The sequence below is a fragment of the Mercenaria mercenaria genome, chromosome 7 (assembly GCF_021730395.1).
Source record: "Mercenaria mercenaria strain notata chromosome 7, MADL_Memer_1, whole genome shotgun sequence".
NCBI classification, from domain to species: domain Eukaryota; kingdom Metazoa; phylum Mollusca; class Bivalvia; order Venerida; family Veneridae; genus Mercenaria; species Mercenaria mercenaria.
In genome coordinates, this window is record NC_069367.1 from 63162624 (window position 1) to 63234712 (window position 72089).

At 34.9% G+C, this 72089-nt stretch overlaps 3 protein-coding genes and 1 long non-coding RNA gene across 4 annotated transcripts; 1 reads left to right on the plus strand and 3 right to left on the minus strand.

Annotated features, from left to right (window-relative positions):
• Nucleotides 1–410: 410 nt before the first annotated feature.
• LOC128558636 (uncharacterized) lies at nucleotides 411–5645 on the minus strand. Its single transcript, XR_008371770.1, has 2 exons — nucleotides 5342–5645; nucleotides 411–1767 (listed from the first exon to the last, which is right to left on the minus strand). It is a non-coding gene; the product is annotated as an uncharacterized LOC128558636 (long non-coding RNA).
• A 20980-nt stretch (nucleotides 5646–26625) lies between these two features.
• LOC128558316 (complement C1q-like protein 4) lies at nucleotides 26626–29846 on the minus strand. Its single transcript, XM_053547243.1, has 2 exons — nucleotides 29570–29846; nucleotides 26626–26948 (listed from the first exon to the last, which is right to left on the minus strand). Exons 1-2 carry the CDS (start codon nucleotides 29844–29846, stop codon nucleotides 26626–26628), a joined length of 600 nt encoding a protein of 199 aa, XP_053403218.1.
• A 15088-nt stretch (nucleotides 29847–44934) lies between these two features.
• Nucleotides 44935–47196, minus strand: LOC128558819 (uncharacterized). The gene is made up of 2 exons (XM_053549034.1): nucleotides 46854–47196; nucleotides 44935–45838 (listed from the first exon to the last, which is right to left on the minus strand). Exons 1-2 carry the CDS (start codon nucleotides 47170–47172, stop codon nucleotides 45423–45425), a joined length of 735 nt encoding a protein of 244 aa, XP_053405009.1. The 5' UTR covers nucleotides 47173–47196; the 3' UTR covers nucleotides 44935–45422.
• Nucleotides 47197–71101: 23905 nt separating this feature from the next.
• On the plus strand, nucleotides 71102–72001 carry LOC128558317 (trichohyalin-like). The gene has a single exon (XM_053547244.1). The coding sequence runs from the start codon at nucleotides 71102–71104 to the stop codon at nucleotides 71999–72001; it is 900 nt and encodes a 299-aa protein (XP_053403219.1).
• The last annotated feature ends 88 nt before the right edge of the window (nucleotides 72002–72089 follow it).

A 72089-nucleotide genomic window follows, 5' to 3' on the forward strand; every position in this document is an offset into this window, starting at 1 on the left:
TTCTTTAATAACAGTCACACTCATGTTCAAAGACAAACACACATGAAATGGTAAGGGGCAAAATGGGGCCGGGGGGTATGTAAATGTTTTTTTCTTTTACTCACATGTTAGCTTTTCCTGATGAAATATTACAGTTCTTCTTTCTTTATACATTATGGACAATGTGAGTTCGACCAATGTCCCTTATACTTAAAACGACGTCAACGTCAGTTAGTGTAAATTATGCCTCAATCATGTGATAAAACAACTCATCCTCGTGAATTTCCATAATATATAATCTGTCAGTAACTAAAGTAAATCTTCTTTTTTGTCGTACGACCTGAAAGTCAGTGTCATTAAAACACAATTTGCAAACAATATATGCCTCACTGTAAGCACTACTATATTATGTATACATTCAGCAAACACCATAAGTATTTAATTTTATTTCCACTATGGTGCTGGATATTATGTACAAGAAGCCTGAAAGTAGCAGTTTTAGTTTCAGTCAAATCTAACTTTCGTTATTTACAAAATGAAGATGCTCTAGACATGTCATGGTTGCCATCTACAAAATACATGTACACAGATAGTTTTGTTATTATTTCTGGTCCTCTAGAATCAAAGTTTATTAACCTGATATGTGTAATTAATCATAGAATGTCGGTTAAGTCGGTACTAGAGGTGTGACGATAACTGCACATTTCATTACCTCTTTTGAACACATTCAGTCAAACCAATTCTGCTATTCTTGTTCTATGCCTCTAAAGCAAATCATCAAAAGACAAAAGATTCATAACATGCGATATCCCCTGTCTAGTCGGATAGCTTGGTTAGTACTCTCTTTCTTTAATTAGTTATTATAAAATCAATTGTGGTATTGAGATGAGAAAGAGCTTTATAAAAGACGTTTAGGGCTCATCTGTTGTATTAACTGGGGACCATGCGCCGCTTTTCATGGAATAGCACTCTATTGTATCATATTAAAGGTCAAATGAACACCGTTGTATGAACACATCTGCGGAGTTCACTAAATTGTATTTTGGTATTTGTAACATGTGCATATGTTGATTTATGCTCATCCCGAAGCTATTAGTCATGGCAGTTAGCATTCATTGCCAATAACGTCCATGAACCAAACCGAAACAACAACATTTTCATTTCTGTTTTTTGTTGTTGTTGTTGTTGTTGTTTATTGTGTGTGTGGGGGGGGGGGGTTCTCCTTTTTTCTATTTTATGCTACATTTATATAACAATACGTAAACAAGATGAGTGACATTGTGGTGATAATTGCTTGTACCTGTTAATATACATGAAACAATATACAGTGCATCAATGTTCACTGCCTGAGAGATACTCTTCTCAGGATGCTAATTAATGTGAAGCAGTGTTCCAGTAAATGTGTTCCATCTGTACTCATTGTGCTTAATAACACTCGATGTGGTACCTGTCGCTTTAATCCCAACCCTCTGACCAACAGTCAGTACTTCCACAGTAACAGCTGAGTGGCAGTCTTCGTAAGATACACCACGAAATACTATAGGTGACGTTTTCGTGTCGTCCACCATGATATCAATATACAAGGTTTGGTCTTTGAACACACAAAAGATAACATTAAACATGTATGTTCCATTAACAGGTGCAACGAATATACCACTGCCAGTGCCATATGCGTCTCCCAAGTTTAATAGTACTGTAGGGAAAATAATGTAAACTCCGTTAGTAACACTCGTGTGAGAATTAAGGCGTGCCTTAAATGCTACCGTCGGTATTGAAAAAGAAATGATTCTGAAAAAGAAGAAAATTTAAGTAAAATTCAAACTACGATGAAATCCTTATTTGGCAAAATAAAAGCTACTTGTTAATAGTTAAGATGAACCTTTTAATTTCTTTTTTCTGACAGTTTGGGGTAAAATGTATATCTGACACTGAGAATTTATGAGAAGAAAATGAAATCGGTATTAATAAACAAAAATAATGTTGAGACAAATTGAATTATATTATAGTGGGAAAGCATCTAAGACCGTGATTAAACATTTTTCAAATATTGAAATTTAAACGGTTACTGTACTACATTTAATATCATTTTATACCAGTTAGTTCATATCGAAATCCAAACTTAAAGTATATTTTTGCTCTCTCTGCGAAGATGTCTCTTATATAAAGAAAAGAGCATATTGTATGGGTTTCCAAAGTAGTGATAAATTCACTTTTAACGTATAACCAATGCTCATAGACTTAACAAAGATTATACTTTAACTGCTGGAATTATCAGGAAGTTAGTCATACGTATTTGTTTTCAATGATACTCTTCCTTTTTCTTGCATCTAACAAATTTCATATAACATGTATGTGTTTCTTTATTTTTATTTGACACCTTCTTAAATAGTACAGCTCGACAATCGTTGAAGTGACTTGCTTTCATCATTTCGATAATTAACACATTTTCCCCGCCATCATTCTACAGATTCAAATTAAATGTTTCATGTTTCAGATTGTCTACCAAGACATGCTTTCTCTGTCTGAATTTAATGTTAGTCAATGTATATAACTGGGTAATATTGTAATGGCAGACATGTGGGGTTTTGAGTTACTTCATTTGTAATATTAATTGTGCATTTGACCAAGTTTATAGTTGAATTAAAATTCATGTTTAGATTTTGCCCGCCCGCTTATCACAATAAGTAGGGCGCTGGTCTATAGCTCGTTGGGTCTTGAGATCCATCCCCGGACGTAGGTTCTCTGTGATGATATGATTAAAGTCATTGTGTCTGAAATTATTCTTCCATGTGTAAAAGTTGGCAGTTGCTGGTAGCGGGTACTGAATCCAAGAATACTGATTAGGTTTACTGTTCGCCGTTACATTAATGAAACTACGGTTGAAAAACGGCGCTGACGATCCCGCCCCAACCCCAACAAAACAAATCAAACATAAACCGTTTTGCCAGTATAATTAACAATTTGCAGTGTAACAATAAACGAGACAGTTGGAATGCAGATAAAGATGACAGCGGTAACGAAAGTACATTTTGTACTGGTCACACCATTTCTCGAAGGGTATGAGAGAAATGCACTGTAAAGGTGACTGAAATTCACCAGTACGAAGAAATCGAAGATGGCAACGTACCAGTGTTTTTAACAGTTGCTGTTAAGACAGACCGGTGCACAATGAAACTGAAGGAAAGGATTGAGAGTGCAAATGTTTACAGTTACACTGTAGGCTTAAATCAGAAGAACAAAAAATATCATTCCTTTCTTTCTTAAAAAGGAAACTGAATTTGCAACGAGGACGGAACGGATATAAAATTAACGATAAGTTCATCATATAACAAGAACTGTCGGAGGGCAGCAACGCTCGACTATTCAACAGCATTGTCAATTAAATGAATATAAATGCCGAAAAAGTGACATCATTTTGTAAAATTGCAAAACAGGGTTATGGCACCTGTACAATGCATATCAGCTCATGACAATGGACACGTGTGTGACGTTTCAATCCTTTCCCATTAGTAGGTACTTAGATATCAGCTTACATACAAAAACTTAACAGAACAGCTAAGTCAAACTAGAGCTATCACTGAAAGTGAATGTACCCCCCCCCCCACACACACACATACACACCCCACCCCCCTCGTCACCCCCAGCACGCACTGACACAATACATTTCAATTTGACGCAGACGCACACAAAATTGTGTAATTATGTGAACTGTATGTACATAGACTCTACAATAGACGCTACAATAGCAAAAGCCAGTCACCTAACTCTGCAGCATATTTTATCTTATCTTATATGCACCATGCACAACTATTGATGGTACCCTTGTGTGAAGTTTCATTAAATTGTGTGCAATGTTTCGGGAGATTTGGCGCGCACAAGATTGCATGCAGACTGTATGTTATATAGTATAATAACAAACAAATAACAAAGTCCCATAACTGTGCAGATTTTTTTTTCTGAAAGACCCTTACATGCACAATGCACAACTAAGGTTACTACTGATCACTAATGTTAAGTTTCATTCAATTGTGTGAGATTAGGCGCGCACAAGATATCATATGCAGACTCTATGTATATAGTATTGTAACAAAACACAAAGTCCCGTAACACTGCAATTGTTTTTCTGAAAGAACCTAACATGCACCTTGCACAACTACTGTTGTTACTGATCACTTGCGTGAAGTTTCATTAAATTGTGTCAAGGCGATGAGGAGAGTTGGTGCGCACAAGATTGTGTCTACGGACGGACTGACGGACAGACAACCTGAAACCAGTATACCCGCTTACAACTTTGTTGTCTGGGGTACGAAAAGGGACATCATTCTGTAAAAATGCAAAGTAGAGTTATGGAACCTATACAGTGCATGTTAGATCATCACAATGAACAAGTGTGTGAAGTTTCAATCCTTTACCATTAGTGGGTACTGAGATACCAGCTTACATATAAAAACTTAACCAAAAACTGCGAAGTCGAAAAAGGGGTATAATTTTGTAAAAATGCAAAGTAGAGTTATGGAACCTGTGCACTGCATGTCAGATCATCACAGTGAGAATGTGAGTTTCAATCCATTCCCACTAGTGGCTACTGAGATACCAGCTTAACCAAATATTTTTAGGTCGAAAAGGGGGCATAATTTTGTAAAAAATCAAAATAGATTTATGGCACCTGCGTAATGTAAGTCAGTTTATGACAGTAATTAAGTGTGTGAACTTTCAATCCATTCCCACAAGTGGTTACTGAGATACCAGCTTACATACAAAAGCTTAACCAAATCGGGACGCCGACGCCGACGCGGACACAGACGCGGGCACCGACGCATGGATGAGTCCAATAGCTCTACCTATTCTTTGAATAGTCGAACTAAAATGTCTTAAGTATTGATTTTCGACACCAGACCGAAAGAAGGAAATACCTGCGCCTAAGTCAAACTTGACTTTATGAGAGTCAGCACATAAGCTGGAGAAATCTTTTGCACTGTCTATTTATAGTTAAGTGGTATCCTCATGTAAACAGTGGAGACTGAGTCATGAATTCCAAAACTAGCTGAACCTGTCATTATTCCCGAACTGGCAAAATGCCTCTAATGAAACTGAGATAATTTGTGTACAAAACCGTTCTCGTTTATTTCCAGATCGGTCAGATTTGTATTAATGGCAACAGTATTGCATGTGACCGAAGGCTGGGTCAAGCCCTGTTCACACGATAGCAAAAATGTTGACTGAGCAATAAATATTGTATCTACGTAAGCGCTCAAAGTTATTAAACATGAGAACGTTAATGAAATCCAGATCTTAGTTTTCCTGTACTAACGGAATTTTGAATGCATTTTTTCATTCCGTATGAAACAATTTAAAATAATACCTGCAATTTGTTCCACTCTTTTCAGCATTTTTCCAACAGTGTCTATTATTTTCTGCTCAAACGCGGTGGACTAGGGTGTCTAGAGCAGTGGCCACCTCAGTTTTAGTTTTTGCCATGCTTTCAGCTCTTTCAAGTCCTTCAATTTTCATTCTTTCCATCTGGTATTCCATTCGAACTAATTTCTCCAAGATCTTTTCTTCAAAATCATATTTTGAACAGTGCGGTTCCTCTGCTATTACAGTCAGAAACATTGCACACAACACAACGTAATAATTCATGACTAAACTTTCACATTGATGTTTCCAAGAACAGCTGCCACAAAGAAATTATTTGAGTTTGTAAACATTTGGTTAAAAGCTCTAAATGAAATGAAAGGGTCCGTTCAAAAAGTTTTTTGTTTCATCTATTACAATAGTAGGCATACTCTCCCTGTCAAAAAACTAGTTCATTGTCTATTTTTTCACTAGTGAGTTTGCAGTATTTCATGCTGGAGAAGAATAGCATTATGTTAGACAGTGAAAGGGACGCCGATAAATCACCAACATTCTATAAAAGTAACAAAGGTAATAATGTTATAGTCGTTGTTGTATAAGTGATATGTATGCCTTTCCAACGACGACATAGAGACAGGAGATAGTGATTTAGAAATAGCGACGCCACCTTGGCATGTAATACATTTTCCTTAGGTACTTTCATCAGACAAATTTACGTACATTATTATGTCTCCCCCCTCTGGGGGACATATTGTTTTTGCCCTGTCCGTCCGTCCGTCCGTCCGTCCGCACGTCCGTACGTCACACTTCATTTCCGAGCAATAACTGGAGAATCTTTTGACCTAGATCCTTCAAACTTCAAAGGGTTGTAGGGCTGCTGGAGTAGACGACTTCTATTGTTTTTGGGGTCACTCCGTCAAAGGTCAAGGTCACAGGGGCCTGAACCTTGAAAACCATTTCTGATCAATAACTAGAGAACCACTTGACCCAGAATGTTGAAACTTCATAGGATGATTGGTCATGAAGAGTAGATGACTTCTGTTGTTTTTGGGGTCACTCCGTCAAAAGTCAATGTCACAGGGGCCTGAACATTGAAAACCATTTCCGATCAATAACTAGAGAACCACTTAATCCAGAATGTTGAAACTTCATAGGATGATTGTTGATGAAGAGTAGATGACCCCTGTTGTTTTTGGGGTCACTCCGTCAAAGGTCAAGGTCACAGGGGCCTAACCATTGAAAACCATTTCCGATCAATAACTAGAGAACCACTTGACCCAGAATGTTGAAACTTCATAAGATGATTGATCATGTGGAGTAGATGACCTCTATTGTTTTTGGGGTCACTCCGTCAAAGGTCAAGGTCACAGAGGCCTGAACATTGAAAACCATTTCCGATCAATAACTTGAGTACCACTTGACCCAGAATGTCGAAACTTCATAGGATGATTGCACATGCAAAGTAGATAACCCCTATTGATTTTGGAGTCACTCCGTTAAAGGTCAAGGTCACAGGGGCCTGAACATTGAAAACCATCTCCGGTCAGTAACTTCAGAACCACTCGACCCAGAATGTTGAAACTTCATAGGATGATTGTTCATGCAGAATAAATGACCTCTATTGTTTTTGGGACACTCCGTTAAAGGTCAAGGTCACAGGGGCCTGAACATTGATAACCATTTCCGATCAATAACTTCAGAACCTCTTGATCCAGAATGTTGAAACTTCATAGGATGATTGAACATGCAGAGTAGATGACCGCTATCGATTTTGGGGTCACTCTGTTGATGGTCAAGGTCACAGGAGCCTGAACATGGAAAACAATTTCCGATCAATAACTTGAGAACCACTTGACCCAGAATGTTGAAACTTCATACGATGATTGAACATGCAGAGTAGATGACCCCTATTGATTTTGGGGTCAGTCTATTAAAGGTCAAGGTCACAGGGGCCTGGTCATGTAAAATCATTTCTGGAGAATAACTTGAGAACCACTTGACCTAGAATGTTGAAACTTAATAGGGTGATTGGACATGCAGAGTAGATGACCCCTATTTATTTTGAGGTCACTTGATCAAAGGTCAAGGTCACAGGAACCTGAACATGGAAAACAATTTCCGATCAATAACTTGAGAACCACTTGACCCAGAATGTTGAAACTTCTTAGGATGACTGAACATGCAGAGTAGATGATCCCTATTGATTTTGGGGTCAGTCTATTAAAGGTCAAGGTCACAGGGGCCTGGTCATGTAAAATCATTTCTGGAGAATAACTTGAGAACCACTTGACCTAGAATGTTGAAACTTAATAGGATGATTGGACATGCAGAGTAAATGACCCCTATTTATTTTGAGGTCACTTGATCAAAGGTCAAGGTCACAGGAGCCTGAACAGTGGCTTGAGAACCACTAGGCCAATAGTGTTGAAACTTAGCGGGATGACTGGACATGCCAAGTAGATGATCCCTATTGCAGCCAACCATCAGTGTCTCTCTGACTTTCACTCCTGACCCCTATTGACTTCTTGCCTATAGGACTTTGCATTTGGGGAGACATGTGCTTTTTTACAAAAGCAATTTCTAGTTTATTTTGCAATCGTATCATCATTGTAAACTGGATTACAGCATTACAATGGTAATTACAGTAGACACTCATTCTTGTGCAGTGCTGTATTTTGCAAAAGTTATTACTTTTACGATTACATCTCAAGAAAGCTTTAAATATGTAGTTCTTTTCACTGGTCTAAACACAGTCGTCACGTGATAAAATGTTAAACTGACTCGTGGGCGGAGCCAAAAGCACGTATTTACCCCCAACTGGGACGTTGTAACATTTTGACCTCAAAACAGTGTGACGTTGTACGCAATTGACTGGGAAATAATGTCCAATGACTGCAGATGTTTGCATTTGATTTCAATGTACCCAATTACCTTCAAGATGTTGGATTTAATAAATGAATTACTGTTTCCTTTTAGATCCGGTCAATATAAGTCATTATCGACCTGAAAAACAAAGTGATATTGGCCTCCTTTAAAGGCAATTATTGTATAATTTTGATTGATTAATGAAGGCTCCAAACATTTTTGAATAATCCTCATGAAATGCATTGGTCGTAGAATATTAAAAACTACAGTTACAAGTAAATACTTCAAGATTTTCCCACGTGAAAATTTGAAACTGAAAGGATTGTGTTTCTGTTATATATAAATGAATTATGTTTCGTTAAAAACAGGTTTTCTCAATTTATTTTATGTTATTTTCGCAGTAAACAGTGATTGCTCACTTGCTGAAGAAAACAAATATTGTGGTACAGAGTTTCAGTAAAAACAAATGCGTATATCATGATTAAAATATTGTGGAATAATTTATTTTTCTAGCAATGTAATTTTAATTTTATAAATTATTTTGTCATTTGTATGTATTAAACATGCACAGATAGTTGAAAATACATACTTCAAGATAATGGGTAATTATAATCTTTCAGGCAAGTCATTTACATACGGACCTTTATTTCGATCGCCGGGAAAATTTGCGTGTGTATTTTTATGTACAACAAAAAGTTTCAATTTTGGATAGGACAATCCAAACGACAACTCTTTGGTCGGTTTAACGGTAAATGTTGCAAACAGTTCTTCTCAGGCTTTAGTCGTTTAAGACACATGTCTCAAAATGTTCCTCGCACGCTTTATAGGTTTACATAAAGTTCATTCTTTAGTCATTTACATCCGACAGTCACTGTCGAAACATGTGTGCAGTTGAATATTTTTATCTTTTAAAACATCTTTGTTGCATAATTATGTTATATGAACACAATTTTTTATAAGGTCCTATCTATCTAACATGTTTCCATTAGCATCAAGAAATTTGAAAAGTAAAAATACGCCCAAGATACTTGACATGTACATATCTATATTGAATTTTGATACTAATTTTCAAAATAATACAATGCCACTATATGTACAGTGACAGAGAATTATACCATACAAAACATTATATAGGTCTTTAGATAATACAGCTCAAATTTTCGAAAACTCTCAAGCAAAGAATAGTGTATAAAATGCAGTAAAACAGTTGGATTATTTATAGGTTATTACATTTGTATAGAGAAATATGCATGAGTTTTGCAGCGGAAATATTGCGCACTTAAAATTATTATATAAATGATATAAATCTGTTACCAAGCCTGTGTGAAATTGAAAATATCGTCGTTAAAGACTTTTAAACGCTACGACATACAAATCACGTCACACATCCGATTTAATATAGAAAAATATTGACGTTTCAAGTCCCATTGAAACTTAACGGAGTTTTTAAATGAGTATGTAATAAAGCGAGTTACAAGGGCTCACTGGGGGCTGACGCGTGTAACGAAACGTGTTTCTCAAAGACAGCACGTGTATGTTCCTCAATGAAAGCGTGTCAACATTCTGGCCTCCAACTGACCGGTGAGTATAATTAACATGGAATACACTGCCTAGAGACTTAGAATAAAGGGTATGCCAATGCATAGTTGTTTTACGTGTTTCAACGTTTAAAAATGCCAGCAAATTATGGTCGTTTCTTGAAATAATTCAATGTTTTGATAATCAAGACCTAAATCTATAAATGTACACATCAAATGTAATTGTTATGATATTATTTTTCTCTAATAAGATCGTAGTGATAGAAGTATTCGTTTTTTAGAACCAAAACATAAATTATCATCGGTTAACGGATGGTTTAAAGGAGCTGTAATGCCTATATTAAGGAAAAACACTGTGTAAGTTTCTATACGAAATCGATAAAAGTGTGTGTGTTTCTAACAGAGAGTGTGTGCGTTTTTCACTGAAAACATTTTAATAATATCGTTTCAAATTGTCGCGCGTCAACCGGTGTCTAGTCAACAGGTGTCAATGAAGATCATGGCGTCGTCTGCAAGTAAGAACTATGGAACGCCGCAACTGTCTTATGTCGGGACAGTTCATCTTTTCATGTCAGAGTGTGGTCTTAACTTTTCAAAACAATGTTTTATTATGTTAAAAAAATACGTTATCATGTCAAAGTATGGTGTTAACTTGTCAAAACAGTGTCTCATTATGTTAACTTGTCATGTTATCTTCTCAGAGTGTGTTGTTAACCTGTCAAAACAGAGTCTCATTGTGTTGAAAACTATGATAACATGTCAAAATGAGATAATAGTGTCTTATTATGTCAAAAAGCTATGTCAATATGTCAAAGTACATTGTGCTTATCTATAAAGACATTTCACGTTTTTCATCTTTTTTATTCAAATGGTTACTTTACTACATTTTATATATCAAGGCAAAACTTAAAACATATCTCGAACCTGCCAAAAATGTCACTTATATAAATGTAGTTAATTAATTTACTTTTCGGATTCACTATAATTTACCATCATTCTTATAATATTACATTATTTAGCAATGCTTTGAAATGTATTATACAATACAGTATGTAACTAACACATTTTCATTAAAAAGGGCCAAATGTTTACACTGATATTTCTGCATACTCTTATACGTCAGAGAGTGGTATTTTGATTATTTGCACATGTTCATGGAATTAGACTCGTGAAAATTAAAAGAAAGCAGGCAATTATGTGAGCGCCTCTAAAATTTGCCATAATTATAACATCTTAAATGAAAATCAGTATTAAAATATTTTTTCTGTACTACTAAATTACATGAATTCGATAAACGGTAAAGAAAGGAAACATTTCAAACTTGGAATTATACAGTTCTAGGGACCTTCATAAGGAATTTCTAAGCACAACATACGAATGTTATTTGCAAACTCAATTTTTTTAACTGTAATATTTTTTATTTTATAGAGAATTCTATGCTTTCAATATGATACCATTTTCAGCTATTTGAATATTTTGTGCATGTCATCAAGAAGAGGTATTCAAATTCTACATTTAGTTTGTAAGATGAATAGCTGTTTACAATCAACTGTCAATATCTGACATGACCTTTGACCTCCAACTGTAACCTTGACTTTTGAGATAGCAACCTGGTGTTTAGGGATGACACCCCGTCTCGCTGATGTTAACATTCATGCCAAATATAAACAAGATTGCATGTCAAAGTTATGGTCTGGACAAACAAATCCGGACAGACGGACGGACGCACGCACATACACCGAACAGCCATTTGGACGACTATGTCTTCGCTTCCACAAGCGGGGTTAAAGGCCTGCCTTCCGTACCCGGGGGAAATGGTTATCGCCTTAGCATGATCTATAATATTTTCTAATTGTCACCTAATTATCAAGTTATTAATTGTAGCTTATGGTAAACAGAACTCTAGCATACATTATCAAGAGCAAAAACATATGACCTTTGCCTACAAACCACCACTATCAGATATCTCAGCACAACAGGAGGTTCATTATGACCAAATGATTATATATTTTTGTACATAATATAGATGAGTTATGTGGATAATGGGATATAAAACATTGTCAACGAAATAGTAAAAGTTAGAATATTTATTTCAAAATAAAGTGATACATATGAGTTCTAATACAGAATGAAGTTTAAAAATAAGTACATTATGTAGGCATACAAAGTGTTCAGGAGAATTGTACTGTTTGCATAGGCTCGTTCTTCAAAACACAAATATGCATGGCCACATAAATGAAAACTAATTTGATAACTTCGTCATCTGATTTGTTCGATGACTTTTTTCCAAGAAAGGAGTTTCCAGCTTTTAACAGTGTCATTGTGAAACTTGAAATTATGTATGGATACTATTGACATTTATATCACTAACAGATAATAAATACGTTCCTATACTTTATCAGTAAATAAAATATAGACAGGAGTTCGGATGCGTAGTAATAAATCCCCGAGTACGCAGCACGAGTGATTTAATAAATCGCACCGGGAAGCACCGTGGTGTAGGGGTAGAGCATAAGTCGCAGGTTCGAATCCCGTCTGCGGAATTTGACCGCGACAATCCATTCTTTCGGCACAAGTACTGGTCAGAAATCCAGGAAGCAGTCATCGAGAGTAGTTTATATAATGATTTGTAAGAACTTAACTCTACAACTGATATAAGATAAATAAGTTTAAGATCAAAAATAATAAACTGCATCCAAACGATTTGCCATATTTTATTTACCGATAAAATATAGGAACATATTTATTATTTCGATTCTAAAATGACATTTTTAATATCAGTATCTCTTTAAAATTTCAGGAAATATTGTTGAAACCTAATTCTGCCAAAAGCACAATTTAACACAGTTTTGAAAATTTTGTCGCATGGGTTCTGTTCTCAGTTGGTGATAGAACTTCGAATATAACTTTGAACCACATTACATACACATGTGTATTCAATACTAAACAATTTGCTAAAATAAAACAACATAACAGTGAGTGAGTGAGTGAGTGAGTGAGTGAGTTAGATTTTACGGCGAACCGACACAAAAAGGCCATATATCGCCGAAAACAAGCGCTTTGAAAACGTAAATTGTAAAGCATCTCTAAAAAACAATTATGTAAAAATGTATAAACATATAAAATGTAAAGTAAATTGTAAAGCACGTCTAAAACATTTAGGCAAAAACGTATATAAAGGGTATATGGTAATTTCATATTAGATTGTGATAATAAAAGGGATTTCTTTGCTGCAGTATCAGCATCCTCGTTTCCATCAATACCAACATGACTAGGAATCCAACAGAATATGATAGACTTTTTGAAAGATAGTGCATGAACCCTGAGAATAATATTTTGAATAAAAGGATCGTCCATGTTTCGGTTGTGAATTGACTGTAAAACAGAAAGCGAGTTGGAAAAAATAATAAAACTTTCTTCATTATATTTTGATATAAAATGCAGGGCCAAATCAATAGCCTTTGCCTCGGCTGAAAATATTGTTGCGTTATTTCGTAAACGTAATTTTGACTGATGAAGGTGGCTGATGGCCGCACAGCCAACCCCCGAATCATCTTTCGAACCATCAGTGTAAATTGGAAAATATTGCTTGAAAAGTGACTTGATCTCATTATATTTGGATTGAAATATTTCAGGGTTTGTTTCTGACTTTTTAAAGGCTGTTTTCAGATCATACAGAACTGTAGGGGAAGCAAGGGTCCATGGTGGCGTATCCGGAATTGAATTTTCTTTGATATCTTTGAATTCAAAGTCAGTTTCATTCATAGAAGATTTTATGCGAAATCCAAACGGTTTGATTTGTTTTGGTTTATTCTCATATGAATCAAAGTATTTGGGCTTAAAAATGATTTTATGAGCAGGGTTGAATTTGTTGGCAGCCACCCTTAAAGCATATTGTAATGAAAGTTTTCCTCGGTGTGTGTAAAGAGAGGGTTCGTTTGCCTCAACATACAAACTTTCAACAGGCGATGTTCTAAATGCACCGAGAGCAATACGAAGACCTTGATTATGGATGGTACTAGTATCTAACATTTGTAAATAAGATTTTCTTGCTGAACCATAAACAACACAACCGTAATCTAACTTGGATCTAATCAAAGCTCTATACAGGCTTAATAAAACCTGGCGATCGGCTCTCCAATCAGTATTTGAAATTACCTTTAAAAGATTCAATGATTTCAAACATTTGGCTTTCAAATATTTTATATGTGTTATAAAAGAAAGATTTTTGTCAAAGACAACACCAATAAATTTTGCTTCGTCAACAACGGGTATTTTGGTACCATTTAGGAAAAGCTCAGGGTCACAGTGTTGTTTCCGTATTTGACAAAAGTGGACACACTGAGTTTTAGAGTTGGAAAATTTAAAACCATTTTTCATCACCCAAATTTGAACTTTATTCAAACACTGCTGTAACTGGCGTTCAATTGTACGCAAATTTTTCGAACGATAACAAATCAAAAAATCATCGACATATAATGAGCAATCTGTCCCTGGTAAAAACATTTCACAATATTATTGATTTAAATGCTAAAAAGTGTAACAGATAAAATAGAACCTTGCGGAACGCCCTGTTCCTGCTCAAAAGAGTCAGAAAGAGTAGAACCAACACGAACTTTAAAAGTGCGATCTGATAAGAACTCGGAGATAAATAGTGGAAGACGACCTTTTAAACCCAAGTCGTCAAGGTCCTTCATAATACCATATTTCCATGTGGTATCATAAGCTTTTTCTAAATCGAAAAAGACAGATACAAGATGTTCTTTCTTGACAAATGCATCACGAATAAAATTTTCCAGTCGAACAAGGTGATCAGTTGTGCTACGCTGTCTGCGAAAACCACTTTGAAAGTTTGTTATAAGGCCTTGAGATTCTAAATACTAAACTAATCTAGAATTAATCATACGTTCTAATGTTTTACATAAGCAACTAGTAAGAGAGATCGGTCTATAATTACTGGGGTCGGTGTTATCTTTACCAGGTTTTGGTATGGGGATAACTATAGCTTCTCTCCAAGAATCTGGAAAAATTCCAGTTTTCCACGTGATGTTGTAAATTTCGAGGAGGAGCTCCAATGATTCTGGAGATAAATGTTTTAAAAGTTAATAGTGGATTTGGTCAGGACCAGCTGCAGTATCGTGGCATTTCTCAAAGGAGTCAAGTAATTCTGTAAGTGAAAAAGGTTTATTATAATCTTTATTTGAACTAAAATGTAAAAGGTTATTTTCTTCAGTTGATTTAACGTTTTGGAAAAGTTGATCATAATTGTTTGATGAAGAGTTTTTTGAAAAATTATCACCAAGAGTGTTTGCAATATCTTCTTTTGTGGATGCTATCGACTGATCCGATTTTGTTAAATGACCAAAGTTTGAGGATTGTCTTTTGTCACTAATTTTTCGAATCATATCCCAAACTGTTTTAACTGATGATCTGAAATTTAGTTTAGAAACGTATGATTGCCAGGACTTTCTCTTTGCTTGTTTAATTGTTCTACGCGCTTTTGCTCTCAAAATTTTAACTGATTGTAGATTTTCCTTAGTTGGCCTTATATTAATTTTTTTAATCGCAGCTCTACTTTTTCTAACAGCGGTCTTACAATCGTCATCATACCACGGTTTATTTTTATGTTTACCATTTTTGAAGTTTTCGGAATAGACTTGTCAGCAATATCGGATAAAATAACAGAAACCCGATCAACAGGATCATAAAAAGTTGTGAAATTCTCTAGAGTCAAATCATTGTTCCTTCTCTTGAGAAGGAACATTATAGTTTGGTAAGTCACACTTGACTGAGCTACTGGTATCGAAAGCTGTTGTCATTACAAGCTGGCCAGTCAAACTCCGTGACCTTAGAAATAACCCCTGACGTTAAAACTTTTCTTTCCTAATTGAGGCGACTCTCTGACTGAACGCGTCCATGGATTACATATTACTAAACCCGAGGATGGTTGACTGATTCTTTTATTTCTCCATTCTTGAAGAACATAACATATGTACAAACAGATAAACATATATCAGCACATTTACATGTAAACAACTAAATATTATCGTTATCTTCAAATGCATGGTTAATATGTGAAAACAAACCCCATTGCGACCCTCTAATTATGTGCAACAAATCCACGCGTCGACTCATAACGGATTGACCGGGTCAATGTCTTATTGCCGTATTTACTCATCTGAAAGTGGTAACAGATTTAATTTGTTGTTGGATTTAACAATTTATGTTAAATAATAACTAGCGTAAATACCTACTTGACATTTTTTGGCAGTATAAAACAGACATTGCAACCAAAAGTTTACAAGATGATCATTATATATTTATATAGATGTGCCCTAGAAGGAACTTTTGCTATGCTTTAAATTGTTTTTACACAGAGTTTGAAATTGCTTCCAATCGGCTTTATTAAATTTAGAATATGAAGGGTTGTCTGAAGGCGGGTTAGAAGTATTTGAAATAATAATTGGAACATGGTCACTGCCATCTAGTACTTTCCATTCAAAATCGAGAAAAATGTTTGATTGACAAATTGCCAGATCAAGTGAAGAAAGGTTACCTGTTGCAGGATGAAGATATGATTTTGATTTATCGTTGAATAAAAAGAGAAAGAGGGCATTTCTTTCAATAAATGTTTAAATAATTTGACCTCTAGTGTTGCTGTCAGAACAGCCCCAAAATTCATGATGACCATTTTCCCCCATAAGGAAAAAGGGCTGTGGTAATTGTTTTATAAGATGGTCCAGATCTTCAAGATAAAGTTTGAACTTAGGAGGTATATATATCGAGCAAAATGTAATCTGTCGATGCAATGTAACATTTAATGCAACTGATTGAATATTAGTATTTAGAACAATTTTTCTATGTGGACAGGCATTATTTATAATGATAGATGTCCCACCACAAGCTCTTTCTGCATTAGAATTAATAAAGTTATACACTGAGTGATTTTTTAAAGATATATTGTCGGTTTCCTTTAAAAATGTTTCACTAAGGCACATAAATGAAGGATTATATTTTGACAAGATGAGCAGAATTTCACTAAATATAGCTTTAAGTCCACGACAATTCTATTGAATAATTTTACTTGACATTTAGTAATTGTTTAAAATGGTAAACAAAAACTGAACGACTGGAGATTTGAACAATAGATTAGTGCTGCAATGACTCGGGAGGTTGGACCCTTTTGATTTTTCCCTCCTTTGTGCTAGTTAAACTGGGCGGAAGGGACAACGGCGGATCGTCGTCATCCTCCTCCGTCTACCGGTTCAAATCAAGAGGGAACCGGTTATGGGTTTTTATGGGATCATTTGATCCCTTTCCAAATCCATCAGTTTTTAAATCAATATCTTGTTTGGGTGTTTGACTCACCCCACGTGGATTAGCATTTGACGTAACTTTTTGCTGTGACGACGGCGTGTTTGAATACATCGGTACATTTTGAATAGCTGGTGGCAGTGCTGGTTTAGCAACTGCATTTTTAACTACAGGTGTTTGCGTTGGTTTTGCAGCAACATTCGGCTTATCTTTTAGAATTTCTGGAACATGCACAGAATCAGTTTGCGTAGACGCATCAAAACACTTTATTGTTTTGTTTGTGTTAGATTTCGTAACTGAAGAATAGGTTGATGTGAGTGATGGAGATATGAATTTAGAATTGGCAATTTGTCTGGCTTCCGGAAATCCAATGCCCTGTGTGAATTTGACATGGAGTACAAAAAATATATCTTTGTAAAATCATCAGCATTCGCCTAATGTCCAGAATTTATTAAAGTGGTTACCCTAGCTCTCACATTTGATCTAGCATTCAGACAAAATGTTCTCTCATTCTTACAAATCCTTTTTTTATGTACACTTGGGAAAGTTTGTATTTGGAAGAACTGAAGTAGACACACAGGACAGTTCTCCAGAACATTGTGTATGTGTGCCTACATAATGTATTTACTTTTAAATTTCATTCTGTAAGAACTCATATGTGTCACATCTGTTACAAGGACATACCTTTGATTTTGAAATTATTTACTTTAACCCTTACTATTTCATTGACAATATTTTATGATTTTATGATTATTCACCTTACTCACCCATGTTTTGTACAAAAAATAAAATCATTTGGCCATGATGGACCTCCTGTTGTAATTAGATATCTGATAGTGGTGGTTTGTAGGCAAAGGCCATATCATTTTGCTTTAGATAATGTATACTAGAGTTCTGCTTATCATAAGCTACAATTAATAACTTGATAATTAGGTGATAATTAAAGAATATTATGGATCATGCTAAGGTGATAACCATTTCCCCCGGGTACGGAAGGTAGGCCTTTATGTATAAGATATGAGCTCATAGTAATGGCATGTTTGACTGAATTTGCTCAGTGGGAACTGTTAGTTGTTGGTCAGTCATTATTTAGTTTATGTACATTAGTTCTGGCAGACTGTTGCATTTGTAAATATACCTTCGACGCTTTAAAGGCACTGACCTCCAGATTTGGCTAAAAAAATAATATTTCTTTCAAATTGAACTTTGGCTATATTATGAACTTTAGAATATGAGTTTTTGTTTCTAAAATATTTTAAAAATTCCAAATCAAGAAAAAAAGATGACCGCGTCGGAAATCGAACCCCGGACCGCCGCGGCAATAAAGACATTTTCCCGTCGTCGTAACCGTAGCGCTATAGCGGAATTAGTGAATTATGACATTTATAATCGAGACAGTTTATCTGGAGTAAATATCATACAAGCATTTATCAAGTCATTAAATTTAAGGTGATACTGACGATAGAAACCTATAACAAACACAGTCTAGCAGAAAAATGCTTTGCCTCCAGCTAAACACGCGGAAGAGATCATGATCGTATGCATGGGTCATTTTAAGTAACTACTGAAGGTGTCTAAACGTTATGGTTATCAATAAGACATCGTTGTTTTAGCTTTCCAGCATTTTGAATGCATCTCTATGTTGTGATGTTTGCCCTATTAGGGAAATATTAAAAAATATTACCCTAGAAATATTTTATGACCGTATGTAAGAACCTAAAATAATACCTGCAATATTTTCTATTCTATTCAGCATTTTTCCAACAGTGTCTGTCATTTTCTGCTCAAACGCGACGGACCTTTCTACAAGTTTACTTTTAATCGCAGCCACACTTCGGTGCAGGGTGTCTAGAGCAAAGGCCACCTCAGTTTAAGTTTTTGCCATGCTTTCAACTCTTTCAAGTCCTTCAATTTTCATTCTTTCCATTTGATAGTCCATTCGAACTAATTTCTCCAAGATCTTTTCTTCAAAATCGTATTTTAAGCACTGCGGTTTCTCCGCTATTAAAGTCAGACACATTGCACACAACACAACGTAAGAAATCATGACTGAGCTGCCTACATAATGTATTTACTTTTAAATTTCATTCTGTAAGAACTCATATGTGTCACATCTGTTACAAGGACATACCTTTGATTTTGAAATTATTTACTTTAACCCTTACTATTTCATTGACAATATTTTATGATTTTATGATTATTCACCTTACTCACCCATGTTTTGTACAAAAAATAAAATCATTTGGCCATGATGGACCTCCTGTTGTAATTAGATATCTGATAGTGGTGGTTTGTAGGCAAAGGTCATATCATTTTGCTTTAGATAATGTATACTAGAGTTCTGCTTATCATAAGCTACAATTAATAACTTGATAATTAGGTGATAATTAAAGAATATTATGGATCATGCTAAGGTGATAACCATTTCCCCCGGGTACGGAAGGTAGGCCTTTATGTATAAGATATGAGCTCATAGTAATGGCATGTTTGACTGAATTTGCTCAGTGGGAACTGTTAGTTGTTGGTCAGTCATTATTTAGTTTATGTACATTAGTTCTGGCAGACTGTTGCATTTGTAAATATACCTTCGACGCTTTAAAGGCACTGACCTCCAGATTTGGCTAAAAAAATAATATTTCTTTCAAATTGAACTTTGGCTATATTATGAACTTTACTTAGTTTACTTTTAATCGCAGCCACACTTCGGTGCAGGGTGTCTAGAGCAAAGGCCACCTCAGTTTAAGTTTTTGCCATGCTTTCAACTCTTTCAAGTCCTTCAATTTTCATTCTTTCCATTTGATAGTCCATTCGAACTAATTTCTCCAAGATCTTTTCTTCAAAATCGTATTTTAAGCACTGCGGTTTCTCCGCTATTAAAGTCAGACACATTGCACACAACACAACGTAAGAAATCATGACTGAGCTTTCACGTTCATGTTTCCAAGATCAGCTGCCACAAAGAAATGATCTCAGTTGGATAACATATGGTTAAAAGCTCTAAATGAAATGAAAAGGTCCGTTCAAAAAGTTTGTCATCACATCTGTTGTAATATGTAGGCATACTCTCTTTGACAGAGACTAGTTCATGAATTGTTTCTTCACTAGTGAGTAAATTATTATTATTATTATTATCATTATTATTATTATTTACCAGATTTTATAGCGCTCTTTTCATCTATAAAATAAGCGTTCAAAAGCGCTGTACAAACTACATATCACAGTATGATATGGACACACAATACAACACAAAATAATATATCAATAATAAAAGGTATTTAGCCTGAATCAGGTTTTACTCTACATTTTGATTGTACTAGATATTTTAAAGAACAATAAACAACAGTAATAGTAAATAGTTTCCATTGCAAAGTCATATAACAGCTTGTTTTCCAGTGCAAAGTTACTTTCAATAGACCTTGAAGAAAAAGTGTGTTTTCAATGATCTTTTGAAAGCATCTAAGCGTTTAGCGTCTCTAATGGCAGCCGGAAGAGCATTCCATAACTTCGGTGCAGCTGATGAAAAACTACGATCACCGTACCTCACAGTTTTGCTTTTTGGAACAACCAATTGTTTTGAGTTGTTCTTGGATCTCACATTTCTTGCTGGCTGATAGAGTTCTAGCAAGTCTTTAACATAGATCGGTGATTGGTCATAAAATGCTTTGTATGTGTGAACTAGAATCTTAAAGTCCACTCTGTGAGTAACTGGTATACAATGCAGTTCTTTTAATACCGGTGTAATGTGATCATAACGCGGTATTCTCTTTATGAATCGAGCTGCAGTGTTCTGATGATTTTGAAGTCTATTCAGCAAGGCCTTCGGAACACCATACAAGAGCGCATTGCAATAATCAAGGCGTGAAGTGACGAGTGAATTTACTAGTGATTTCGTAGCATATAAATTGCAGTTTTTACAGTGCAGAATTGTCAATGTGTACATCTTGGCATTACGTTAGACAGGAACAGATACCTCGCAAGAATCACCGACATTCTATACAGGTAACAAACGTAGTAGTGTTATTGTTGTATAAACGATAAACATAAAGGAGACAATGATTAAAGTTAGCGGAACTAACTTGCTATGGAATACTTTTTTAAAAACACAAATTATATACAGGTGCATTTGATCAGCATCATTATACACAAACGAAAAACAAACAGAAATTTGTCAAAGGCTTTTCATTAGGTACGTCCATTACACAAATTTACCCCTCTGAAGATTATGTTGATTTTATTTATTTCACAATTTTATCACAGTTGTAAACAAGATGAGGTCATTAAAAGTACCATAATTGTTGGTACTCATTTTTGCGAAGGTTATATATTCTGCAAAAAAAATGTCTTTTGTGAATCCTTCAATTATCGTTTTGATTGGTTGACATGATAAAATTCTCAGACGATTGAAAAAACCGTCCGCATGTAAACAGTTCTTTCTTTATTTATCTATTTTCACCTTGGTACAAAATACTAATGAAGGTATAAATTGAAACAAAATTATTGCTTAAAAAATGAGTTATTCAAAAATAACTTAAACATTATACAAGAAGCATGCTTATTTATTTTGTTGTACTCTAATATGAGTGAAGGAAACGCTGTTTACTGCGAAAATCTACATCACATAAATTCTGGAATAAAATCTCATTTCGATGAAGAGATTACGCATGTTTTCTCGTGTTATAACATTTGCAGGATCAAATTTCCAAATTAACTGGCCACCGAATCACGATTAGGCTGTTCATTTAACTTTTGAGGTTGAACTAATTCAAACATAATTTGTTGGTGTGGAAAAGTAGAAAATAAGGAAACGAAACACAGAAAAAAGTCCTCAAAATAAAATGACACATTTTTGAGGTCTAATATGTACTTACTTAGGGTTATTACTCAGAAATAACCAGGCTTATTTTAGCGACGGATGTTCATCTTGATTAGATATTAATCGTACAGAAGTTAAATAAATAAAAAAGTACATAAATAAATAAAATATATTTTACTATAAGAGTTACATCCCAGCTTCAATCTGATCACCTCGGCCTTTATGCTAATAGTGTATTAACCGGAGAATACGGAAATACCCGATGTTTCACGACTGATCCCAGCTTTAGCGAATACGGCGGAAACTGCCGATGATTACTGAATGTGTCGTCATTATCAATAATGACGTCATAATCACCCTTTTTCCACGAGGAAGCCAATGCCTGATTTTAATCAATAATATTTGCCTATAGATGTATCGGTAATATCCGACTCCATTTTTTACTACAGGTGCAAGTAACGTATCTAGGATACAGTATGGATCCATCATTGAGCAACATACACTTAAATTTATTACAATGATAATGTTTTCTGAGAAACAAAAACAAAAAATTTTGCTGGGCCGGTGACCGGGCAGAAAATACTGGTAGACAGAACATGGATCTTCCACAAGATATTTACATTGGCTGTTTTGGAGTTAGTCCCTATCCGTGACTCTAGTTACCTCCCCAGACTGAAATGAAACACGTTAGTGCGTGATAAAGCACGTTGGTGCATGCGTAACACGTGTGTGTGGTGTACCACGTTAGTGCGTGGTGTACCACATAAGTGCATGGTGTAACACGTTAGTGCATGTATAGCACGTGTGTGCAGGTGTAGCACATTAGGGCATGGTGCAGCACGTTAGCGCATGGTGTAGCGTGTCCGTACATGGTGTAACACGACCGTACATGGTGTAGCAGGTTAGTGCATGGTGTAACAAATCTTGTGTGTTGTGTAACACGTTTAATTTCTTACCATATTAGTCCACTGGGAGCGGTAGATCAAGCAAATCAGGGGATGGCTTAACATAATTTTTATTCTTCGTTTCTCACATAACACCTTAAGCTGGAGTTTCCGCTACGTGGCAGTCAGTTGTGCTTTGTTGTGTTACTATCGCGACCTCAGAATTACTTAGCGGCCATATATCTCCACAACCACAGCAGAACAAATTATAGGAACTTTTACACAATGCAGGGACAGACGTTTAATTTTTAAATTAGTGTTCTAACGACTTGATCTATCAATCGCCTATATGGTACCGCGGAAGATCTATTGAAATAAGCATATTGACACTGATTGATCTAGATGTCGCCTATCTGGTACCGCAGAAGATCTATTGAAATGAGCATATTGACACTGGTTGAAGAAATAACTGACAATTCATCGTGCTAATTGTAATAAATTTATCACTATGTGGGTACATAAATTTTAAACAGCCCGATTTGAATAATAATAATAATAATAATATGATAATTGAAGTATGGTTGTTGTGTTTTAATTATTGTTGGGAGACATAGTCTTCCCTTTAAGTATGAGATGGCCCCCAAATGTACATGAATGGCCACCACAATCACCTGTTAGCAAACGAAGCTGTTCGGGAATCGATCCCAGGTGTGCTGGAGTATGGTAACCGGAGTCTTAAAATAAGACATAAATATTTGCAAGTTCATAAACAGTTACGGCAATTATTTGAAAAATGCTTCTTGGACTGCTTTCTTTTCAGATTGTGATGTGTATGATCAAATGTCAGAACTAAACATATTCAGTGTCCTTTTGTATCTGATTAGTATGTCTTAGTATGCGAATAATACTATTTAGAATAACTCCAGCTTCTTTCAACAGATATGCAACATTAAGTCCCACTATATTACAGGCTGTATTCAGCATGTCTTAATAGTTATCTGAATGTATCCAATATGTTAGGAGTAGAAAAGGCTAACTAGATTATTTTTTATCAGATTACTATAGAAGGGTCAAACAAATGATAAATCCGAGCGTTAAATACTACAAAGAAAAAAGCAGTTCAATACAAGAAGTTGCAGCAGACTTCCTTTTGACAATTTTTCGTGCTTCATATTAGTGTAAAACATAAAATGATCCTTTTGAAAACGAAACAGGATGCCGATTAAAATTGACGACAAACATAGAAAGCTTTATATTTGAGTTACTGATTGCATCTATCTTATACCATGTTGTCTTAGAACTTACTATATTATATGATCAGCATATTATCATTTTATACAATACAAAACATTTTTCATGAAGCAGAACTACCTCAGAACCAGAAAATATCTACAGAATACGCTTTACTTAACTGTTTAGTGTACCTTCTTTCAATAAAGGTCATTCGCTTTTTTGGCATATGAAGTAAGATATGAGTAAGTACAAGTTATTTTAGAATTACTTGCCCCTCACTGATGTGAGTTCGAACCCTCGCTTGGGGTGTAGATTTCTGCATGTAAGAAAGCCATACAGCTGCGTTACGAATAGTCGGAAAAAATAGATAGATGCTTTTTTTTTCGAGGTCAACATATTATCAGTATATAAAACACAAAATATAGTTTAGTTTAGGGACCTCCGTGGTCGTTGACTTCCAGTCACTTGCCTCTCACTGATGTGAGTTCGAATCCTCACTTGGTATGTAGAATTCTGCATGTAAGAAAGCCATACAGCTGCGTTACGAATGGCCTGTGCGCATATGCCTCAAATAATGTCCGGAGGGGCCCCTGGAGTGTTCCTCCATCAGCTAAAGCTGGAAAAGTCACCATATGACCTATACCGTGTCAATGTGACTCTAAACCAAACAAACACTGTTCAGTTTTGTTTTTTTCTGCTTTAACATTTGTAATGGAGTAAAACCATTACACAAATTATAAGCATATCGGAACCTTTTTGTTTAAACATGAGAGAACAATTAGTAAATGATATATATGCATTTGGACGTAATGATCAATAAAACGTCACTAATGTTTGCAAAACAAGATGAGAAAAATCAATGTGTAGCTAAATTTTGAAACGGATCTATATATTGTATTCAAATATCTCCAGCATCTTTCTTAATACATTTTGCGTGAGTGTTGCAAATCTATTCAGAATATATGGGTTAACAATGGCGTAGGAACTATGGCGTGTATATGTCACTAAAATGTAAAAGCTGTCACATACTCCTCATAAAATAAACGAACGTGTTTGTAAACATGGACATTTTCAAACTGAAAGGGATCCATGCTCAAAAATAATGACAAAATACAATACATATCGCATATCCGTAGCCTTGACCAACCTATAAACCAGGCCAGTCTATGTTATAAGTACAATAACACTTGACCAATTACTGTGTAAATTCCAGTATTTGTACATCTTCTGTTGAGTTTTTTTTTAAGTGAAACATGTTACAGAACTGAAAAGAACATGTTCTACCTCAAGCGCAATACTTCAGAATGACAGTGTAATGTATCTTCGGAAAAAATATTTGATATTCAGATACAGTTCCACATTACGTCCTAAAATACAAATGATTGGGGTTAAGTATCCACGAATTAATTGTAGTAGGAAATAAAAAGACAAAGAAGAGATTTCTATAAATGGATTCCACATAATGCCGTTTAGAAGCTTGATTTGAACACCACGACAACTTATAACGTTAATTTGTGCCCGTGGAGCCCATGCTAATCATAATAAATCATACAATTGAAGAACAAAATGGTGTCTTCTGACGTGTAATTGATTATAATCATACGAAAACAAAGAACAGAAACAAGCGCTGTTGATAGTCCGGTAGTTTACATATGAAATAATATGGACAAACAATTGTGTTACGTATTTAAAACTTGGCATTTCCCACCTAGAGCGTACACTTGTTTTATTCAAGGCCATCAGGAAACACAAACATTCTTCACTGGCCTCAATGCTATATTTACATTCAAATATTACAAAAATTAAATGAATATCAAAGTACTGCATCAAGTTTGTGGAAATAATTTATTTTTAATTTTTACTTATTCTCGTTATGCAGTTATCGTTCTTCGAAAATGGCGGAGGCGTTGAATTTGTTTCGAAATATTACGGAGGTATATTAAAAGTCAACACAGCTGTATCGATACCAATAATTGTAATTTCTTCAAACATATTTTTCCAGTTATAATGGTATTTTATTCAAAAGAGCATTTGCGGACCAAAACACGCTGCTAAATATGTTTCATTATTACAGTATTAATTACCACAAAATGTAAAAATTTTAAATAGAAGTTCAGATGCAGTTTAAAGGGTTTATTTAATGTTAGTAGTAAATACTTCGTCATCAATATTCAAATGTAAGGAATGTGAAGTTAGCTTAGCAGCTTCTAAAAGTACAAATCTTCACAAAAAGCATACATTGTTTGTTCCTTACAACACATTTGATAACAAGGAATACTTACTTTATGGTACATTTTAAGACATGATTAGTATATACAATTATATACAATATATATTAGACTGTGCTATTGCATGTACGTGTACATTTATAAAAAGACAGACTTCATGACAGACAAAATATCCTGACATAACATTTCCTCTTGTCTAGCTAAGCAACACTGTCTGTTTTTCCGTCTTTAATATGTAAACAAAATACCTAGTACCTAATAAGAAAATGCAGATAAAATGTTTAGTACGTTATATGATAACAAGAATAATAAGTGAGTGAATAATCCCTATATTGCCATATTGGTTTATAAAAAGAAAACACAAAAATACACAGTGCATCAGTTTTCTCCGTTTGATAAGCCTTTAACCGAGTTTCTTAATTTGTATGAAGCAGAGTTCCAGAGAATGTGTTCCATCTGTAAGAATCTTGAGAAATAACGTTGCCTGTTTGGGTAGACAGCACTTGGATCCCAACCCTCTGACCAACCGTGAGGACTTCTACAGTAACAGCTGAGTGGCAAGCATAGCTACCTGCACTCCGGAACACTACAGGTGCTGTCTTCGTGTCATCCACCATGATATCAATATACAAATTCTTTCCAGAGGACAAACAAAACATAACATTAAACATGTATGTTCCATTAACAGGTGCGGTGAATTTACCACTTCTGGAGTCATAGGCGTCACCCTCGTTCAACTCTGTTGTAGGGAAAACAATGTAAACTCCCTTAGTAACAGACATGTGTGAATTAAGGCGTGCCCTAAACACTATTTTCGATATTGTTGATGCTTCTGAAAAGAAGATTACGATTACTTAAGGAGGTAGGTTACCTTTATATTTGTATGTGCGCATGTCCAACCGGAAGCCAACGTGACGATTTACGACGACGTTTACGACAAACTAAATGTGTTTGTATATTCATTCTTCTGAAAACAAATCATAGACCTGTCTTCGATCTGACGCTTTATGGTTTAATAATGCAGAAATAATGAATACATTGCCGCAGAAACGCTTCAAAACAATGTTGCCTTAAAATGACGTCATTGACGTCATGACGTTACGTGTCAGTTACCGCGCAAAATCTATAGCTTTTTATCTTGAAAGTACGTAATTCTGTGCATTTTCTTTATTCAAACTATTTTCAAATAACCATTATTTGCTGAAATATTTTTTATGAGTCTTTTGCTCTGAATAATAATCAATATTTTGCTTCTTTCATGTAGTTATATTGAAATGTTATGCGGAATGTAAGAAAATGGATGATGGTAACCAATGTTATTTGGAATATAATTGGGTGAGAGGTTACTTGTTACGGTCATTTTCAAATGAAAAATCTAGCAGTTTGATTTGTAATACCTATTTTTCAGGTTCCGTTGATAATTTGTTACTTATGTACTAAAACTAAGATCTAAAATTGTTCAAATTTCAGTAGAAAATTGTGGTTTCTTGAATTGAATTGATGTTACCATGGAAACGAAGCCCGTGACCTATGTATCTAAATGTAAATTTCAAAAACGTTGACACTAGTCTATTTAAGAAACACAACTTTTTATTTTTATTTTCATTTCAACAATATCCATGAGAATAATAGTAGCATGCTGAACGATTTTTCCATGAAAAATGCCAGACAAGGGGTACTGCTGTAAGTATTCTAAGCTGAGAAATTTGTTTGAATAAATGCAGATAACACGAAAATATAACTTACGTTAGAAATAATATGTTTTAAAGCTACATCAACTAGAAAGATAATCTTATTCAATATTATTTTATAAGAAATTACGACAAAAAGCAAGATATAAGCCATTTTAAACATCTCTGTTGCCATGGTTACTTTAAACTTTAAGAAAAATAGGGTACCATGTATAGTGCTTGGTATTTTGCTAATAATATTACCCAAATATTCCATGTTGGTCATTAACAAAATGGCACTGAAGCCGTCGAAACCCCCTATTTTTATACATAGTTGTTTAAAAATGAGAGAAAATGCGTTACCATGGAAACACGAGGCCCGCGACATATACATTTTAAGCTTATATTAGAAAGCTAACGTGCATACTAGTAAAATTATAGATTATGCTGACTTCTACGGACATCAATGAAACTAAAATACACTGAAAAGTGTTAAATATCCGTATTTTCCTTCTTATTTCAATATGAAATACCTCTGGAGGGTCATGTTCTTCAAACCTGGATAAAAATTGAACTTGAAGGGACAGAGACAAACGAAACTGAGATTTTAGCAGTTAAAACTTCATATTACACGAAATACAAAACGATGCTGCGGTTCAACTAATTTGAATTTACCCTTGTAACAAGGTAACCTACCTCCTTAAATGCAAACTACATTGATATCTATTTTCTTAACTTCATATATAATGGATAACATTACCGGACATAGTTCAATTTTGAAGTTACTTGTTTATAGTTTGGATGATCATTAGAATGATTTCTCTTCTGACTGTTTGGTATAAAATATACATCTGACACTGAGAATATATTATAGAAAAGAAGTGAAAGATTGATATTTATGAAAACTTTAGTAATAATAATACTAATAACAATAACGATGATAATAGTAATAATAATAGTAATAATGATAATTTGATAAATTAAATTGAATGCAATTGAACAAGTCTGGTTTGGTATACTGGCTTTGTTCATACTCCCAAAAGCATCTGAGACATTTAACCTCGTTCAAACCCTGTTACTTTTTAAGGGTTAATTTACCTAATTTCACTTACTAACTGTTTTATACCAAAGTCAAACCTTAAATAATATCTCTAATTTGTAATACTAGCAAACACGCCAGGTATACAAAAAACAATACAAATTATATGGGTTCTTCATATGATCAAGTTGCTTTTATCGTCGAACTTACGAATTAACGCACGTTACTTGAACTTGGACTTAGTATTGTTATATTTTTGGTCCTTTTGGGATCACAGTGTTCATTCAATATTTCTGAATGAAAGACAGAGTTCAGCATAAAAGCCGTTCGTAAACAGGCACAATTTTACCGAGTCTGCTATTGGTTGTGAGCATCTTCTTACAGATAACATTTTAAAAGATTGACGTATCTAAAATACATTTTAGTGTTGTATTTATTAACAAATTGGTCATATGTTTTAATACTTCAATAAGCATGATATAACGGATTTGTTTTCATCCGTATTTACTTTATATATAAATTCTAGCTTTCTTGTACTTATTTAATTTTAAATGTACCGTAAAAATTGTGATATTTGCCCGGTTAGTGAAATAGTCAATGAAACTGCTCTAAAAGTTTTTAATGACCGTATGTAACAGCTTGAAATAATACCTGCAACATCTTCAACTCTTTTCAGCATTTTTCCAACAGTGTCTGTCATTTTCTGCTCAAACGCGGCAGACTTTTCTTCAAGTTTGCTTTTAATCTCAGCCACACTTTGGTCCAAGGTTTCTAGAGCAGTGGCTACCTCAGTCTTAGATTTTGCCATGCTCTTAACTCTTTCAAGACCTTCAATTTTCATTCTTTCCATCTGGTATTCCATTCTAACTAATTTCTCCAGAATCTTTTCTTCAAAATCATATTCCTCCGCTATTACAGTCAGAAACATTGCGCACAACACAACGTAAGAAATCATAACTAAGCCTTCACGTTAAAGTTTCCAAGTACAGCTGCCACAAAGAAATTATTTGAGTTTGTAAAACACTTGGTTAAAAACTAGATAAAATCAAAAAGTTTTTAGTTTCATCTATTACAATAGTAGGCATATTCTCCCCGTTAAGAGCTAGTTCATAATCTATTTGTTCATTGGTGAGTTTGCAGTATTTCATGTTGGAGAAAAAATGACATTATGTTAGACAGTGAAAGGGACACCGATAGAATCACCAACATTCTATAAATGTAACAAAGGTTATGATGTTATAGTCGTTGTTGCACAAGTGATATGTATGGCTTTCCAACGACGACATCGAGATAGGAGATAGTAATTTAGAGTTAGCGACGCCACCTTGTCATGTAATACATTTTCCTTAGGTACTTCATCAGACAAATTTACCTACATTATTTATTTTGCAATCGTATCATCATTGTGAACTGGATTACAGCATTACAATGGTAATTACAGAAGACACTCATTCATGTGCACTAGTGTATTCTGCAAAAGTTATTAATTTTACGATTACGTCTCAAGAAAGCTTTATATAAATAAAGCTTTCTTGAGACGTAATAAAATAAAGCTTTCTTGAGACGTAATAGTAAAAATAAAGCTTTGTTGAGACGTAATCGTAAAAGTAATAACTTTTGCAGAATACACCAGTGCATATGTATATATAGTTCTTTTTCATTGGTCTAAACACAGTCGTCACGTGATAAAAAGTTGTACAGACTCGTAGGCGGAGCCAAAAACATTTACCCCCAACTCTGACATCATAACACTTTGACCTCAAAACAGTGTGACGCAATGTACTATAATGACCAATAGCTGCAGATTTACATTTGATTTCAATGTATTCAATTATCTTCAAGATTTTGGATTTAATAATTAAATAATTGTTTCCTTTTAGATTATTTTTGTTGGATTTAACGTCGCACCGACACATGATAGGTCATATGACGACTTTCAGCTTTAATGGTGGAGGAAGACCCCAGGTGCCCCTCAGTGCATTATTTCATCACGAGCGGGCACCTGGGTAGAACCACCGACCTTTCGTAAGCCAGGGATAGCCTCCTCACATGAAGAATTCAACGCCCCGAGTGAGGCTCGAACCCACATCGATGAGGGGCAAGTGATCAATGTTAAGTCATTATCGACCTGAAAAAAAGGTGACATTGGCCTCATTTAAAGGCATTTTGATTGATAAATGAAGGCTTCAAACATTTTTGAATAATCCTCATGAAATGCATTGGTCGTATAAAATTAAAAACTACGGTTGCAAGTAAATACTTCAAGATTTTCTCACGTGAAAATTTGAAACTGAAACGATTGTGTTTCTGTTATATATAAATAAATTATGTTTCATTAAAAACAGGTTTTCTCAGAATTTATTTTATGTTATTTTCGCAGTAAACAGTGATTGCTCACTTGCTGAAGTAAATACAATATTGAGGTACAGAGTTTCAATATAAACAAATGCGTATATAATGTTTAAAATATTGTGGAAGAATTCATATTTCTAGCAATTTAATTTTAATTTTATTAATTATATTGTCATTTGCATATTGTATTTAACATGCCCAGATAGTTGAAAATACATACTTAAAGAAAGACTTTTGGTGGGTACTTTTGAATTTTTCAGGCAAGTCATTTACATGGGACCTTTATTTCGATCGCCGGGAAAATTTATCATGTGAACCAATCAAAAGACTAATCAAAGCGTATTTTTGTGTACAACAAAAAGTTGTAATTTTGGATAGGACCATCCAAACGGCAACTCTTTGGTCGGTTTAGTGGCACATGTTGCAAACAGTTCTTCGCAGGCTTTAGTCGTTTAAGATACATGTCTCAAACAGTTCCTCGCACGCTTTATCGGTTTACATACAGCGGTTCATTCTTTAATCATTTACATCCGATAGTCACTGCCGAAACTTGTGTGCAGTTGAATTTTTAACACATCATTGTTGCATATGTTATAGGAACTCAATTTGTTACGAGGTTCTATCTATCTAACATGTTTCCATCAGCACCAAGTATTTGAAAACTAAAAATGCGCACAACATACTTGACATGTACATGAATTGTGATACTAATTTTCAAATTAATATAACGCCGTTATATGTACAGTGACAGAGAGTTATAAAATAAAATGATATATAGATCAAACAACTCAAATTTTCGAAAACTCTCAAGCAAAGAATAGTGTATTAAAAGCAGTAAAAACCCGTTGGATATAGTGCGTTACATGGGCTGTTTGTAAAGCATTAAAGCCCCCTGTAATTGCCTGCCAGAGATATTTTAGTATATTGTAACCTTTATAAAAAAAGGTTGTTTGGGGGTTTTTTTTCACAGGTGAACCCTTTGTTGATTTTCGAGGACAAGCATGCCCTTGATAACCACCTCTTACAAATCAGGAGGCATCTTTAGGTATGACTATGAATTTCTGTACTCCCAATTCCTGGCTAACATGGAAATGTGAAGAACAACATAAGCAATCTAATACTGAAATTATTTTACAGTAGATATATTTTCAAAGAGCGTAATAAAACGCATTTCAGACAGGCATCCAGATTCATTATTGAAGACGTTTTCGGGCTCGTCCATTATACTAACTGGGGACCACACGCCGCTTTTCATGGAATTGCACTGTATTGTACCATTGGATGACCACCGCTGTATGGCCACATCTGTGGATATCGCTAAATTGTATTTTGTTACTTTTAACATGTGCAGATGCTGAGTGCTGCTCGTCCTGGGGCTAGAGGGCATTGGGGGTAGCATTCAGTTCCATTACCGTCAATAAACAGGCTCAGTCAAATCGAACCTGCAATATTTACACTTCTGTTGTTTTGGGCGACCTGTAGGTTTCAACCTTTTCTATTTTATGATACATTAATATAAGAAACCAGGGGGTGGATTCGTATTGTACATCAACAATGAAAATATTATTCAGTGTATCAGTATTCACTGTCTGATTGATGCACAACTGAGGATTCTAATTAATTTGAAGCAGTGTTGCAGTAGGTGTGTGCCATCTGTAACTATTGTGATTATTAATAACATTTAATTCGTTAGATAACACTCGGATCCCAACCCTCTGGTCGACAGTTACCATTTCCACACTAACAGCTGAGTGACAACCGCTGTTAGATACACCACGAAACACTATAGGTGACGTGTTCGCGTCGTCGACCATGATATCAATATACAAGTTTTTGCCAATGTACACACAAAATATAACATTAAACATATATGTTCCATTAACAGGTGCAACGAATATACCACTGTCAGTGCCATATGCATCTTCCAAGTTTATTATTGCTGTAGAAAAAAATAATGTAAGCTCCGTTGGAAACACTGATATCAGTATTAAAAAGTGCCTTAAACGCGACCTTCGGTATAGTCGATGATTCTGAAAAAAAGAATACTCAGGTTAAACTCAAACTACAGCGAAATCTATATTTGACAATTTTATATAAAATGGTCAAATTTTAAAGCTGCTTGCTTGGATGAATATTTCAATGATTAATTTTCTACTAGTTTGGTGAAATGTAGGGCTGACAATAAGAATTTACGAAAGAAAATTATTTCAAAATTTCAAAGCAGCATCAATATTTATAAAAACATAAGCAATAAAAATGATAGTAAGAATAATAAGTTTAGTTATACTATAGTAGAAAAACATCAAAGACATTTCACTTTTTTTCATCTTTTTATTCAAACGGTTACATTAATACATTTCATATGTCACTTAGTTGATACTGAAGGCAAAGCTTAAAGCATATCTCGAATCTACCAAAAGTGTCACTTATGTATTAATGTAGTTAATTAATTTACTTTTTGGATTTACATTCATTTATCATCCTTCTTATAATAATACATTATTTAGCAATACTTTGAAATGTTTTATACAAAGCAATATGTTACTTACAAATTTTCATTAAAATGAGCCAAATGTTTACACTAATAATTCTGCATACTCTTGTAAGTCTGAGAGTGGTATCTGCATATGTTCATGAAAATTAAAATTAAACAGGCAAATATTTGAGCGCCTCTAAAATTTGCCATAATCATAACATCTTACATAATCAGTAGCCAAATATTTTTTTTTCTGTACTACTAACTTACATGAATTCGATAAACAGTAAAGAAAGGAAACATTTCAAACTTGGAACTAAACAGTTCTCGGGACCTTCATAAGGAATTTCTAAGCACAACATTTTATTAACTGTAATATTTTTACTTTATATGCTTTCAATGTGATACCATTCTGCTGAATTTCTCTCAGTTGCTACAAAACAAAACATGTATTTGTGCATGTCATCAAGAAGAGGTGTTTAAATTCTACATTTAGTTTATAAGATGAATAGCTGTTTACAGTCTAAAATGATCATTTTAGTCTGATTGACATACTTTTTCAGGCTTTTGTGCCATATGGATCGGAGTGGAAAAAAAACTTGAATATACATGTGTACAAAAGAAAAGTGTTATGTACTGATATAAGATTTATATGGAAAAAAAACCCAGTTAAGTATAAAATATGAGCTAATCATAATGGCATGTTAGACTGACTTTGCTCAGTGGAAACTGTTAGTTGTCTGGGATATATATTGGTCAGTAATTATTTAGTTTATGTACATTAGTTCTGGCAGACTGTTGCATTTGTAAATATACTTTCGATGCAATAAGATGTCATATAATAATACTTGTTTATTAGCCAGTTATCATTAATCAAGTCAATAAATTTAAGGTGATACAGACCATAGAAACCTATAACAAACACAGTGCTAGCCTCCAGCTAAACACGCGGAAGAGATCATGATGGTATACATGGATCATTTTTAGTAACTACTGAAGGTGTCTAAACGTTATACAGTCAAACCTGTGAATAAAGACCACTTTTCGGAACAAGCAAAGGTAGTCTTTGTTCACAGGTGGTCTTTATTCGGGGGGAAGGGTCACTTCTCAGTTAGCCATTATCATGCTGATAAAAAATATTTTAAAGCTTCTTGCTTTCGTTATGTTCTATGTATTAATTCGGCCGGTGCAAACTTGCAAATTTTCAATCAAGCAGTAATTATTATGTTTGCTGTAATGCGAAAGTCGTAAAAATTCGGCGGATTTCAAATATTATATATAGTTGTCGACAGGTGGTCGCTATTCACGGGTGGTCGCTAGCACAAGTTTGACTGTAGTTATCAAAAAGACATCATGATTTTAGTTTTCCAGCATTTTGAATGCATCTCTATGTTGTGATGTTTGCCCTATTAGTGAAACATTAAATGATATTACCCTGGAAATATTTTATGACCGTATGTAAGAACCTAAAATAATACCTGCAATATTTTCTATTCTTTTCAGCATTTTTCCAACAGTGTCTGTCATTTTCTGCTCAAACGCGGCGGACCTTCCTTCAAGTTTGCTTTTAATCTCAGCCACACTTTGGTCAAGGGTGTCTAGAGCAGTGGCCATCTCAGTTTTAGTTTTTGCCATGCTTTCAACTCTTTCAAGTCCTTCAATGTTCATTCATTCCATCTGGTATTGTATTCGAACTAATTTCTCCTAAATCTTTTCTTCAAAATCATATTTTGAACACTGTTACAGCCAGAAACATCACAACGTCAACATCATAACTAAGCTTTCATGTTGATGTTTCCAAGTACAGCTGCCGCAAAGAAATGATTTGAGTTTGTATAAGATTTGGTTAAAAGCTCTAAATGAAATGAAAGGATCCGTTCAAAATGTAGACATATCCTCCTTGTCAGAGACTAGATCATAAACTGTTTGTTCACTAGTGAGTATATTGCAGCTTTTATGTTGCAGAAATGTCAATGTGTACATCTTGGCATTACGTTAGACAGGAACAGATACCTGGCAAAAATCACCGACATTCTATACATGTAACAAACGTAGTAATGTTATTATTGTATAAGAGATATGTATGCCTTTATAACATGAAGGACACTGATTAAAGTTAACGAAACTAACTTGCCATGGAATACTTTTTAAAAACACAAATTATATACTCGTTCATTCGATCAGCATCATTATACACAGACAAAAAAACAGAAATCAACGGCTTTTCATTAGGTACTTCCATTACACAAATTTACCCCTCTGAAGATCATGTTGACTTTATTTATTTTACAATTTTATCACAGTTGTAAACAAGATGAGGCCATTAAAAGTCCATAATTGTTAGTACTCATTTTTATGAGGGTTATATATTCTGCAAAAATAATGTGTTTTGTTAATCCTTCTATTGATCGTTTTAAATTCAACGAGTGAAGGAAACGCTGTTTACTGTGAAAATCTGCATCCATAAATTCTGGGGGAACAATCTCTTTTCGATGTAGGGATTACACATGTTTTCTCGTGATATAACATTCGCATAAAATGCGCGGGCACGTCTGCACTGTTTTATTACTTAGAGGTTAATACACGACAGAGCCGGGCAGGGAGGTGATAATCGGCCCGGAAAATGAGTAATGGCCCGAGGGCCATTGTGAATTCCGGGCCAATTATCACTTCCCGGCCCGGCTCTGGCGTGTATTAATGTTTTTAATACATATGTTTGGTTGCATTACTCAAGGGGAGTAATTACCTGACGCTAGTTTGTGGGTAATTTTGTCTCAAAATCTGTGTTTAATCGTACCCGGAAGTAATATAGGGTCAATATGGGGAAAATATAAGTGAGTGCTTTAAACTTATTCTTGCACATTTAGACAAATTACAGGTTTTCGTGGCGGTAAGGAGTGCAGTAAATTCGTATTTATGCACCTAACAAAGTCATCAAATGGTTCGCTATTCTAAAATGTGGAACAACACATAATTTGAGCCATTCCATAAAAAAAACTGCAGTTTTCTTAGCAGTAGATCTATGTTTATGAAAAGCAGTCATAACATTTTCACTGAGAAAAAGCCTGCAACTTCCTCAAAATTTTGAAATTATGTAGTGCGAATCATGCTGTTTTACACCACATACCCTAACACTGTTGTTAGTTGAAGCTCGGAATTCTAGCTCCAATGTAAAAATGTGCATGTCCAGTTTTTTTTACTAAAAACCAAGTATTGTAATTCTGCGATAAACAAAAGTTTAACGTGTAGACCCGTGACAGACCATTATGACGTCGCCATGTTAAAAGCGCACTAACCATGATGACGTTTTATGTAGCTATTGGTTTCACACGCACGTGTTCACCGGGCGGATTATGAGTTTTCGGCCCGGGCCGATAAGTGATAATCAGTGCGTGAAAGCAAAATAACCTGCTGAAAACACATTCATTGTTGTTACTATATATAGTAACATATGTATTAAGTTGACGTAATTTCCATTTGAATTATCCGTTTTGGGGCCGTAATACATTTACGCTTTGCCACGGAACGCGCATATTTTAACAGAACGTCTCGGTTAGACTAGCTCCTAGACTATGATGTAGGGGAAACGCATGTTTTTTCGTGTTATAACATCTGCAGAATCCCGAGGAATTGGTTGGTGCCCGAGCCAATTAGTGCGAGGGCACCAACGTATCCCGAGAGATTCTGCAGATGTTATAACACGAAATGAACATGCGCTAACGCTATTCTAGCATAAAACGCGTAAAAACTGATAAATGAATACAATGTCACTCAACGTCATTAAACTTCCCCGAAATGCGCGGGAATGTCTACGTTGTTTTTTAAGTGACGTCATTTCGTTTTGAATTATTCGTTTTTGGGCGAATGACGTTTACGCTTTGCCACAGAACGCGCATATATATAACAGCACGCGAGCGCGAGAATCTCTCTGTTAACACACGTTTTCTCTCCTGTTAAAACACCCCCGAAAAGTGACAAGAACAGCAGTTTTATGCTAGAATATATCTTTTTACATTTTTTTGATTAAATGTAGTGAACTGAGGCAGTCTATATCCTATGTCCAATATCATATGATAATTTTAACATCATTCCTCTGTGAAAATCTCTAAAATAGACTGGCTTTTGAATTCGACAAAAAAGGGGAAAATGTAGAAGTATATTTATTATCAGTCTAGTGGCTAGTCTACGTCTCGGTAAACACACATTTACTCTCCTATTGAAACCCCCCGAAAACAAGACAAGAACATCTGTTTTATGCTAGAATGATGTTTTCAGTTTCAAACTTTCACGTGGGAAAATGTTGAAGTAATTACTTTCAGCTAATAGTTGAATTTTCTACGAAAAACGTTTCAGCAAATGCATTTTCAGTGGATTATTCAAAAATGTTTAGAGTCTTCTTATATAATATACATTATTTTATTTTCGTTTTATAAGGAAAATTGATTGGCCACCGAATCACGATTAGGCTGGTCATTTAACTTTTGGGGTTGAACTAATTCCAACATAATTTGTTGATGTGGAAAGGTAGGAAGTAATGAAATGAAACACAGAAAAAAGTCCTCAAAATAACATGGCACAGTTTTGAGGTCTAATACCTATTGTCGTTGTTACAGTAGACCATAATGCGGTTCTTCTACTTGTATACTACAACATAATTTGATGTTTGTTTTGAATATCAGAAAAAAAGATAGTTTAAGATTTCTAGTACTGGTAGGCTACGTTTAGTATTTTACCATCTTTGTCAAAAAGCGCCGGGGTGTCAAAATTCAGATTGTAGGTGTCAAAATTCAGAACATGGAATTTCTAACCAAATATATACATACATATTTCTAAAATGAACTCGTCGGCATTGAAGTTAAAAGGTGTTGAACACCAAATATGTGTATCTCAAAGTCAGAAACAAAAACATAAACATTTATAGGGAACTCATAAAACAAAAATGTATTCACATGTTGAATGTTACTGCAGATAGATCTATGAAATGGGATACTTAATTAGGGTTATTACTCAGAAATAACCAGGTTTATTTTAGCTCGATGGATGTTCATCTTGATTAGATATTAATCGTACAGAAGTTAAATAAAGAAGTACGTAAATAAATAAAATATATTTTACTATAAGCATCCCAGCTTCAATCTGATCACCTCGGCCTTTATGCTAATAGTGTATTAACCGGAGAATGCAGAAATACCCAAAGTTTCTCGATTAATCCCAGCTTTAGCGAATACGGCGGAAACTGCCAATGATTACTGAATGTGTCGTCATTATCAATAATGACGTCATAATCATCCTCTTTCCGGAAGCCAGTGCCTGATTTTAATCAATAATATTTGCCTAAAGATGTATGGGTAATATCCAACTCCATTTTGTAACACAGGTGGAAGTAACGTATCTTGGATACAGTATGGGTCCATCATTGAGCAACATACACTTATTTTTATTACAATGATAATGTTTTCTGAGAAAAAGAAATGCCAACAAGTCATTTGAAAATTTTTGCTTGGCCGGTGGGCGGGCAGAAAATACTGGTAGACAGAACCTGGATCTTCCACATGATATTAACATTGGCTGGTTTGGAGTAAGAGGGATGAAGTGGAAGGATTTCCACCGGGAAATACAACGACGAATGCTTACACACGCTCATCCAAGATTAATTCTTATTAATCTTGTGGGGGGGGGGACGATCTAGATTCGTCAGGTATTTATAGTCTGCGTAGAACTAAAAGTTACCTTTAAATTACTCTACATTTCAACCCGACTTTGTCGTCTGGGTAGATATATTTCAACACAGAGTTTGGCAGGCACAGGCCGAAAACACTAATAAAACGATGGAGAATAAACGTCGCCGTACAAATGGAATAGATCTAGGGCATAAGGAAATAGTCTAGAACAGTCGTGGCAGGATTCTCAAAATTGACATTTCTTATGAAACAAAGAATGGAATCCATTTGTCTAACTCCTGTCTAGATTTTACACTTGATAAACTTAGCGTTGCACTTCAGGAGTAGATCTACTTAGACTAGAATTTAGGGAAGAATATTTTGTGGCGGAAATTCTAGCTTTAGAGTTGCATGTATTTTCCAGCTAGAGCTATTCGAAATTCATTAAAACTGATAATCTTAGTAAATCTTTTACCATTAAACGTGTTAAAGTGAACGTATTTTAAGCCTCTCTGTTACTGCGCACAACAAAATTTAAAAATACGATCTAAAAAGGCCTCGAGCTTCGCTCGTGCATATTTGGTGTCTCTCGAGTAATCCTTGTTATATGGCTTATGTTTGGTGGGGGGCGTGCTCTGCAGCCGGTTGGTGCATACTTGTGTAGCACGTTAGTGCATTCGTAACACGTTAGTGTGTGATGTAGCACGTTAGTGCATGCGTAACATGTGTGTGTGGTGTAGCACGTTAGTGCGTGGAGTAGCACATTAGTGCATGGTGTAACACGTTAGTGCATGGGTAGCACGTGTGTGCAGGTGTAGCACGTTAGTGCATGGTAGCACGTTAGCGCATGGTGTAGCGCGTCCGTACATGGTGTAACACGACAGTACAAGGTGTACCACGTTAGTGCATGGTGTAACAAATCTTGCGTGTTGTGTAACACGTTTAATTACTTACCATATTAGTCCTCTGGGAGCGGTAAATCAAGCAAATCAGGGGATGACTTAAAATAATTTTTATTCTTCGTTTCTCACATAACACCTTAAGCTGGTGTTTCCGCTACGTGGCAGTCAGTTGTGCTTTGTTGTGTTACTATCGCGACTTCAGAATTACTGAGCGGCCACATATCTTCACAACCACAGCAGGACAAATTATAGGAACTTTTATACAATGCAGGGACGGACGTTTAATCTTTTAAAACAGTGTTCTCACGACTTTATCTATCTGTCGCTTATATGGTACCGCGGAAGATCTATTGAAATAAGCATATTGACACTGGTTGATCTAGATGTCGCCTATTTGGTACCGCAGAAGATCTATTGAAATGAGCATATTGACACTGGTTGAAGAAATAACTGACAATTCATAGTACTGGTTGTAATAAATTGTCACTATGTGGGTACATAAATTTTAAACTGCCCGATATGAATAATAATAATAATAATAAGAATATGATAATTGAAGTATGGTTGTTGTGTTTTAATTATTGTTGGGAGACATAGTCTTCCCTTTAAGTATGAGATGGCCCCCAAATGTACATGAATGGCCACCACAATCACCTGTTAGCAAACGAAGCTGTTCGGGAATCGATCCCAGGTGTGCTGGAGTATGGTAACCGGAGTCTTAAAATAAGACATAATAAAGTTCATAAACAGTTACGGCAATTATTTGAGAAATGCTTCTTGAACTGCTTTCTTTTCAGATTGTGATGTGTATGATCAAATGTCAGAACAAAACATATTCAGTGTCTTTTTGAATCTGATTAGCATGTCTAAGTATGCGAATAATGTCATTCAGAAAAACTCCAGCATCTTTCAACAGATACGCAACATTATGTCTCACTATATTACAGGTCTTAATAGTTATCTGAATGTATCCAATATATTAGGAAATAAACACCTACGTTTCAAAATTTAACTACAGCTCGACTTGTCTCAAGAGTTTTCGCTTTCTCCTTGTGTTTATATAGTTAGCAACTTCTACCATTTTTACTTATAAAGTCTGTCAGTTATCCTTATGTCACTTGGCATTAAACTAAATATAATATTCTCAGCGTCAGATTTCTCAAAGATGCGGTACGAGGTAGAAAAGGCTAATTAGATCATATTTTTGATCAGATTACTATAGAAGGGTCAAACAAATTATCAATCCGAGCGTTAAATACTACAAAAGACGCCGTTTAATACAAGAAATTGTACAGCAGACTTCCTTTGTAAATACAAAACAGGATTTCGATTAAAATTGAATAGATGACAAACATAGAAAGCTTCATGTGCGAGTTACTACATACCATACAATCTTAGAACTTCTTTTCGAGGTCAACATTTTACAGTATGTACAACACAAAATATAGTTTAGTTTAGGGACCTCCGTGGTCGCTGACTTCGAACCACATGCCTCTAACTGGTGTTAGTTCGAATCCTCGCTTGGGGTGTAGATTTCTGCATGTTAGAAAGACATACAACTACGTTACGAATGGTCAAAAAAAAAAGATAAGATAGATGTCCGCCTTTGTCTCAAATAATGTCCGGAGGGACACCTGGTTGATACAATTAGTGTGTGGCATCTATGCATATGGACTTAATTATATATCAAATGTCACTGGTGTATGCACACAAAAAATAGACAAACCGCTGTGTAGTTAAATTTTGAAATGGGCCTGTATACTGTATTCCCGTTTTTCTAGCATATAGCATAAAATAATACAAAATCTGTCATACTACGTTCAGCGTGTTGCAGTTCCTCCCAAAACATAATGGTTATAATGATGAGTAGGAATTCTGGCATCTTCTGTAACTAAAATGTAAAAGCTGATACATGTTGTGTAAAATAATTATTCTTGCAGTATTTGTGCATTTTCTCTTGAAGCGTTTTAAGTAAAACATGATAGTTTTGCTGTAAAAGAATTCCGCTTACGCCGGTACTAACGGGACGTGAGTGGTATTGCACTTTTTATTATCTCTCATGAACATGTTTGTTCACATGTTGAATAATACACACATGGCAAAATTGGCAGAGGTGCAAGTGTGCCTTGCACCAGGTCCTATACAAGACACAGAAGTACACCTTGACAAATCTTGTGCATGTGTGTGTTTTTGTTGTTTTTTTTCTTGTTTTTTTTTTTTTTTTTTTTCATTTCATTATAGGCCTTCGAGTGGTTGGTCGTCTAATTTATCACGGATCAGCGTTTAGATTATTAGGACTTGAGCCACGAGTCCGTTAGCCCGAATGATTAAATACTGAAGCATCTAAACGGCGAACCGTGGTAAATTAGACGATAAATCACAAGAGGGTCTTGACTGTTTTCATTCTGACATGCTCATTGAAACATTTTAATAAATATTATGCTGGACTTTATTTACCCGGAGAGTAATGAACCGGACGTCATGCGGCAATTTGACGTCATAATGCTGTCTTACCGGTACGCGCGTCAACCATTGTTTATCGCAGAATATACAGAGCTTGAACTCCTTTTTTGTTTAACTGGAAATTAAATCGAGCCATATTAGAATGTTGATTTTTTTTTTATTCATTTTTTTTTTTGTTAAGATAGCGAAAGATTTGTTTTACGCAGGCACTAATTTTGAATCCGGGTGCAAATCTTGAGTATAGATGAAATTGATCACATGTCAATTTAAAATAGGACTAGCATAGCGCTGCAATCATTGCAATTGTTCGGTGCCAGATGGATCTAGTTGCATCATTTTTAAAGGAAATATATCTGCGCTTTTCATGATGACCAGTGGATTTTAATAATGCATGAACAGAGAACTGGTTTGCTTGAATATTCAAAACCAAATGGATTCATGATTTTCATAGTTTGTCTCCTTACATTTTACTCTGCTGTAATAAATTCCAAAATGCTAAATGAAAGTCATGTTATTAGCTTGAGCTTGCGTAGTATATTCAACTGTTGTATGAACGAAATAGTACTTTTAAAGTTTTCTATTCTTTTTCAGAAAAATCCGCTTCTTCATCGTCAATTATTGAACTGTAATAAAGTCTAAATGCAAAATGAAAATCGTGATATGTTTAGTATATACAATTGTTATATGAATGCCATTTTATGAACGTATATATGAACAGAAAACTGATTGGTGTGCTTTGGTCATGTATAATGTAGCACCTTCTCCAATTATATATCACTCTAATCAAACGATTCTACGCTGGCGACCATTGCCGTTGCCTCTTACATTCACAGACTGGTAAACAACAATGGGGATTGGCTTATTAAGATCGATCTTGTTAAAGGCGTTGTCGTTTTTGTTGTTGTCGTTTTTATTATTTTATTTATTTATTTTGTTACAAAAGCCAACAATGAAAACGTGCTGGACAATGTTGCAGTTGCCTGGGTTAATTAAATGTATGTTCTGAAAAAAAAGAAGGTGGAAGGGGCCATTTTCTACGGTTTTGTATGTTTTGTTCATTGCATGGCATACATTATTTTTAGCAAGACAGTCTCTGGAAACCAGGAAGACCTTTTATAATAGCAATTTTTGTGATATACCCTTTTCAAACTGGGGGTAGTGGGTAAGTGAAACACCCATATATGATATAGGAATCTCTAAACCCATATAAAATGCTACTAGCTGAGGTTTATGAATTCGCTGCGGAAGACAGTTGCAGTATAAGACTTCAAACGACATAATTTACGGAATAGAATGTAGCTGTTTACGGGGGAAATATGATGAGGGCACCAGACCATCAGGTGTTATATTTTGTTCGTAATACTCTATTTCGAGTAATTTATAAGGTGTGTTGGGTACATATGTTTACATTTTTAATGATTTGACTGCTGTAAAAGTATCATTTGCATAAAATTGCTACTTCAGCTCTATGGCCTCCGTGGCAGAGTGGGTAAGGTCGCTGGCTTCGAATCACTTACCCAAACTTTGCGTAGGGTGTATAATACTTTCATGCAAGGAAGTCATACAGCAGACTTACAGAAGGTCGGTTGTTCTATCCAGCTTCCGCCATTATCAAATCTTGGATAAAATTTGATCTGTGACGTTAACGTACCCCTCACTCACACCACCTCCACAAAAAATCAACAACAAATAGCTTGACAAAGCAGAATGGATACTACAGAGGTAAAGACATCTGTTGTGGGCTAGGCACACCCTCTATTACCCGATGTGCTTAACCGTTGTTTTTTTTCTGATTTAATGTACTATATCGGTCAGGATTTATTCTATTGTTTATTTAGGCATTCGCATGTATCCAAATCATAAATGACGTTACATGGAAGACGACGAAATGAAAAGGTATAGATACGAATACTAACACCACTCAATGTGTATCATTTCGTGTGATGCGGGTAAATTGTCGCTTTCATTCCAGGTGCGGAATTTCGTGGATGCGTGGTGTCTACAACTGTGTTAGCAGTGATGTCTACAGTAGTGTTATAGTGATCTAACCTGCAAAACTAGTACATTTTTTCGCGCTTGTCATATAAATAAGATATTCAGCTGACGAAAAATTAACAAATACATTAATAAATAATTCTTAAAAAATAAAATGCTACAAAATGGTATACTTCACTTTTATTATGATGAAATATATCTACACAATATTGAGAGCCCTCTCGATTAAGGTCACACATTTTGATTTATTAGCTTTCGACCAAAATATCAAACATTTCGTCGTCTGCAGGTATATAAAAGTAGTTCAGACACAATGAGTATATACAATTATATACAATATATACTGGACTGTACTATTGCATGTACATGTACATTTATAACAAGACAGACTTCAAGGCAGACAAAATATTTTGACATAATATTTTCTCTTGTCTAGTTAAGCAACACTCTCTGTTTTTTTCCACCTTTGTAATGTAAACAAAGTACCTCGTACCTGATAAGAAAAGGCAGATAAAATGTTTAGTACGTTATATGATAATGAGAATAAAAAGTGAGTGAACAATCCCTATAATGGCATATTGGTGACTGAAAAACACACACACACAAATACACAGTGCATCAGTTTTCTCCGTTTGATATGCGTTTAACTGAGTTTCTTAATTAGTATGAAGCAGAGTTCCAGAGAATGTGTTCCATCTGCCAGAATCTTGATCAATGACATTGCCTGATTGGGTATACAACACTTGGATCCCAACCCTCTGACCAGTAGTGAGGACTTCAACAGTAACAGCTGAGTGGCAAGCATTGTTGGCTGAATTCCGGAATATTACAGGTGCCGTCTTCGTGTCATCCACCATGATATCAATATACAAATTCTTTCCAGAGGACAAACAAAAGATAACATTAAACATGTATGTTCCATTAATAGGTGCGGTGAATATACCACTTCTGGGGTCATAGGCGTCGCCCTCATTCAACGCTGTTGTAGGGAAAACAATGTAAACTCCCTTAGTAACAGACATGTCTGAATTAAGGCGTGCCTTGAACGCTATCTTCGGTATTGTTGATGCTTCTGAAAAGAAGATTATGATTACTTAAATGCCAACTACATTTGTATATATTTTCTTAACTTCATATATAATGGATAACATTACCGGACATAGTTCAATTTTGAAGTTACTTGTTTATAGTTTGGATGATCATTAGAATGATTTCTCTTCTGACTGTTTGGTATAAAATATACATCTGACACTGAGAATATATTATAGAAAAGAAGTGAAGTATTGATATTTATGAAAACTTAAGTAATAATAATACTAATAACAATAACGATGATAATAGTAATAATAATAGTAATAATGATAATTTGATAAATTAATTAAATTGAATGCAATTGAACAAGGCTGCTTTGGTATACTGGCTTTGTTCATACTCTCAAAAGCATCTGAGACATTTAACCTCGTTCAAACCCTGCTACTTTTTAAGGTTTAACTTACTTAATTTCACTTACTAATTGTTTTATACCAAAGTCAAAACTTAAATAATATCTCTAATTTGTAATACTAGCAAACACGCCAGGTATACAAAAAAATTTACAAATTATATGGGTTCTTCATATGATCAAGTTGCTTTTATCTTCGAACTTACGAATTAACGCACGTTACTTGAACTTGGACTTAGTATTGTTATATTTTTGGTCCTTTTGGGATCACGCTGTTTATTCAATATTTCTGAATGAAAGACAGAGTTCAGCATAAAAGCCGTTCGTAAACAGGCACAATCTTATCGAGTCTGCTATTGGTTGTGAGCATCTTCTTACAGATAACATTTTAAACGATTGACGTATCTAAAATATATTTTAGTGTTGTATTTATTAACAAATTGGTCATATGTTTTAATACTTCAAAAAGCATGATATAACGGATTTGTTTTCATCCGTAGTTACTTTATATCTAAATTCTAGCTTTCCTGTACTTATATAATTTAAATGTACCGTGAAAATTGTGATATTTGCCCGGTTAGTGAAATAGTCAATGAAACTGCTCTAGAAGTTTTTAATGACCGTATGTAACAGCTTGAAATAATACCTGCAACATCTTCAACTCTTTTCAGCATTTTTCCAACAGTGTCTGTCATTTTCTGCTCAAACGCGGCAGACTTTTCTTCAAGTTTGCTTTTAATCTCAGCCACACTTTGGTCCAAGGTTTCTAGAGCAGTGGCTACCTCAGTCTTAGATTTTGCCATGCTCTTAACTCTTTCAAGACCTTCAATTTTCATTCTTTCCATCTGGTATTCCATTCTAACTAATTTCTCCAGAATCTTTTCTTCAAAATCATATTTTGAGCAGTGCGGTTCCTCCGCTATTACAGTCAGAAACATTGCGCACAACACAACGTAAGAAATCATAACTAAGACTTCACGTTAAAGTTTCCAAGTACAGCTGCCACAAAGAAATGATTTGAGTTTGTAAAACACTTGGTTAAAAACTAGATACAATGAAAGGGTCCGTTCAAAAAGTTTTTAGTTTCATCTATTAGAATAGTAGGCATACTCTCCCTGTTAAAAGCTAGTTCATAATCTATTTGTTCATTGGTGAGTTTGCAGTATTTCATTTTGGAGAAAAAAATGACATTATGCTAGATAGTGAAAGGGACGCCGATAAAATCACCAACATTCTATAAAGGTAACAAAGGTAATAATGTTATAGTCGTTGTTGTACAGGTGATATGTATGGCTTTCCAACGACGACATCGAGATAGGAGACAGTAATTTAGAGTTAGCGACGCCACCTTGTCATGTAATACATTTTCCTTAGGTACTTCATCAGACAAATTTACCTACATTATTTATTTTGCAATCGTATCATCATTGTGAACTGGATTACAGCATTACAATGGTAATTACAGAAGACACTCATTCATGTGCACTAGTGTATTCTGCAAAAGTTATTAATTTTACGATTACATCTCAAGAAAGCTTTATATAAATAAAGCTTTCTTGAGACGTAATAAAATAAAGCTTTCTTGAGACGTAATCGTAAAAGTAATAACTTTTGCAGAATACACCAGTGCATATGTATATATAGTTCTTTTTTCATTGGTCTAAACGCAGTCGTCACGTGATAAAAAGTTGTACAGACTCGTAGGCGGAGCCAAAAACACGTATTTATCCCCAACTGTGACATCATAACACTTTGACCTCAAAACAGTGTGACGCAATGTACTGTAATAACCAATAGCTGCAGATTTACATTTGATTTCAATGTATTCAATTATCTTCAAGATTTTAGATTTAATAATTAAATAATTGTTCCTTTTAGATTTTTTTGTTGGATTTAACGTCGCACCGACACATGATAGGTCATATGACGAGTTTCCAGCTTTAATTGTGGAGGAAGACCCCAGGTGCCCCTCAGTGCATTATTTCATCACGAGCGGGCACCTGGGTAGAACCACCGACCTTCCGTAAGCCAGTTGGATGGCTTCCTAACATGAAGAATTCAACGCCCCGAGTGAGGCTCGAACCCACATCGATGAGGGGCAAGTGATCAATATTAAGTCATTATCGACCTGAGAAAAAAAGTGGCATTGGCCTCATTTAAAGGCATTTGGATTGATAAATGAAGGCTTCAAACATTTTTGAATAATCCTCATGAAATGCATTGGTTGTATAAAATTTAAAACTACGGTTGCAAGTAAATACTTCAAGATTTTCTCAAGTGAAAATTTGAAACTGAAACGATTGTGTTTCTGTTATATATAAATAAATTATGTTTCATTAAAAACAGGTTTTCTCAGAATTTATTTTATGTTATTTTCGCAGTAAGCAGTGATTGCTCGCTTGCTGAAGTAAATACAATATTGAGGTACAGAGTTTCAATATAAACAAATGCGTATATAATGTTTAAAATATTGTGGAAGAATTCATTTTTCTAGCAATTTAATTTTAATTTTATTAATTATATTGTCATTTGTATATTGTATTTAACATGCCCAGATAGTTGAAAATACATACTTTTGGTGAGTACTTTTGAATTTTTCAGGCAAGTCATTTACATGGGACCTTTATTTCGATCGCCGGGAAAATTTGTCATGTGAACCATTCAAAAGACTAATCGAAGCGTATCTTTATGTACAACAAAAAGTTGTAATTTTGGATAGGACAATCCAAACGGCAACTCTTTGGTCGGTTTAGTGGCACATGTTGCAAACATTTCTTCGCAGTCTTTAGTCGTTTAAGATACATGTCCCAAACAGTTCCTCGCACGCTTTATCAGTTTACATACAGCGGTTCATTCTTTAGTCATTTACATCCGATAGTCACTGTCGAAACTTGTGTGCAGTTGAATATTTTTATCTTTTAAAACATCATTGTTGCATACGTTATAGGAACTCAATTTGTTATGAGGTTCTATCTATCTAACATGTTTCCATCAGCACCAAGTATTTGAAAACTAAAAATGCGCACAACATACTTGACATGTACATGAATTGTGATACTAATTTTCAAATTAATATAACGCCGTTATATGTACAGTGACAGAGAGTTATAAAAAAACGATATATAGATAAAACGACTGAATTTTCGAAAACTCTCAAGCAAAGAATAGTGTATTAAAAGCAGCAAAAACCCGTTGGATATAGTGAGTTACATGGTCTGTTTGTAAATCGTTAAAGCCCCCTGTAATTGCATGTCAGAGATATTTTAGTATATTGTAACCTTTATAAAAGAAGGTTGTTTGCGTTTTTTTTTTCACAGGTGAACCCTTTGTTGATTTTCGAGGACAAGCATGCCCTTGATAACCACCTCTTACAAATCAGGAGGCATCTTTAGGTATGACTATGAATTTCTGTGCTCCCAATTCCTGGCTAACATGGAAATGTGAAGAACAACATAAGCAATCTACTACTGAAATTATTTTACAGTAAATATATTTTCAAAGAGCGTAATAAAACGCATTTCAGACAGGCATCAAGATTCATTATTGAAGACGTTTTCGGGCTCGTCCATTATACTAACTGGGGACCACACGCCGCTTTTCATGGAATTGCACTGTATTGTACCATTGGATGACCACCGCTATATGGACACATCTGTGGATATCGCTAAATTGTATTTTGTTACTTTTAACATGTGCAGATGCTGAGTGCTGCTCGTCCTGGGGCTAGAGGGCATTGGGGGTAGCATTCAGTTCCATTACCGTCAATAAACAGGCTCAGTCAAATCGAACCTGCAATATTTACACTTCTGTTGTTTTGGGCGACCTGTAGGTTTCAACCTTTTCTATTTTATGATACATTAATATAAGAAACCAGGGGGTGGATTCGTATTGTACATCAACAATGAAAATATTATTCAGTGTATCAGTATTCACTGTCTGATTGATGCACAGCTGAGGATTCTAATTAATTTGAAGCAGTGTTGCAGTAGGTGTGTGCCATCTGTAACTACTGTGATTATTAATAACATTTAATTCGTTAGATAACACTCGGATCCCAACCCTCTGGCCGACAGTTACCATTTCCAAACTAACAGCTGAGTGACAACCGCTGTTAGATACACCACGAAACACTATAGGTGACGTGTTCGCGTCGTCGACCATGATATCAATATACAAGTTTTTGCCAATGTACACACAAAATATAACATTAAACATATATGTTCCATTAACAGGTGCAACGAATATACCACTGTCAGTGTCATATGCATCTTCCAAGTTTATTATTGCTGTAGAAAAAAATAATGTAAGCTCCGTTGGAAACACTGATATCAGTATTAATACGTGCCTTAAACGCGACCTTCGGTATAGTCGATGATTCTGAAAAAAAAAAGAATACTCAGGTTAAACTCAAACTACAGCGAAATCTATATTTGACAACTTTATATTAAATGGTCAAATTTTAAAGCTGCTTGCTTGGATGAATATTTCAATGATTAATTTTCTACTAGTTTGGTGAAATGTAGGGCTGACAATAAGAATTTACGAAAGAAAAGAATTTCAAAATTTCAAAGCAGCATCAATATTTATAAAAACATAAGCAATAAAAATGATAGTAAGAATAATAAGTTTAGTTATACTATAGTAGAAAAACATCAAAGACATTTCACTTTTTTTCATCTTTTTATTCAAACGGTTACCTTAATACATTTCATATATCAGTTAGTTGATACTGAAGGCAAAGCTTAAAGCATATCTCGAATCTACCAAAAGTGTCACTTATGTATTAATGTAGTTAATTAATTTTCTTTTTGGATTCACTATAATTTATCATCCTTCTTATAATAATACATTATTTAGCAATACTTTGAAATGTTTTATACAAAGCAATATGTTACTTACAAATTTTCATTAAAAAGAGCCAAATGTTTACACTGATAATTCTGCATACTCTTGTAAGTCTGAGAGTGGTATCTGCATATGTTCATGAAAATTAAAATTAAACAGGCAATTATTTGAGCGCCTCTAAAATTTGCCATAATCATAACATCTTACATAATCAGTAGCAAAATATTTTTTTCTGTACTACTAAATTACATGAATTCGATAAACAGTAAAGAAAGGAAACATTTCAAACTTGGAACTAAACAGTTCTCGGGACCTTCATAAGGAATTTCTAAGCACAACATACAAATGTTATTTGTTAACTGAATTTTTATTAACTGTAATATTTGTACTTTATATGCTTTCAATGTGATACCATTCTGCTGAATTTCTCTCAGTTGCTACAAAACAAAACATGTATTTGTGCATGTCATCAAGAAGAGGTGTTTAAATTCTACATTTAGTTTGTAAGATGAATAGCTGTTTACAGTCTAAAATGATCATTTTAGTCTGATTGACATACTTTTTCAGGCTTGTGTGCCATATGGATCGGAGTGGAAAAAAAACTTGAATATACATGTGTACAAAAGAAAAGTGTTATGTACTGATATAAGATTTATATGGAAAAAAATCCCAGTTAAGTATAAAATATGAGCTAATCATAATGGCATGTTAGACTGAATTTGCTCAGTGGAAACTGTTAGTTGTCTGGGATATATATTGGTCAGTAATTATTTAGTTTATGTACATTAGTTCTGGCAGACTGTTGCATTTGTAAATATACTTTCGATGCAATAAGATGTCATATAATAATACTTGTTTATTAGCCAGTTATCATTAATCAAGTCAATAAATTTAAGGTGATACAGACCATAGAAACCTATAACAAACACAGTGCTAACCTCCAGCTAAACACGCGGAAGAGATCATGGTGGTATACATGGATCATTTTTAGTAACTACTGAAGGTGTCTAAACGTTATACAGTCAAACCTGTGAACAAAGACCACTCTTCGGAACAAGCAAAAGTAGTCTTTGTTCACAGGTGGTCTTTATTCGGGGGGAAGGGTCACTTCTCAGTTAGCCATTATCATGCTGATAAAAAAATATTTTAAAGCTTCTTGCTTTCTTTATGTTCTATGTATTAATTCGGCCGGTGCAAACTTGCAAATTTTCAATCAAGCAGTAATTATTATGTTTGCTGTAATGCGAAAGCCGTAAAAATTCGGCGGATTTCAAATATTATATATAGTTGTCGACAGGTGGTCGCTATTCACGGGTGGTCGCTAGCACAAGTTTGACTGTAGTTATCAAAAAGACATCATGATTTTAGTTTTCCAGCATTTTGTACGCATCTCTATGTTGTGATGTTTGCCCTATTAGTGAAACATTAAATGATATTACCCTGGAAATATTTTATGACCGTATGTAAGAACCTAAAATAATACCTGCAATATTTTCTATTCTTTTCAGCATTTTTCAAACAGTGACTGTCATTTTCTGCTCAAACGCGGCGGACCTTCCTTCAAGTTTGCTTTTAATCTCGGCCACACTTTGGTCAAGGGTGTCTAGAGCAGTGGCCATCTCAGTTTTAGTTTTTGCCATGCTTTCAACTCTTTCAAGTCCTTCAATGTTCATTCATTCCATCTGGTATTCTATTCGAACTAATTTCTCCAAAATCTTTTCTTCAAAATCATATTTTGAACACTATTACAGTCAGAAACATCACAACGTCAACATCATAACTAAGCTTTCATGTTGATGTTTCCAAGTACAGCTGCCGCAAAGAAATGATTTGAGTTTGTATAAGATTTGGTTAAAAGCTCTAAATGAAATGAAAGGATCCGTTCAAAATGTTGACATATCCTCCTTGTCAGAGACTAGATCATAAACTGTTTGTTGCAGTATATTGAGTATATTGCAGCTTTTATGTTGCAGAATTGTCAATGTGTACATCTTGGCATTACGTTAGACAGGAACAGATACCTCGCAAGAATCACCGACATTCTATACAGGTAACAAACGTAGTAGTGTTATTATTGTATAAGAGATATGTATGCCTTTATAACATGAAGGACACTGATTAAAGTTAACGAAACTAACTTGCCATGGGATACTTTTTAAAAACACAAATTATATACTCGTGCATTCGATCAGCATCATTATACACAGACAGAAAAAAAAACAGAAATCAACGGCTTTTCATTTGGTACTTCCATTACACAAATTTACCCCTCTGAAGATCATGTTGACTTTATTTATTTAACAATTTTATCACAGTTGTAAACAATATGAGGTCATTAAAAGTCCATAATTGCTGGTACTCATTTTTGTGAGGGTTATATATTCTGCAAAAATAATGTATTTTGTTAATCCTTCAATTGATCGTTTTAAATTCAACGAGCGAAGGAAACGCTGTTTACTGTGAAAATCTATATCCATAAATTCTGGGGGAATAATCTCTTTTCGATGTAGGGATTACGCATGTTTTCTCGTGATATAACATTCGCAGAATAAAATTTCCATAAAATGCGCGGGCACGTCTGCATTGTTTTATTACTTAGAGGTTAATACACGACAGAGCCGGGCAGGGAGGTGATAATCGGCCCGGAAAATGAATAATGGCCCGAGGTGAATTCCGGGCCGATAATCACTTCCCGGCCCGGCTCTGTTTACCTCTTTTAAAAACGAAAACAGATCGAAAAATGTTATAAAAGAGTATTCAACTTTAAAGATTCTAATATTTACGTGGAATGATTCCAGAAATATGTATATACCTTTCATGTTTAGAAACCTTGTTAATAGCGAAACTGAAAATATTAACACGTATTTAGAACAACTGATTGAAAGAAGGGAATTGTATTATGGTAGGTTTGTATTCTAAGATGGATTCACGTTTCTTTATAAAGTATGATGACTATCTTGAAAAGTAAATGCACATAAAACATAAATAACTCGTGTAATTATAGTTTAATGACCTAAGACAATATGTATCCAAGGTTAAACAAAATGCACCAAGTGTTGTATAACAGTCTTAGTAGTACGTATTTATATTGTTTGGTGAGCAAATAATTCAGCATTGTATGTTTTAAGATAGCAGAAGCAATTCAGTGAGAATACATGACAGAACGTCTGCAAAGATAAGCACTTACAACAAATTTAGGACATTTTCTAGGTAATTCACATATCAAATGTTTTAATTTGTCATCATCTATTAAATTAACAAAGTCTTGGGATAGCAGTATGTCCCCAAATACATTTGTTCTTAAGGTAGTGTACCTATCACAATTTAATAGAAAATGTTTCTCATCTTCCACGGAATTTGAGGTGCAAAATTTACAGAGTCTCTGTTCAACGGTTTCTCCAATATAGCGACCGGTTTCGATCCTAATGGGTAGTATGCCGCTCCGAAACTGGCATAGTAACGATCGTTCATACTTCTTCAGATTAAGATTTAAGTAGGTGTCACGTTCATTATTTGATTTAAAAAGCCGGTAAGTTCGTAATTTCGAGACAGTTTGAATTTCACGAGACCACTTCTCTGAATAAAAGTTAGTGATTCGATCACGTGCCACCGATAGCGGTACTGTTGCTTTTGTATTAAAAGCGTTTGTTAGTCCAAGATTATCGGCAATTTGTTTAACATCACTTGACCAATAGGTTTGGTTGCATTACTTAAGGGGAGTAATTACAACTCCTGATGCTAGTTTTCAGTGGCTAAATAGTTTGTGGGTAATTTTGTCTCAAAATCTGTGTTTAATCGTACCCGGAAGCAATATAGGGTCAATATGGGGAAAATATAAGTGAATGCATTAAACTTATTCTTGCACATTTAGACAAATTACAGGCTTTCTTGACGGTAATGAGTGCAGTAAATTCGTATTTATGTACATAACAAAGTCATTTAATGGTTCGCTATTCTAAAATGTGGAACAACACATAATTTGAGCCATTCCATAAAAAAACTGCAGTTTTCTTAGCAGTAGATCTATTTTTATGAAAAGCAGTCATAACATTTTCACTGAGAAAAAAACTGCAACTTCGTCAAAATTTTGAAATTATGTGGTGCGAATCATGCTGTTTTACACCACATACCCTAACACTGTTGTTAGTTGAAACTCGGAATTCTAGCTCCAATGTAAATATGTGCATGTCCAGTTTTGTTACTAAAAACCAAGTATTGTAAAAAAAAGTTTAACGAGTAGACCCGTGCAGACCATTATGACGCCGCCATATTGAAAGCGCACTGACCATGATGACGTTTTATGTAGCTATTGGTTTCACGCGCACGTGTTCACCGGGCGGATTATGATTATGAGTTTTCGGCCCGGGCCGATAAGTGATAATCAATGCGTGAAAGCAATATAACCTGCTGAAAACACATTCATTGTTGTTACTAAATATAGTAACATATGTATTAAGTTGACGTAATTTCCATTTGAATTATCCGTTTTGGGGCCGTTATACATTTACGCTTTGCCACGGAACGCGCATGTGAAAAGGGTGTTTTAATAGCCCGTCTCGGTTAGACTAGCTCCTAGACTATGATGTAGGGATAACGCATGTTTTTTCGTGTTATAACATCTGCAGAATCCCGATGAATTGGTTGGTGCCCGAGGCCGTTAGGGCGAGGGTACCAACGTATCCCGAGAGATTCTGCAGATGTTATAACACGAAATGAACATGCGCTAATGCTATTCTGGCATATAACGCGTAAAAACTGATAAATGAATACAATGTCACTCTTCCACGAGATGCGCGGGAATGTCTGAGTTGTTTTTTTTACGTTGACGTCATTTCATTTTGAATTATCCGTTTTTGGGCCGAATGACGTTTACGCTTTGCCACAGAATGCGCACATATAAAAAGGTGTTATAACAGCACGCGAGCGCGAGAATCTCTCTGTTAACACACGTTTTCTCTCCTGTTAAAACACCCCCGAAAAGTGACAAGAACAGCAGTTTTATGCTAGAATATATCTTTTTACATTTATATGATTAAATGTAGTGAACTGAGGCAGTCTATGTCCTATGTCCAATATCATATGATAATTTTAACATCATTCCTCTGTAAAAATCTCTAAAATAGACTGGCTTTTGAATTCGACAAAAAAAGGGAAAATGTAGAAATATATTTATTATCAGTCTAGTGGCTAGTCTACGTCTTGGCAAACACACATTTACTCTCCTGTTGAAACACCCCCGAAAACAAGACAAGAACATCTGTTTTATGCTAGAATGATGTTTTCAGTTTCAAACTTTCACGTGGGAAAATGTTGAAGTAATTACTTTCAGGTGATAGTTGAATTTTCTACGAAAAACGTTTCAGCAAATGCATTTTCAATTGATTATTCAAAAATGTTTAGAGTCTTCTTATATAATATACATTATTTTATTTTCGTTTTTTAAGGAAAATTGATTGGCCACCGAAACACGATTAGGCTGGTCATTTAACTTTTGGGATTGAACTAATTCCAACGTAATTTGTTAGTGTGGAAATGTAGGAATTAAGGAAATGAAACACAGAAAAAAATCCTCAAAATAACATGGCACAGTTTTGAGGTCTAATACTTATTGTCGTTGTTACAGTAGACCATAATGCTGTTCTTCTACTTGTATACTACTGCATAATTTGATGTTTGTTTTGAATATCAGAAAAAAAAATAGTTTAAGATTTCTAGTACTGGTAGGCTACGTTTAGTATTTTACCATCTTTGTCAAAAAGCGCCGGGGTGTCAAAATTCAGAATGTACTGGTACTGATGATAAACCCGAACAGAAAATGAGGTTTTTTACCTGTAACTTTTTTATTTCTGCAAATTGAAATCAATGGTCGGTATCAAAATAAAGCTTAACCTTTGCTGAAAACTTTACATAATTCAAATTTATATTTAGTAAGCAAACTCACACGAAGTGAGGGCCTGAAAGGGGTATGTAAAAAGGGGACTTTATGAACGTTGTCTGATGATAAATTCGAACCCTTTGTCATTTACAAAATTTTCTTGTAATATTAATATTGAAACTTTCCCCAAAAAGCTGCAACAGTCATTCCAGATCAAGCAACGAAAAGTTAACAAATGTCAGGCCTTCATGTTTCGACAGTGAGCATGTGCAAAAAAACACCCTCTTCCCCAGTAATTTTGGATAAATATTTTTTATACAAATTTATGTAAGTCATTTATTTATACAGAATATTTACCAATTTTGTTTTTGTTTACACCAGTCGGTGTTGTAAGTGGAAACTATTAGATGGTGTGTTCAATTTTATAAATAACCGATTGCAATCGAATATTTCCAAGGTGTTCGACTTTATCATCTGTCCGGGTTTATCATCAGTACCAGTAGGTGTCAAAATTCAGAACATGGAATTTCTAACCAAATATATACACACATATTTCTAAAATGAACTCGTCGGCATTGAAGTTAAAAGGTGTTGAACACCAAACATGTGTATCTCAAAGTCAGAAACAAAAACAAAAACATTCATAGGGGACTCGTAAAACAAAAATGTATTCACATGTTGAATGTTACTGCAGATAGATCTATGAAATGGGGCACTTAATTGGGGTTATTACTCAGAAATAACCAGGTTTATCTTAGCTCGATGGATGTTCATCTTGATTAGATATTAATCGTACAAAAGTTGAATAAATAGATAAGTACATAGATAAATAAAATGTATTTTACTATAAGAATAACATCTCAGCTTCAATCTGATCACCTCGGCCTTTATGCTAATGGTGTAGATCTATTAACCGGAGAATACAGAAATACCCGATGTTTCTCGATTGATCCCAGCTTTAGCGAATACGGCGGAAACCGCAGATGATTACAGAATGTGTCGTCATTATTGATAATGACGTCATAATCAACCTCTTTCCACGAGGAAGTCAATGCCTGATTTTAATCAATAATATTTGCCTACAGATTCAGTGATGTATGGGTAATATCCGACTCCATTTTTTACCACAGGTGGTAGTAACGTATCTAGGATACAGTATGGGTCCATCATTGAGCAACATACATTTAAATTTATTACAGTGATAAATTAATGTTTTCTGAGAAAAAGAAATGCCAAAAAATCATTTTGAATTGTTTTTGCTGGGCCGGTGAGCGGGCAGAAAATACTGGTAGACAGAACCTGGATCTTCCACATGATATTAACATTGGCTGGTTTGGAGTAAGAGGGATGAAGTGGAAGAAATTCCACCGGGAAATACAACGACGAATGCTCACACACGCTCATCCTAGGTTAATTCTTATTAATCTTGGAGGGACGATCTAGACTCGTCAGGTATTTAAAGTCTCCGTAGCACTTTCCCGTGAAAAAAGTTACCTTTAAATTACTCTACATTTCAACCCGCCTTTGTCGTCTGGTTAGATATATAATCACACTGGATAACCGGCTATCCTGACGCCCGCTGGAAATGTAATCCAGCTGGAAATGTAACCCAGCTGTAAATCGGTAGGTAAAGTTTTTCATTTATTTCTATTAAAACGAAACCAATACTTGCAAATCAACTTGACAGTTTTGTCAAGGAATGACCATGGCTTACATTTACAATTTCTGGGCCAAATACGATCGTTATATTTTGAGATATTCGCTAACAAATTCTTCAGTTTGAAAAATCGAGCAAAAATCCAAAGTTTTGCGCAAATTGTTTTGTTTATGAACAACCTGTGAACACTTTTATCATCTGGTTTAACAGATGTGTCCTTTCGGAACACCTGTGTAAAGTTTCCGGGTTCTACGTTATTCTTGAAAAAGTTTATTAGCCGTTAAATAGGCATGGTCGAGAAAAAAAGACTGTCGAAAACGGCCGCTGTATTTGAAATAGGCAGTCGTTGAAGTCAGCTGTCGGCTATCGAGAATACAGCTGTATAAAAGTAAAAAAACTGTATTGAAGACATGGTATATGCCCCGTTGTGTCTCTTCTTTATGTATATTTTGTATCTGTTTAGTCTGTCTGTGTTTTTGCGATTTCTTTCATCTTTCATTTGTGTAAAATGTGTTTACTTGCAGTCAGTAAACAGTTTGTATATACTTATGTATGGTCCTTATTGCCATGTCGAGTAATTCTGGTTGATTTTATTATCATTGTTTAGTGGTTTAGAGTCTAGAAGTTGCTTTGTTCCTTTCGTCCGTCCGTCCGTCCGCCCGCAGTGTCTTGTTCGGGCTCTGATTCTACATGCATGGACTGATTTTTAAGAATTTATTTTTAAACTTCAAACATGACAGTGTTACCGATGATACAAGTATTAGTGAGGCCCATTCATTAATGACCACCTCCAATGTCAGTATATCAAAAAAATCTTTAACACAGAGCTATAAATAAGTATTTTGTGTCAGGCTGGCAATTCCTACATGCATAGACAAAATTTCAAATATATTGTGTCGTGTAGTAGAACTTTTATTTTCATGTGGTTTTATTTGATAACTGACTGTGTAAGATCGTAAACAAGCAAAGAAGGGTTCAGATCTACCTTGTTATATGTTAATTAAAGCTACATGTGGCTGCCATGTTAAGAAATAACTGATTAACAGTCATGTGACATTTTGCAAAGTTCTGCTTATTTACATTTGAAACAATCGTTTTCAATCGTTTGCCTCTATACATCAACAACTTGCAGTTTTAGACCATGAATAAGCTGGTATTTGTTGAAAAGGTATTTATGAAAAAAACAAAATGGCAGATTTACATGAGGAGCATTTAAATAATTATGTATGAGCAAATAAGATTATACACCTATCAAGCACCGCACTAAGAACACTTTTCAAAACAAGAACGGGCATTTGAGATTCATTAAAGATACTGAATTGTTCAAACGAAATTCAAAGGACTGACGACCAGAAGCAATCATTTGCACTTGCAAAACCCGAGGTGAAATTACTTTGTGTAGTAGCCCGGAGGCACCTGTAGTGGTTTTCCTCCACCATCAAAAGCTGGCAAAATAGCAATATGTACTATATTGCTTCGGTGTAACTGCAAACAATATATGGTTGGCTTTCGCATGGCAGAAAAATGGCAAAAACGCGTGAACTAGGTTAAAATTCAGCCCGGGTGTGAAGGAATATAGTCCTAAAGCCTCTTGAAATGAAAGTGCCATTTTAAAAAATAATAACGTTTCCGTCAAATCACTCTCAGTAATACTTTTTACATACAAAAGTATTCAAAATCATCGGAGTTAATGGATAGTCTATAAATGTTAACATCCGAGTTCAACGACAGCACTAGCGGCCGTTTTTGACAGTCTTTTTTTTTTCTCGACCATGCCTATTTAACGGCTAATATACTTTTTCAGGAATAACGTAGAACCCGAAAACTTTACACAGGTGTTCCGAAAGGACACATCTGTTAAACCAGATGATAAAAGTGTTCACAGGTTGTTCATAAACAAAACAATTGGCGCAAAACTTTGGATTTTTGCTTGATTTTTTCAAACTGAAGAAATTGTTAGCAAATATCTCAGAACGTAACGGTCGTATTTGGCCCAGAAATTGTAAATGTAAGCCATGGTCATTCCTTGACAAAACTGTCGAGTTGATTTGCAAGAATTGGCTTCGTTTTAATAGAAATAAATGAAAAACTTTACCTACCGATTTACAGCTGGGTTACATTTCCAGCTGGGTTACATTTCCAGCGGGCGTCAGGATAGCCGGTTATCCAGTGTGATAATGCACGGAGGGGCACCTGGGATCTTCCTCCACCATTAAAGCTGGAAAGTCGCCATATGACCTATCATGTGTCGGTGCGACGTTAAATCCAAAAAAAAAAAAAAGATATATTTCCACACAGAGTTTGGCAGGCACAGGCCGAAAACACTAATAAAACGATGGAGAATAAACGTCGCCGTACAAATGGAATAGATCTAGGGCATAAGGAAATAGTCTAGAACAGTCGTGGCAGGATTCTCAAAATTGACATTTCTTATAAAACAAAATAATGGAATACATTTGTCTAACTCCTGTCTAGATTTTACACTTGATAAACTTAGCGTTGCACTTCAGGAGTAGATCTACTTAGGCTAGAAGTTAGGAAAGAATATTTTGTGGCGGAAATTCTAGCTTTAGAGTTGCATGTATTTTCCAGCTAGAGCTATTCGAAATTCATTAAAACTGATAATCTTACTAAATCTTTTACCATTAAACGTGTTAAAGTGAACGTATTTTAAGCCTCCCTGTTACTGCGCACAACAAAATTTAAAAATACGATATAACAAGGCCTCGAGTTTTGCTCGTGCATATTTGGTGTCTCTCGAGTAATCCTTGTTATATGGCTTATGTTTTGAGGGGCTCTGCAGCCGGTTGGTGCATACTTGTGTAGCACGTTAGTGTGTGGTGTAACACGTTAGTGTGTGATGTAGCACGTTAGTGCGTGCGTAACATGTGTGTGTGGTGTAGCACGTTAGTGCGTGGAGTAGCACATTAGTGCATGGTGTAACACGTTAGTGCATGGGTAGCACGTGTGTGCAGGTGTAGCACGTTAGTGCATGGTGTAGCACGTTAGCGCATGGTGTAGCACGTCCGTACATGGTGTAACACGCCCGTACAAGGTGTACCACATTAGTGCATGGTGTAACAAATCTTGTGTGTTGTGTAACACGTTTAATTACTTACCATATTAGTCCTCTGGGAGCGGTAAATCAAGCAAATCAGGGGGTGACTTAAAATAATTTTTATTCTTCGTTTCTCACATTACACCTTAAGCTGGAGTTTCCGCTACGTGGCAGTCAGTTGTGCTTTACTATCGCGAATTCAGAATTACTGAGCGGCCACTTATCTCCACAACCACAGCAGGACAAATTATAGGAACTTTTACACAATGCAGGGACAGACGTTTAATCTTTTAAAACAGTGTTCTCACGACTTTATCTATCTGTCGCTTATATGGTACCGCGGAAGATCTATTGAAATAAGCATATTGACATTGGTTGATCTAGATGTCGCCTATTTGGTACCGCAGAAGACCTATTGAAATGAGCATATTGACACTGGTAGAAGAAATAACTGACAATTCATAGTGCTAGTTGTAATAAATTTATCACTATGTGGGTACATAAATTTTAAACTGCCCGATATGAATAATAATAATAAGAATATGATAATTGAAGTACGGTTGTTGTGTTTTAATTATTGTTGGGAGACCTAGTCTTACGTTTAAGCATGAGATGGCCCCCAAATGTACATGAATGGCCACCACAACCACCTGTTAGCAGACGAAGCTGTTCGGGAATCGAACCCAGGTGTGCTGGATTATGGTAACCGGAGTCTTAAAATAAGACATAAATATTTGCAAGTTCATAAACAGTTACGGCAATTATTTGAAAAATGCTTCTTGAACTGCTTTCTTTTCAGGTTGTGATGTGTATGATCAAATGTCAGAACAGAACATATTCAGTGTCTTTTTGAATCTGATTAGCATGTCTAAGTATGCGAATAATGTCATTCAGAAAAATTCCAGCACCTTTCAACATGTCTCACTATATTACAGGACTTAATAGTTATCTAAACGTATCCAATATATTAGGAAATATACACGTCTGTTTCAAAATTTAACTACAGCTCGACTTCTCTCAAGATTTTTCGCTTTCTCCTTGTGTTCATATAGTAAGCAACTTCTACCATTTTTACTTATAAAGTCTGTCAGTTTTCCTTATGTCACTTGGCATTAAACTAAATATATTACTCTCAGCGTCAGATTTCTCATAGATGCGGTACGAAGTAGAAAAGGCTAATTATATCATTTGTTTATCAGATTACTATAGAAGGGTCAAACAAATGATCAATCCGAGCGTTAAATACTACAAAAAACGCAGTTCAATACAAGAAGTTGCAGCAGACTAACTTTTTTTTCTTTGACAAGTTTTTATGCTTCATATTAGTGGAAAACATAAAATGATCCTTTTGAAAATGAAACAGGATGCAAATTAAAATTGATGACACACATAGAAAGCTTAATATTTGAGTTACTGATTGCACCTAACTTATACCATGTTGTCTTAGAACTTCTTTTCGTGGTCAGCATATTATCATTTTATACAATACAATACATTTTTGATAAACCAGAACTACTTCAGAACCAGACATTTTCTATAGAATATGCTTTACTTAAATGTTTAGTGTACCAGGTCATTCGCTTTTCATATCATATCATAAGAAGTAAGATATGAGTAAGTACAATTTATTTTAGGGGTCTCCGTGGTCAGCGACTTCGAATCACATGCCTCTCGCTGATGTGAGTTCGAAACCTCGCTTCGTGTGTAAAATTCTGCATGTGTGAAAGCCATCTAGCTGTGTTACGAAGGGTCTGTTGTTCTACCCAGGTGCCCGCCTATGTCTCAAATAATGTCCGGAGGGGCACCTGGATTGTTCCTTCATCATGTAAAGCTGGAAAAGCCGCTATATGACCTAAGCTGTGTCGATGTGACTCTAAACCCAACGTAAGTATTTACCTTTGACATATTTTTACATTTATAATCATGTAAATCCATTGAACAAAATCAAAATATATCGAACCCGTTTTAGTTTAAACATAAAAGAACAAAGAGAGGATACTCTTAGAGTGTGGCATCTATGCATATGGGCATACTTATTAATGAAATGTCACTGGTGTATGCAAAAAACAAATATGAGACAACCCGCTGTGTAGTTGAAATGGACATGTATGTTGTATTGATATATTTCTATTATTTAGCATGAAATAATACAAAACCTGTCATAATACATTCAGCCTATTTCAGCATTTTTTTATGTTGCATTCTTTCCAAAACATGAGGGTAGTAACAATGATATTATTATAACTAAAATGTAAAAGCTGACACATGTTGTGTAAAAGAATTATTCTTCCGGTATATGTACATTTTCTCTTTTTAAGCAAAACATGTTAGTAGAGATTAAACTTCATTTTTGCTGTAAAAGAATTCCGCTTACGCCGGTGCTAACGGGACGAGAGTGGCGTTGCACTTTTTATTACCTCTGACATGTTGAAAAATACACACATGGCATAGTTGACGTACATAGGTGCAAGTTTGCCTTGCACCAGGTCCTTTACAAGGCGCAGAAGTACATCTTGGCAAGTCTTGTGAAAAGTGAATGTGTGTGTGTGTTTTTGTTGTTTTTTTTTTGTTCAGATAACGAAAGATTTGTTTTTGCGCAGGCGCTATAGCCGCTTTTATATCCAGACTGGTAAATAATAATGGTAATTGACTGATTAAGATCGTTATTGCTAAAAACATTTTTTCTTTCATTTGATGTTCTTGTTATTGTTTTATTTTGTTTTGTTTCTTGTTTTTTGTTGGGGTTTTTTGTTGCTTTTTTGCTGTTGTTGTTGTTTTGTTATCAAAGCCAAACGATAAAACCGTGCTGGACTATATAGTCCGCTATATAGTAGGTTTCTTTGAAAGTATGTTCTGCGAGCAGGTCAAACAAATGATCAATCCGAGCGTTAAATACGCAGTTCAAGAGAAGAAATTGCAGCATACTTCCTTTGATTCATTAGAGCAAAACATAAAATGATCCTTTTAAATACAAACCAGGATGCTGATTAAAATTGAATAGATTGAAAACAGAGAAAGCTTCATATTACTGATAGCACCTAAAATATACCATGCTGTCGTAGAACTTCTTTTCGTGGTTAACATTTTATAAATGTTTAGTGTACCTTCTTTCAATAAAGGCCATGTGCTTTTTATATCACATCAAGTAAAATATGAGTAAGCGAAATTTAGTTTAGGGGCCTCCATGGTCAGCGACTTCAAATCACTTGCCTCTCACTGATGTAAGTTGGAACCCTCGCTTGGGGTGTAGAATTCTGCATGTGTGAAAGTCATCTTGCTGCGTTACGAAGGGTCTGTGGTTCTACCCAGGTGCCCGCCTATGTCTCAATTAATGTCCGGAGGGGCACCTGGATTGTTCCTCCACCATGTAAAGCTGGAAAAGTCACTATAAGATCTAAACTGTGTCGCTGTGACTCTAAACCCAGCAAAAAGTATTTATCTTTTACATATTTTTACATTTATAATCATGTAAATCCATTGAGCAATTTAAAAGCATATCGAAACCGTTTTAGTTTAAACATAAAAGAACAAAGAGAGGATACTCTTAGAGTGCAGCAACTATGCATATGAGCATAATTATCAATGAAATGTCACTGGTGTATGCAAAAAGAAATATGAGACAACCGTTGTGTAGTTAAATTTTGAAATGGACATGTATGTTGTATTGACATATTTCTAGCATTTAGCATGAAATAATACAAAATCTGTCATAATACATTCAGCCTATTTCAGCATTTTTTATGTTGCATTCTTTCCAAAACATGAGGGTAATAATAATGAGTAGGAACTCTAACATATTATTATAACTAAAATGTAAAAGCTGACACATGTTGTGTAAAAGAATTATTCTTCCGGTATATGTACATTTTCTCTTTTTAAGTAAAACATGTTAGTAGAGATTAAACTTCATTTTTGCTGTAAAAGAATTCCGCTTACGCCGGTGCTAACGGGACGAGAGTGGCGTTGCACTTTTTATTACCTCTGACATGTTGAAAAATACACACATGGCATAGTTGACGTACATAGGTGCAAGTTTGCCTTGCAACAGGTCCTTTACAAGGCGCAGAAGTACATCTTGGCAAGTCTTGTGAAAAGTGAGTGTGTGTGTTTTTTTGGGGTTTTTTTTGTTGTTTTTTTTTTGTTCAGATAACGAAAGATTTGTTTTTGCGCAGGCGCTGTAGCCGCTTTTATATCCAGACTGGTAAATAATAATGGTAATTGACTGATTAAGATCGTTATTGCTAAAAACATTTTTCTTTTTTTCTTTCATTTGATGTTCTTGTTATTGCTTTTTTTTGTGTTTTTTTTTTGTTGTTGGGGTATTTTGTTGCTTTTTTGTTGTTGTTGTTTTTTATTATCAAAGCCAAACGATAAAACCGTGCTGGACTATATAGTCCTCTATATAGTAGGTTTCTTTGAAAGTATGTTCTGAAAAAAAGAAGGTGGAAGGGGCCATTATTGCATGGCATACATATTTTTTAGCAAGAAACTTTCTGGAAACCAGGAAGACCTTTGTAATAGCAATTTCTGTGATAAACTCTTTTCACGCTGGGGTTAGTGGGTAAATGAAACTCCCATATGTGATATAGGAATCTCTAAACCCATATAAATTGCTACTAGCTGAGGTTGATGAATTCGCTGTGGAAGATAGTGGCATTCCGGAAATTGTCCTGCAAGACTTCAAACGACATTATTTACGGAATAGAATGTATTCTAGCTGTGTACGGGGAAAATATGATGAGGGCACGGGGCCTTCAGGTGTTTAATTTGTTATTGTAATACTCTATGTCGAGTACTTTATGAGGTACGTTGGGTACACATGTACGTTCCCAAAGAAAGTCGTCTAAAGCATTCTGTATAAGCGTTTTACATTTTTACTAATTTGACTGCTGTAAAAAGAAACCGTGTTTTGCATAAAATGGCCTATCTGTCTGTCTGTCATAAAATTGCTACTTTAGCTATACGGCTTCCGCGGCCGAGTTTGTAAGGTCGCTGGCTTCGAATCACTTACCCAAGCTTTGCTTAGAATGTATAATACTTTCATGCGAGGAAGCCATACAGAAGACTTACAGACGTTCCGTGGCCCTATCCAGCTTCCCCCACCATTAAATCTGGGATATAATTTTGTCTGTGTGACGTTTTACCCTCACTCACACCTCCACAAAAATATATTATAGAACAAATAGCTTGACATAGCAGTATGGACACTACCAAGGTGAAGATATCTATTGTGGGCTAGGCACACACCCTATTACCGGAGTGCTTAACCGTTTAACGTCCGATATAAACATATTTAATGTACTATATCGGTCAGGATTAATTCTATAGTTATTTAGGCAGTCGCATGAATCCACGTCATAAATGACCTTACATGGGAGATGAAAGTATAATGTAAAGGTATGAAATCTAACACCACTCAAGATGCATCATTTCGTGTGTTAAGGATAGATTGTCTAGATGTGGATTGTCGTGGATGTAGATGTCTACAGTAGTGTTATAGCGACCTAACCTGCTAAACTAGTACATTTTTTCGCACTTCTCTTATAAATAAGATACTTCGCTGACGAAAAATTAACAAAAACTTTAATAAATAATTGCTTAAAATATAATGCCACAAAAAAGGATACATCACTTTTATTGTGATGAAATGTATCTACATAATAGTGACAGCCTCTCGATTAATGTTACACATTTCGATTTATTAGCTATCGACCAATAAATCAAACCTTTCGTCGTTTGCAGGTATATAAAGGCAGTTTAGATACAATTATATACAATACATACTGTACTGTGCTATAGCATGTATATGACATTTATAAAAAGACAGACTTCATGGCAGACAAAATATCCTGACAGGTCCAGTTTAGCAACACTGTCTGTTTTTCCATCTTTAAAATGTAAACAAAGTACCTCATACCTGATAATAAAAATACAGATAAAATGTTTAGTACGTGTTATGACAACAAAAATATTAATTGAGTGAACAATCCCTATAATGGTGTATCGGTTTATAAAAACAAATACACAGTGCATCAGTTTTCTCCGTTTGATAAGCGTTTAACTGAGGTTCTTAAGTAGTATGAAGCAGAGTTCCAGAGAATGTGTTCCATCTGTAAGAAGATTCGTGATAAATAACATTGTTTGAATGTGTAGACAGCATTTTGATCCCAACCCTCTGACCAACCGTGAGGACTTCTACAGTAACAGCTGAGTGGCAAGCACTGTTGGTTGAACCCCGGAACACTACAGGTGCTGTCTTCGTGTCATCCACCATGATATCAATATACAAACTCTTTCCAGCGAACACACAAAAGATAACATTAAACATATATGTTCCATTAACAGGTGCGGTGAATATACCACTTCCTGAGTCATAGGCGTCACCCTCGTTCAACAATGTTGTAGGAAAAACAATGTAAACTCCGTTAGTAACAGACATGTGTGAATTAAGGTGTCGTAGGGTCAGATATTTACCATCCATTGTATTAAATAAAACATTTATAAAATATGATATTTATTCAGCCTGTTGTTTTCGTTTGTATTCATCCCTTTTCCCTAAACCTTACTATTAAAGGGAAATAACTTAAATATTACTACAAGTCCAGCGTATTACGAAGTACAATCAAACTCCTGGCCCAATCTCCTATATTTTGATCGCTTATATTGTCCTATACATTATCCCGTTATATACGTTCACTAACATAATACTAACCCGTCACCCGTAACATTACAACAATGTTGTTATAAAATAAAGCGATGGATCATTGCACTCGCCATCGCTACAACAAGTAGTAAACATTTATACATTGTTGTTCTGACAATTAAATATATATATCTACGATATATCTATTGTCTTTGCAGGTTAGTTTAATATTTTAGTTATTGTTTGTACTCTAAATATATAATAAGCTTTAATTGTCTACTTTGTAATTTAAATTATATAACTGCTGTAAAAGGAAACGTTCTCATTTCATCATGAATATGTATTGTACTGTTTTATATGATATGCTCTATTCATTAATAATTATGTGATGTTATACTTTAATGATTGCACTCGCCATCGCTACAACAAGTAGTAAACATTTATACATTGTTGTTCTGACAATTAAATATATATATCTACGATATATCTATTGTCTTTGCAGTCCTTTTGCCAGTAGAGTCTGGAAGGTAGAACCCTCTGCCCATGCAAATATAAATATGTTGCCATGGATAGACAAAGGTTGGCACAAATAGCAGCATATATAGCTCTACCGAAGCAAACCGTGACAACTGGCGCCCAACAAGAATTCTGGATCGAAAGCATCAGGACATTGCATTTTGTTGATCAATTTTGAAATTGGAATTTTTCCAAATCAATATGAAATAAGTGACGTCACCAGTCAACTAGGAACTCCATTGGATATCGTATCCACTTTACCTGTTTACAGGTAAACGTTTGTTTACATTCAACACGTGCACGATGACACCGTCTACTTTCGTTTTACACAAGATCTTGAATTTATCATTTACGTCGACGTAAATGATGTAGGCCTACATATCACGTTCTTCAACGATCAGGAGGATAGTGCTTCGTCGCCGTGGATTGTTTACATCAGGACAGTGTGCATTTTACACTGAGGAATTATGGAACTCATGTTTGTGTGTGTCTGTTTGTTATTCCTTTGTGCATATATTGAATGTGTTTAGTGCTAAGTGTATATAGTGATTTGTGGAACTAAGTGTTTTTGATTTGGATTTAGGAGTTAGAAGTAAGTGTATTTTCTTCGGGTTATATTTTTACATAAATTTTCACTTAGATTAAATTTTTTGAATTAGGCGTAAATTTTTGTGTCTAAAGCTCATTAATAGATTTAGTTACAAAGAGTACAAATCTGCTCTCAGTAAGATATAAGATAGTCCTTTACTTCGGAGTATTAAGAGGTTTTGACAGGTTTTTCAGTTGTTAGTACACCCACTCTAAAATTTCCTAACACATAATCGTTTTTAACTCCCCTGATTTCCGATAACTAGAATCACTATAGAAACTATATCCAATATACCCTAATGCCCCGATAGCTCAGTGGTTTCGCCATTGGACTTGTAAGCCAGTGGATACTTAGTGCGGTGGTTTGCTCCCTACTGGCGAATGTTTTTTTCTCAAAGTATAAAATACTTTGCTTACATTTTTTCACATGATCCATATTTCTTTTTGCTTTAAGAAAAGCAGATAGAAAAATTTTATTGAATTATCAATACAATTAAGTTTAACATAAAACAATTTATGAGAAACTTAATTCGGCAGAGCTAATTACAAAATTATAAAAATACCAGTTCAGACGTAGTGCACTAATTTTCGGTCGCGAGATAGCAGCGTTTGTTAAAAAGTCTTGAAAGTGTTGCTAGTAAACGCAGAATTTTAATATGTTTAGCAACTTTGAAAAATTTCAAGAATTTTAACTTACACTCGAAAATTTCGAAAAACGGTCGACTTAGCCGCGTGATATTTTGTTGAACGCAGTTTAAATCATAGTCTTTGTTCATACCAAAGAATCTCGCATATTGTTATACATTGACAAAATGTACCTGTGACTTCAATAATTATTGATTATACCCTAAACGTATCGCATATATATATATATATCAGTTCCTCCATAGCTCAGTGGATAGTACAGGGAGTTAGGAAGCGAGAGGTCTTGGGTTCGATCCCCAGTCAGAGAAAGTATTTTTCTACCTTCATATAGTAAGAAAAGGGTTTAAGAACAGAAATTAGTTCATAGAAACATGGTATGACAAGTAATTAAATTAATTAACTAATTAAGCAGCATGGTTACCGCATACATTACAAATGGTGTAACATAAAGTAAGGCTAGTAACTCAGGAAAGCTATAGTACTACAAGTGGTGTATGATAAAGTAAGGGAGGTAATAGTGTCAGAATATAGATCTACAAGTGGCGTCTACTAAATAAAGGTAAGTAACTCTGTGAAGATTACAAGTGGCGTATAGTTGAATAAGGGCAGTCAAGTAGATAAAGTAGTGTATAGTTGTGTAAGTGGCGGTTACAGATACTGTATACTAAACAAAGGGAAGTAACATGATATAATCTATAGAAATATACTAGATATATGCTAATGAAGGTTGTTGTTGAAATGTTCTTCATCATTTATTGAACCTAGATTTTTCTGTTCTGTGTTGTAACCGGATTTAGTGTTCTATAAAAGTGATATATCTGAAGTGATAAACACTTACATTACTATGAGTGAAATACATATTCTGTGAAAGTGAAATATCTTCAGTGATAAACACTTATAAGTGAAATATATAACTGAGAGTGAAGTATATACTCTATATATGAATGTGATAGTGTGTATTGTGTGTTTATGTAAACTAAAGTGCTACTTAATGTGAAATTGATGTGAATTGACTACTGTGCGTGAAAAATAGAATTGTGTTGAAGCAAATAGTTCATAAAGGAAGGATGGCTCAATATATGTCAGATAGAGAACTCAGATTAAGTAGAAGAGAAATTCAAAAGGATGAGGAGGAGAGGAAACGAAAAGAACAATTAGAAATAGAACTTATGGAAAAAGAACTTGAACTAATAAGAAAACAAAGAGAGCAACTGAGACTGAATAGACAAAGGGAGAGAATAACAGGAGTAGATGATATACATGTTCAACATATAAACACTGTTAACCATAGAGAAAGATATGGAGAAATTGCCAATAGAACTGAGGATCTTGATGGAAGTTATATAGAAGAAGAGTTTCCTGAACACGGAGAAACTGATAACACGGAGTTCAACGTAGTTGATGAAACAGGCTTTGAGGAGGAATATATCTCACACAATTCAACTCATATACTTGAGACAGAAGTGATTCAGAACAAAGATGATAAAGATAACATGAATGAAAGTCATGATATCAGTGCTGAGATTGAACAATTGAATACATTTTTAAGTGAGTTAAATGGTCCAGATCAAGAGCAAACTTTCTCAAAAGTGACAGAACAATATACACAAGATAAAGGATACATCTATAGAGAAAGCCCAGCCAGAATAAATAGGAAAAATCCGACAGTAAGCTTCACGGACATGAGGCAGGATTATACAAGTAAAGGAATACAAAGCCAAGATAAAGGAGAATTACAAAAAGATAGTTATAGAAAACATAAAGTCTTAAGAAAGGAAGGGGATGAAAGGAGAACACCCATGTCTGATGGTAGCAAGTATTTGGACCAGATAAGATCTCATAGAGCAAAAACAGATGACAAGTCTGAGAAATCACAGCAGTACAAGGAAAAGGAGGCCATAGAAGAAAGAATTAAACAGAAAGAAAGGGAAATGCAATTATTGAAACTAGAAGAAAGTATGAGATAAAGGAAAGCCACTGAAAGATTAGAAAAGAAAGAGTATGAGTTGGACAAACTGATAGCTGAGCAAGAAGAGTATCAAAGGAAGTTAGTTG

Bases quoted from the DNA above. Each gene is read 5' to 3' on its own strand.
- LOC128558317 (XM_053547244.1), top strand. From the start codon at position 71,102: ATGGCTCAATATATGTCAGATAGAGAACTCAGATTAAGTAGAAGAGAA.
- LOC128558316 (XM_053547243.1), bottom strand. From the start codon at position 29,846: ATGTTTCTGACTGTAATAGCGGAGGAATATGATTTTGAAGAAAAGATT. The intron at 26,949-29,569 runs GTATTATTTCAA...TCCCTACAACAG, and splicing joins AAGAGTTGAAGATGTTGCAG to AGTTGAACGAGGGTGACGCC.
- LOC128558819 (XM_053549034.1), bottom strand. From the start codon at position 47,172: ATGATTTCTTACGTTGTGTTGTGCGCAATGTTTCTGACTGTAATAGCG. The intron at 45,839-46,853 runs GTATTATTTCAA...TCTTCTTTTCAG, and splicing joins AAGAGTTGAAGATGTTGCAG to AAGCATCAACAATACCGAAG.